The 66,606-nt window shown below is 44.1% G+C and overlaps 2 protein-coding genes across 3 annotated transcripts; both read left to right on the top strand.

Annotated features, from left to right (window-relative positions):
* Positions 1-6,087: 6,087 nt before the first annotated feature.
* Positions 6,088-23,532, top strand: LOC118396927 (galaxin-like). Of its 2 annotated transcripts, XM_052467304.1 has the most exons (11): positions 6,088-6,279; positions 9,209-9,468; positions 15,623-15,655; positions 16,792-16,849; positions 18,010-18,152; positions 18,298-18,432; positions 19,082-19,278; positions 19,550-19,779; positions 21,716-22,044; positions 22,407-22,463; positions 22,655-23,532. In XM_052467304.1, the coding sequence occupies exons 7-11, from the start codon at positions 19,150-19,152 to the stop codon at positions 22,921-22,923; spliced, it is 1,014 nt and encodes a 337-aa protein (XP_052323264.1). In that variant the 5' UTR covers positions 6,088-6,279; positions 9,209-9,468; positions 15,623-15,655; positions 16,792-16,849; positions 18,010-18,152; positions 18,298-18,432; positions 19,082-19,149; the 3' UTR covers positions 22,924-23,532. The 2 variants fall into 2 exon arrangements, with proteins under 2 accessions (XP_052323264.1, XP_052323265.1); XM_052467305.1 differs by lacking the exon at positions 6,088-6,279 and having other exon boundaries at positions 8,558-9,468.
* A 24,444-nt stretch (positions 23,533-47,976) lies between these two features.
* Positions 47,977-49,467, top strand: LOC118397126 (gem-associated protein 7-like). Its single transcript, XM_035791609.2, has 2 exons — positions 47,977-48,145; positions 48,410-49,467. The coding sequence occupies exon 2, from the start codon at positions 48,429-48,431 to the stop codon at positions 48,813-48,815; it is 387 nt and encodes a 128-aa protein (XP_035647502.1). The 5' UTR covers positions 47,977-48,145; positions 48,410-48,428; the 3' UTR covers positions 48,816-49,467.
* The last annotated feature ends 17,139 nt before the right edge of the window (positions 49,468-66,606 follow it).

The raw sequence follows: 66,606 nt of genomic DNA, 5'->3' as shown, positions 1-66,606 counted from the left end.
CATTGCAATTTATTGCCCTGGCCACATCTTCAGTCATCATGCCACCTTGCAGCATGCCTACGGCATGTTCACACAGATGAGCAGGGCCCCTGGGAATCTTTCTTTGGGTGTTTTTCAGAGTCAGTAGAAAGGCCTCTTTAGTGGCTTAAGTTTTCATAACTGTGACCTTAATTTCCTACCGTCTGTAAGCTGTTGGTGTCTTAACCACCGTTCCACAGGTGCATGTTCATTAATTGTTTATGGTTAATTGAACAAGCATGTGAAACAGTGTTTTAAACCCTTTACAATGCAGGATGTGTGAAGTTATTTGGATTTCTACTAATTATCTTTGAAAGACAGGGTCCTGAAAAAGGGACGTTTCTTTTTTTGCTGAGTTTAGATCTTCAAGGTGCCAGTGGTTTGCTTCTAAATCTGGGACAACTGGGACTCAGTCTGTTTAGTCCTTCTCCAGGTGCCAGTATGTGACTCACACTACATGCATGGCAGTTGCGGTCAGTGCCGTTTAAGATGAGGGAGGACAATTATTTTAATTAGGCCTTATTTCTATTACATCACATGGGAGGACTATCATTCATATTCAATTCACCCTGTTCAATGTAACAGCGATAGGTTTAGGCTACTACATGATACTAACATTTTCCCTATACCCATCATGTCATTATTACAACCTAGCCAATAAATGAAGTTTACAACGTAGATGCACACAGGTCAAGAGACAAATTTGAGTTGACCGTCAGTGACACATGGACTGACGATGACATTCAATACCGCCTTGCATACTCTTGCCTGCATCTAGTTGATATAGGGTGTACTTACCAGTCCAACAGTTGCAAATGAGAGTTTCTATTGGACAAATTCAGATATGTTTATCCCCATTTTGTTCTGTTTTCTTCTGTTTAAGAAATCCTCTTAAGGATTAGCCCCTTTTTTTCAATTTCCGCCTAAAATGACATACCCACATCTAACTGCCTGTAGCTCAGGTCCTGAAGCAACGAAATGCATATTCTTGGTACCATTTGAAAGGAACCACTTTGAAGTTTATGGAAATGTGAAAGGAATGTAGTAGAATGTAACACAATAGATCTGTTAAAAGATAATACAAAGAAAAAACAAACCTTTGTTTTGTATTTTTTTTTGTACCATCATCTTTGAAATGCAAGAGAAAGGTCATAATGTATTATTCCAGCCCAGTTGCAATTCAGATATCGGCCACTAGATGGCATCAGTGTATGTGCAAAGTTTTAGGCTGATCCAATGCACCATTACATGTTGTATCAAGACTGCCCAAATGTGCCTAATTTGTTTATTAATAACTTTTCATATTCAAAATTGTGCACTCTCCTCAAACAATAGCATGGTATTCTTTCACTGTAATTGGACAGTGCAGTTAGAATACCAAGATTTTAAGCTTTCTGCCCATATCAGATATGTCGATGTCCTGGGAAATTTTCTTGTGACTTACAACCTCATGCTAATCGCATTAGCCTAAGTTAGCTCAACCGTCTCGTGGAAGGGACACCGATCCTGAAGAAGCTTTTTTAACAGAATCCCTGGAATGAATACACCCCTGATCACGTGTAAACACAGTTCACTTTCATAGCAGCCACGTTGTATTCTTTCTTACATGTGCTCTCCTCCTCTCATCTCTTCCCTTCGGTTGTGTATTCCCGGTGGTAATACATTTGTAAAACCTAAAGCTTACCTTAACTTGGAAGAGTTCCAGTGTTGTGTTGGATAGTCATAGCCAGCTAGCAAACATAGTATCCCTTGAGCAGGGTGTTTCAGTAGGTTGAACTAGCTAGCTCCATTTGCTAGCTATGTAAGTTTTTTTTAAAGACACTCCTCTTTTTCACTCTTACTTCTTCTTAATTATGTAAGAAATGAAGCTCTTCAAAACTGTTCAACTATTGTCTTTGGGTCAACTACTCACCACATTTTATGCACTGTAGTGCTAGCTAGCTGTAGCTAATGCTTCCAGTACTAGGTTAATTATCTGATCTTTTGATTGGGTGGACAACATGTCAGTTCATGCTGCAAGAGCTTTGACAACTTCCGGAGGACGTCCTCCAACCTGTCATAATTACTGTGTAAGTCTATGGAAGGGGGTGAGAACCATGAGCCTCCTATGTTTTGTATTGAAGTCAATGTATCCTGACGAGGACAGAAGCTAGAATTCAAGTCCGGGCTCGGGCTGGGCCACTCAAGGACATTCAGAGACCTGTCCAGAACCCACTCCTGCATTATCTTGGCGGTGTGCTTAGGTGCGTTGGCCTGTTGGATGGAGAACCTTTGCCCCAGTCTGAGGTCCTGAGCACTCTGGAGCAAGGGAAGCAAAGGGATTACTTCTTTAAAGGCCCAGTGTAGTCAAAAACGTGATTTCCCTGTGTTTTATGTTCACACGAGGAGGTTGGAATAATACTCTTCATTTAACCCAAAAACATTTTGCTTGACTTTTTTCATTCAACGTTTTCACCCCGGGCGCTTTATCTGGACATGGTTCTACAGGACCTCCACCATCCGAATCTAAGTAGTAACATTAACACTATGCCATCTAATTGTAGTAGCTGTACTCATAATTTACAGGAAAACTATCGCCTTATGGTGAGGACAGCCATTGTGGAGGAAATTAATATTCATTGCAGACCACTATTGTATTCACTTTTACCTCTTGGTGAGGTAATTCAGAAACCCAATGTTAACTCCCACTGCTATGTGAACGACACACAGCTGTACATTTCGAGGAATCATGGTAAAGCCTATTGGGATTCTCTGCCTCTGGCCTTATTACGGAGGCTGAGTTACTGGCTTCCATTATGTCTGTAGCAGGGCCGACTGTGTGATCACGCTCTCCGTAGCCTTACGTGAGTAAGACTTTTAAACAGGTCTACATTCAAAAGGCTGCGGGGCCAGACGGATTACCAGGACGTGTGCTGACCAACTGGCAGGTGTCATTACTGACATTTTCAACTGATTGACATGTTTCAAGCAGACCACCAAAGTCCCTGTGCCCAAGAACACGAAGGCAACCTGCCTAAATACCTACAGACCCGTAGCACTCACGTCCGTAGCCATGAAGTGCTTTGAAAGGCTGGTAATGGCTCACATCAACAGCATTATCCCGGAAACCCTAGACCCACTCCAATTTGCATACCGCCCAAACAGATCCACAGATGATGCAATCTCTATTGCACTCCACACTGCACTTTACCACCTGGACAAAAGGAACACCTTATGTGAGAATGCTGTTCATTGACTACAGCTCAGCGTTCAACACCATAGTGCCCTCAAAGCTCATCACTAAGCTTAGGATCCTGGGACTAAACACCTCCTTCTGTAACTGGATCCTGGACTTCCTGACAGGCCCCCCCCCAGGTGGTGAGGGTAGGTAGCAACACATCTGCCATGCTGATCCTCAACCCTGGAGCCCCTCAGGGGTGCGTGCTAAGTCCCCTCCTGTACTCTCTGTTCACCCACAACTGCATAGCCAGACACGACCATCATTAAGTTTGCAGAAGACACAACAGTGCCTGATCACCGACAACGACGAGACAGCCTATAGGGAGGAGGTTAGAGACCTGGCCGAGTGGTGCCAGAATAACAACCTATCCCTCAACCTAACCAAGACTAAGGAGATGATTGTGGACTACAGGAAAAGGAGGACAGAGCACGCCCCCATTCTCATTGACCGGGCTGTAGTGGAGCAGGTTGAGAGCTTCAAGTTCCTTGGTGTCCACATCACCAACAAACTAGAATGGTCCAGACACACCAAGACAGTCGTGAAGAGGGCACAACAAAACCTATTCCCTCTCAGGAAACAAAAACTATTTGGCATGGGTCCTCAGATCCTCAAAAGGTTCTATAGCTGCAACATCAAGAACACTGGTTGCATCACTGCCTGGTACGGCAATTTTTATGCCCGAAAGGCACTTACAGAGGGTTGTCACGGTCGTCCTCCTCTTCATCTGAAGAGGAGAGGCGAGAAGGATCGGAGGACCAAAATGCGGCGTGGTATGTGTTCATGATGAATATTTCATTAAAGAAAGTACTGAACACTGAATACAAAAACAATAAACAAATAACGACTGTGAAGCTATAACTGAGACCTGTGCTGACACAAGCAACTAACATAGACAATCACCCACAAACAAACAGTGCACCCAGGCTACTTAAGTATGATTCTCAATCAGAGACAACTAATGACACCTGCCTCTGATTGAGAACCATACTAGGCTGAAACATACAAATCCCCAAATCATAGAAAAACAAACATAGACTGCCCACCCCAACTCACGCCCTGACCATACTAAATAAATACAAAACAAAGGAAATAAAGGTCAGAACGTGACAAGGGTAGTGCGTACGCCCAGTACATCACTGAGGCTAAGCTGCCTGCCATCCAGGACCTCTACACCAGGCGGTGTCAGAGGAAGGCCCTAAAAATTGTCAAAGACCCCAGCCACCCCAGTCATAGACTGTTCTCTCTACTACCGCATGGCAAGCGGTACCGGAGTGCCAAGTCTAGGACAAAAAGGCTTCTCAACAATTTTTACCCCCAAGCCATAAGACTCCTGAACAGGTAATCAAATGGCTACCCGGACTATTTGCATTGTGTGCCCCCCCAACCCCTCTTTTACGCTGCTGCTACTCTCTGTTTATCATATATGCATAGTCACTTTAACCATATCTACATGTACATACTACCTCAATCAGCCCGACTAACCGGTGCTTGTATGTAGCCTCGCTACTGTTATAGCCTCGATACTGTATATAGCCTCGCTACTGTATTTTTACTGTTGTTTTTATTTCTTTACTTAACTATTGTTCACCTAATACCTTTTTTCACTGTTGGTTAGAGCCTGTAAGTAAGCATTTCACTGTTGTTTTTGACGAACGTGACAAATAAACTTAATAATAAACTGATTTGATTTGAGCAGTCGGGGGAGAAGGGCCTTGGTCAGGGAGGTGACCAAGAACCTGATGGTCAGTCTCACAGAGCTCCAGAGTTTCTCTGTGGAGATGGGAGAACCTTCCAGAAGGACAACCATTTCTGCAGCACTCCACTAATCAGTCCTTCAAGGTATTGTGGCCAGACGGAAGCCACTCCTTTGTAAAAAGGCACATGGTATCCCATTTGGAGTTTGCCAAAAGTCACCTTAAGTACTCTCAGACCATGAGAAGCAAGATTCTCTGGTCTGATGAACTCAAGATTGAACTCTTTGGCCTGAATGACAAGCATCACATCTGGAGGGAACCTAGCACCATCCCTAAGGTGAAGCACAGTGGTGGCAGCATCATGCTGTGGGGATGATTTTCAGCGGTATGGACTGGGAGACTTATCAGGATCGAAGTAAAGATGAACAGAGCAAAATACAGAGAGATCCTTGATGGAAACCTGCTCCAGAGCACTCAAGACCTAATACTGGGGCAAAGGTTCCCCTTCCAACAGGACAACAACCCTAAGCACACAGCCAAGACATTGCAGGAGTGGCTTCAGGACAAGTCTCTGAATGTCCTTGAGCGGCCAGCCAGAGCCAGGACTTGAACCCAATCGAACATCTCTGGAGAGACCTGAAAATAGCTGTGCAGCGACGCTCCCCATACAATCTGACAGAGCTTGAGATGATCTGCAGATAAAAATGTGAGAAACTCCCCAACTACAGGTGTGCCAAGCTTGTAGCGCCATACCCAAGAAGACTCGAGGCTGTAATCGCTGCCAAAGGTCCTTCAACAAAGTACTTAGTAAAGCATCCGAATAATGTAATAATATATAAATTAATAATGCAATATTTTCATTATTTTATTTTTAATACATTTGCAAAAAATGTTGCTTTGTCATTAAAAAACACAATACATTTTAGAATAAGACTAGCGTAACAACATGTGGAAGAAATCAAGGGGTCCGAATGCTTTCTGAATGCAATGTATATGGATCTGTGCCATTCACTTTGAACTGAACTGTTTTTACAGCATGTGCGGTGCTGAGTAGATGCGCTTGTTTTGAGAGATACAGTACATGTAGCGAGTGCACATTTGTACATTTTTCCAAATTCTTTGCTAGTTAGCCCATGTGTATAGATCATTTCTAGTCAGCAATGGGGGGAGTATCACGTTCTGTCCATCGTTCGTATGCGTTTTCCTTGTTTTAGTGTTGGTCAGGACGTGAGCTGGGTGGGCATTCTATGTTGTGTGTCTGGTTTGTCTATTTCTATGTTTGGCCTGATATGGTTCTCAATCAGAGGCAGGTGTTAGTCATTGTCTCTGATTGGGAACCATATTTAGGTAGCCTGTTTTGTGGGTGATTGTTCCTGTGTCTGTGTTTTGCACCAGATAGGGCTGTTTTTGGTTTTCCACGGTCATTGTTTTGTAGTGTTCATGTTTATCCGTTTTTGATTAAACATGAGTCAATATAACCACGCTGCGTTTTGGTCCTCCTCTACTTCACCACAGGAAAACCCTGACAGAATCACCCACCAACCAAGGACCAAGCGGCGTGGCAACGGCAAAAGCAGCAGCAGGAGAAGGAACAGAGGCAGCAGCAACAGGAGCAGGACCAGCAGCAGCAGCAGCAGTGGGAGATGCTGCACTATTTGGATAAATGGACTTGGGAGGAGATCCTTGATGGAGAAGGACCCTGGGCAGAGCCATGGATGGAATTGGAACTGTCGGTGAAGCTGAGTCTGAGAGTGTGGAGGATGTATTGGACAGAGTAGAAAGAAAGCTGTTGGTTTGGCATAGTATGCACGGCATACCAGTGCCAGCACCACGCATCAGGCCTACAGTGCGTCCCGCCTGTCCAGCGCTGCCGGAGCCTTCCTCCTCTCCAGCGCAGCTAGAGTCTCCCGCCTGTCCGGCGCTGTCAGAGCTACCGCCCCTCATGCCAGAGGCGCCAGAGCCCCTCATTCCAGAGGCACCAGTGCTCCTCAGTCCAGCGCTACCAGAGCCTTTTTCTCCTGTCTGCCCAGCGCCGCCAGTGCCGCCAGTCTGCCCAGCGCCGGCTGAGCTACCAGTCTGTCTAGTGTGCCAGGATCCGCCAGTGTGCCAGGATCCGCCAGTGTGCCAGGATCCGCCAGTGTGTGCCAGGATCCGCCAGTGTGTGCCAGGATCCGCCAGTGTGTGCCAGGATCCGCCAGTGTGTGCCAGGATCCGCCAGTGTGTGCCAGGATCCGCCAGTGTGTGCCAGGATGCAAGGCTCCGCCAGTCTGCCAGGATCCGCTAGATCTGCCAGTCGGCCAGGATCTGCCAGTCGGCCAGGATCTGCCAGATCCGCCATTCAGCCAGGATCTGGCCAGTGTGTCAGGATCCGCCAGTCAGCCAGGATCTGCCAGAACTACCAGTCAGCCAGGATCCGCCAGGATCTGCCAGTCGGCCAGGATCTGCCAGTCGGCCAGGATCTGCCAGGATCCGCCAGTCGGCCAGGATCCGCCAGTCGGCCAGGATTTGCCAGTCAGCCAGGATCAGTTAGATCTGCCAGGATCCGCCAGTCAGCCAAGATCTACCAGAACTACCAGTCAGCCAGGATCCGCCAGAACTGCCAGTCTGCCAGGATTCGCCAGGATCTGCCAGTCGGCCAGGATTTGCCAGTCAGCCAGGATCAGTTAGATCCGCCAGTCTGCCAGGATCCGCCAGTCAGCCAGGATCCGCCAGGATCCGCCAGAACTGCCAGTCTGCCAGGATCCGCCAGGATCTGCCAGTCGGCCAGGATCTGCCAGTCGGCCAGGATCTGCCAGTCGGCCAGGATCTGCCAGTCGGCCAGGATCTGCCAGTCGGCCAGGATCTGCCAGTCGGCCAGGATCTGCCAGTCGGCCAGGATCTGCCAGTCGGCCAGGATCCGCCAGTCGGCCAGGATCCGCCAGTCGGCCAGGATCCGCCAGTCAGCCAGGATCCGCCAGAACTGCCAGGATCTGCCAGTCTGCCAGGATCCGCCAGTCTGCCAGGATCCGCCAGTCTGCCAGGATCCGCCAGTCTGCCAGGATCCGCCAGTCTGCCAGGATCTGCCAGTCTGCCAGGATCAGTTAGATCCGCCATTCAGCCAGGATCTGCCAGTGTGCCAGGATCCGCCAGTCAGCCAGGATCCGCCAGTCAGCCAGGATCCGCCAGTCAGCCAGGATCTGCCAGTCAGCCAGGATCTGCCAGTCAGCCAGGATCTGCCAGTCAGCCAGGATCCGCCAGTCAGCCAGGATCCGCCAGTCAGCCAGGATCCGCCAGTCAGCCAGGATCCGCCAGTCAGCCAGGATCCGCCAGTCAGCCAGAGTCTGCCAGGATCCGCCAGTCTGCCAGGATCCGCCAGAACTGCCAGTCGGCCAGGATCCGGCAGTCGGCCAGGATCCACCAGGATCCGCCAGTCGGCCAGGATCCGCCAGTCGGCCAGGATCCGCCAGTCGGCCAGGATCCGCCAGTCGGCCAGGATCCGCCAGTCGGCGCCAGTCTGCCAGGATCCGCCAGTCTGCCAGGATCCGCCAGTCTGCCAGGATCCGCCAGAACTGCCAGTCAGCCAGGATCCGCCAGTCGGCCAGGATCAGTTATATCCGCCAGTCTGCCAGGATCCACCAGTCAGCCAGGATCCGCCAGAAGTGCCAGTCAGCCAGGATCTGCCAGATCCGCGAGTCAGCCAGGATCTGCCAGTCAGCCAGGATCTGCCGGAACCACCAGCCAGCCAGGATCTGGTAGATCCATCAACCTGCCCGAGCTTCCTCTCACTCCCGAGCTTCCTCTCACTCCCGAGCTTCCCCTCGGTCCCGAGCTTCCCCTCGGTCCCGAGCTTCCCCTCGGTCCCGAGCTTCCCCTCGGCCCCGAGCTTCCCCTGGGTCCCGAGCTACCTCAGTCCAGTGGGGCCCATTGTTAGGTTTCCTAGGCCAAGGTTAGCGGCGAGGGTCGCCACTCAAGGGACACTAAGGAGGTGGACTAAGACAATTATGGAGTGGGGTCCACGTCCAGCGCCAGAGCCGCCACCGCGGAGAGATGCCCACCCAGACCCTCCCCTATAGGTTTAGGTTGTGCGTTCGGAGTCCGCACCTTGGGGGGGGGGGGGTTCTGTCACGTTCTGTCCATCGTTCGTATGTGTTTTCCTTGTTTTAGTGTTGGTCAGGACGTGAGCTGGGTGGGCATTCTATGTTGTGTGTCTGGTTTGTCTATTTCTATGTTTGGCCTGATATGTTTCTCAATCAGAGGCAGGTGTTAGTCATTGTCTCTGATTGGGAACCATATTTAGGTAGCCTGTTTTGTGTTTGGTTTTGTGGGTGATTGTTCCTGTGTCTGTGTTTTGCACCAGATAGGGCTGTTTTTGGTTTTCCACGTTCATTGTTTTGTAGTGTTCATGTTTATCCGTTTTTTATAAACATGAGTCAATATAACCACGCTGCGTTTTGGTCCTCCTCTACTTCACCACAGGAAAACCCTGACAGGGAGTGATTGCTTCCTACAAGAGCACAATACGTGGGCATTTCCAGACATATTTGAAAAGCGAGTCAGGTAAAGAGCTTTTTCTCTGTAAGGGGCAGTGTTGTATTTTGGGGTAGTGTTGTATCTGAATAAGCTAAATAGCCAATAGGCAGAGGATAGCATAATTTGTCTGATTCTCTGTAATAATGGTATGAGAATAATGATGCATTTTATTCTGCAAAGTGGTTTCTTGCATCAAACAACACAACAACAGTTTCAGCCACATCATTGTCTGAAGGAAAAGTGGATAAACAGCTTAATGTCAAGCCCTGCATCTTTTTTCAAAAGTCTTATGGAATGTAGGCCTAGATTGAACACCACACATTGGTTGCTACTGTTTATTTTATGGGTAGGCCAGTCTGGTAGGTCTACATTATGATCAAATAGCTACAGTAGCCTACTTGACCTGTGTTTAAACTAACTTCAAGTGTGTACAGCCCCAGTGTTCACAGTAAATGCGGGCCAGAAGTTGCACAGTATTTTCACAATGTTCAAGTTTTTGCTCAGCAGACCTGAAATTTGCTCAGTGCTGATTTTTTTTTTTCAAGGAACATTGATCGTGATTATAAAAAATGTAAAGAATAAGAGGTGGTCCCCTTCCTGAATATAAGGAAAATAGCTGTTTTGATGGGAAATAAAGTGTTGAGGAATTTAAATGGAATGATTGTCTGGCCCCTTACAGTCTAAGCCCTGTGTAAGCTACTAGCCCATAGCAATGCATTGAACAACAGATAGTCCCCCAAAAAAAAAAAAAAAAAAATCTAAAGGAAGTTGGTCCTATATCTGAGAGATATAAGAAAGATCGGGAAATTGTTGTATTTAACCCCTATTATCTGGTACTTAACAGTCTCTATATATGCTTCCATTCATGTTTTCAACTAGTACCGGGGGACCTTCAGACAAGTGTTGTGAGGCCTGTGGACATTCTAGAGAAAAACAACCAACATGTACGTGTTTGTGAAAGTCTCACCTTATTAATGTGTACTGTTCAGAAGCTATAGACAGAAGTTGGCAGATTGGCTGTACCGACTTCCGACGAGTCCCAAAACGCTTGTGGGGGTGGTAGAGCTAAGCGGAGAACACCACCGTGTTCGTGAGAGTCTCATCTTTAAATAGAGTGGTCAAACCGGTCAGATGCTACAGACGATTTTGTGAGGAGAAGACTGCTTTAGCTCTCAACTTTCACCACAGATGCGGAATTGCGACATCCAATGCAAAACCACAGTTTTTAATTTGGATTTAAAAAAATATATTATGCCAATTAGATTTCTGCGGGGGTGCCGACATCGACTCTAGGGGGCTAACCACCAGTTGTGTAAAGTAACTTAAGTTAAAAAATAAAGTACTACTTAAGTCGTTTTTATTGGGGTATGTGTACTTAACGTTACTATTTATATTTCTGACAGCTTTTACTTTTACTTCACTACATTCCTAAAGAAAAAATTTACTTTTAACATTTTCCCTGACACCCAAAAGTATTTTACATTAGCAGGACAGGAAAATGGTCAGATTCACATACTTATCAAGAGAACATCCCTGGGCATCCCTACTGCCTCTGATCTGGAATCACTAAACACAAATTCTTTGTTTTTAAATTATGTCTGAGTGTTGGAGTGTGACCCTGGCTATCCGTAAATAAAAATATTTTAATTTTTTTTTTTAATTGTGCTGTTTAGTTTGCTTAATATAAGGAATTTTAAATTATTTGTACTTTTACTTTTGATACTTTCACTTGAATCATTTTCTATTAAGGTATCTTTACTTTTACTCAAGTATGACAATTTTGTACTTTTTCCACCACTGCAAATATGTAAGTGAAAGAGCAGTCCATTTTTTAACAGATGACCAGTTTTGTTCAGCAGCCCACAGAGCTCACAGGCCTACAGCTGACGCTTAGTTCACTGAACCTCCTTCACTACATAAAAATCAGTTTTCCTCATCTCAGTCAAATTGAAATAAAACAGCTAAATCTTCCATACGCTTGTTGAGTTGTTGTTTGTCAAGGCATAAAGACAATGCTGTACAGCACAGGGATGTATCTGTGTATTTGTACATTTTTAAATGGTCAAAATAACACAAATTGGCATTTTAAGGCAAGGCTGACACTATACTCTGTCCACAGACCCATTTCAGTCCACTCAGAATGTTTACACAGAGCCCCCGTGGGAAGAGGGTGTCCCTATACTCAAGGACAATTTTCTAGAGGGCTGCTTGATCTGAAAGTCTGTCAGGGAGAAACTGCCCCATGATTTGCATGCCTGTAACAATGACTCTTTCATCAAATGGCTACCAAGACTATTTGTATTGATCCCCCCACCCCCACGCTGCTGCTGCTTTCTGTTATTATCTATGCATAGCCATTTTAATAGCTCTACCTACATGTACATACTTACCTCAATTACCTCGACACCAGTGCCCCCGTACATTGACACATTTGACTCTGTACTGGTACCCCCTGTATAGCCCCACTAATGTTATTTACTGCTGCTCTTCAATTATTTGTTATTCTTATCTCTTACTTTAAAAAAAAAAAGAAGGTATTTTCTTAACTGCGTTGTTGGTTAATTAAGGACTTGTAAGAAAGCAATTCACTGTAAGGTCACTGTCGTATTCGGGGAATGTGACAAATAAAATGTGATTTGATTTGAAATCAAATCAAATGTATTTATAAAGCCTTCTTTACATCAGCAGATGTCTCAAAGTACAGAAACCCAGCCTAAAATCTCAAACAGCAAGCAATGCAGATGTTGAAGCACGGTGGCTTGGAAAAACTCCCTAGAAAGGTAGGAACCTATGAAGAAACCTAGAGAGGAACCAGGCTGAGAGGTGTCCAATCCACTTCTGGCTGTGCCAGGTGGAGATTATAAAAGTACATGGCCATTAAGGCCAGATTGTTATTCAAGATGTTCAAATGTTTGTAGATGACCAGCAGGGTCAAATAATAATCATTGTGCAACAGGTTTGTGCCACAGGAGGAAATGTCAGTTGGCTTTTCATAGCCGAGCATTCAGAGGTCGAGACAGCAGGTGTGGTAGAGAGAGTGTGAGAGTCGAAAACAGCAGGTCCGTGACAAGGTAGCACATCCAGGGAACAGGTCAGGGTTCCACAACCACAGGCAGAACAGTTGAAACTGGAACAGCAGCACGGGCTCAGGACCTGGTGGAGGGAGAGAGGAAGAGAGAATTTGAGGAAGCATGCTTAAATTCACACAGGATACCAGATAAGACGAGAACTACACTGAGTAGAAGCCCACGAAGATCTCCTACACCGCACAAGCCCGAGGGGCCGCAAAACCGGACAGGAAGATCATGCCAGTCACTCAACCCCTCCTAGGGACGGCATGGAAGAGCACTAGTAAGCCAGCTACTCAGCCCCCATAACAGGGCCAGGAGGCAGAGAATCCCAGTGGAGAGAGGGGACCCGGGCCAGGCAGAGACAGCAAGGGCAGTTCGTTGCTCCAGTGCCTTGCCGTTCACCTTTGCACACTTGGGCCAGACTGCACTCAATTAAAGGACCTACTGAAGAGATAAGTCTTCAGTAAAGACTTACAGGTCGAGACAGAGTCTGTGTCTCTCACATGGATAGGCTGACCATTCCATAAAAATGGAGCTCTATAGGTGTCACGCCCTGACCATAGAGAGCTGTTTATTCTCTATGTTGGTTGGGGCGTGATAGTGACTAGGGTGGGTCATCTAGGTGATTAGTGATTCATGTTGGCCTAGTATGGTTCCCAATCAGAGACAGCTGTTTATCATTGTCTCTGATTGGGGATCATATTTAGGCAGCCATTTCCCCATTGTGCTTTGTGAGATCTTGACTATGGATAGTTGCCTGTTAGCACGATTATTTAGGGTCACGTTTTGTTTGGTATTTTGTTCATTTAATAAAGGAAAATGTATGCATACCACGCTGCACCTTGGTCCACTCATTCTAATGATCGTGACAATAGGACTATGTCCTGCCTCCAGCTGTTTGCTTAAAAATTCTAGGGACAATAAGGACGCCTGCGTCTTGTGACCATAGCGTATGTGTAGATACAGTTGAAGTCGGAAGTTTACATACACCTTAGCCGAATACATTAAACTCAGTTTTTCACAATTCCTGACTTTGAATCTTTGTAAAAATGTCCTGTCTTCGGTCAGTTAGGATCACCACTTTATTTTAAGAATGTGAAATGTCAGAATAATAGAGAAGGATTTATTTCAGCTTTTATTTCTTTCAGTGGGTCAGAAGTTTACATACACTCAATTAGTATTTGGTAGCATTACCTTTAAATTGTTTAACTTCGGTCAAACTTTTCAAATAGCCTTCCACAAGCTTCCCACAATAAGTCGGGTGAATTTTGGCCCATTCCTCCTGACAGAGCTGGTGTAACTGAGTCAGGTTTGTAGGCCTCCTTCTCGCACACACTTTTTCAGTTCTGCCAACAAATGTTCTATAGGCTGAGGTCAGGGCTTTGTGATGGCCACTCCAATACCTTGACTTTGTTGTCCTTAAGCCATTTTGCCACAACTTTGGAAGTATGCTTGGGGTTATTGTCCATTTGGAAAACCCATTTATGACAAAGCTTTGACTGAACACTTTTTTGGTTACTACATGATTCCATATGTGTTATTTCATAGTTTTGATGTCTTCACTATTATTCTACAATGTAGAAAATAGTAAAAATAAAGAAAAATCCTTGAATGAGTAGGTGTGTCCAAACTTTTGACTGGTACTGTACATTTAGCGAATTCCCAACATATAGTACGTTTTGCAAATTGTTCATATTTTGTGGGTTTTGCAAATTTGTAACATATAATACGAATTGTAATTCATTACATGTCATACGAAATGTGTCATAGACATCCACAAATGAATACATGCCATACGAGTGTCTTGGATTTATGTACTGAATAATACGATCATCTCTGCGACCAGGTTGATTTGTCAGTGTCAAAGTAGCCTGTCATTTTCGATGTGTGCTGTATTAAAAAAATATTCTGCTTAAGTCTCTAGTCATGTTAAATGACTTAGAATTGTATGAATTACATTTATTAAAGGCCACATATTTTTCCAGAAACTAGGCATACAAAAATGTTTGCGTGCAAATTAGATGATATGCTCGCAATGCTCTATTGTAAAGTTGACATTTTTTCCTCCAGGTCACCCCCCTTTCATGCTCACATTATGTTCCGGCAGCTGCAGATTTACAAATGAATTACTGCTGACCGGACGGCAGCATTTGGAAGGATACGTGTTGTGTGTGGGTGTTGTCATTGAAGACCGGGAGTGCTTTCCTTGTGATGTTATGTGTGTATAGTTCTTGGAGTTGAGGCTATTTACTGCAGATTGTTTTGCTGGCCTGTTCGTGACTGAGTGGTTCCCATTGCTAGGAGGTGATGTTGAAAGTGAGAACACTTTCGATCAGGGATCTGGACACCGTTGTCAGTGTCAGCCCAATGGACCGGCAGATGGCTTTACTGAGTCGTTTCATCAGACCGTCCAAGGGGAATGTATGCAACCTGCTATACACTCGTACTCACAGTAGACTGGATCGTGCATAAAACATTCTCTATTCAGCCTGCAAAGGCCTCAGTTTCCCCTTTTACTCAATTTAATGACGAGGAGGTGGGGGAGAAAAAGGGGAAATATGCACATACCTTTTTTATAAAACATAATCTTCCACCACCATGCTATTTCCCCTGTTTGTGTTTTACCTACCTTCTCGCTATTAAATTGAGTTAAGGAAGAAATCCTAAACAGCGAGGAAATACCGGTACCGGCTGTTAGAAAGTGTTACCATTCGTTTTTTTCTTAAAAATAGCTGATGTTTCAGAAGTGTAGCAATGATAGCTTTTGCGATTCACCAACTGCAACTGGAAAAGGAGGTCCAAGCAAAACAATGACTCAAAAAACATATTAACGACTTGGGTTCATACTGTAGACTATTTTGAGATGGCTTGGCAATTGGACATTGTTGTCAGGGGTGGTGCTTGTAGGTGTGGCTGAAATAGACTACTTATCGCTGTGCATCTTAGTATTTCATCTATGAATGAGACTGCTTCATTGAAAGAGTCACCATGACCACTCTGCTACTGATGTTTGGTATGTGAGCATCCCTATCAAACTCTGCACATTCGCTAGAATTTGTCTGTACAATCCTCTGGACTTTTCTTAACATTTGTTTGTTTCATTTGTGCAGTTCTTCTGGCTCTACCCTGCTACAGCGCACCTGGTAAGTGGAAAGATCATGTCTTGCATCTGTTTGTATGAATGAAATTGGGTCAGCTGTTGAGAGGTGTAGGCTACTACTCTGCCTCTCAGATTAAGCCACAGCAGAATTTATTGTAAATTATTGCTTTGTGGTTTGGAATTGAGAGTTCATACATTATGTACCTTATTTCCCTGAAATGCCTTCTGAAAAACAAATGTCAATCGGGAATGCAGTGGATCATGTTGGTTTAGAAACCCAAACATAGTTCTACTTGTATAGGGATATCTGCAATCTAGATGATTGGTCAGGGAAATTAGTTGTCATCATTTAAAATATATATATATTTCACTAGGCAAGCCAGTTAAGAACAAATTCTGATTTACCATGGCGGCCTTCATCCTAACCAGGATGACACTGGGCCAATTGTGAGCCGCCCTATGGGACTCCCGGTCACGGCTGGTTGTGATACAGCCTGGGAACGAACCAGGGTCTGTAGTGACACCTCTAGCAATGTAATGCAGTGCCTTAGACCGCTGAGCCACTCGGGAGCCCCATCATTACTCTAAGCCAAAGGTTCTTATGCTTTTTCAGCTCAAGACCCAAATGAGAAAAGTATTGTCCTTGAACGACTCAAATTAAGAAGAAATAGTGTGTGATTATAAATGTTTACTAATAGCTCGCGACCCACCGCTCACATGCTTAGGGTCCACTTTGGTTCCCAAACCATAATTTAAGAAATCCTGCTCTACATCAGTTGTTCCCAACCTTTTTCGGGTTACTGTACCACCAACTGAATGTTGCTCTGCCAGGAGTACCCCGTAGTCCTATGGTCTCCTGAGTCTTCTCAAGTACCCCCTGTGGATAGACCAAGTACCCCCAGGTGACAATATATTGAGTAAGGTATACCTTGCTCAGTTTTTCAGGCATTTTATCATAGGATAAAACGCATAGAGATAATCCTATCAACTTCAGTCACTGATTGGAAACAAATATGAATCGCTTTAATTTGTTTTAACTGTAAAGCAATTGACAGTAGGAATATTTTCTTAGTGAGCGTTTTGCAAATATCACGCCTTCCTCATGACCTGAGATCGAGCTTTTCACAGAATACGTAGCCAGCGCTTTGTCTTGATGTGAGGATGTTCCACGTTTCACAGGGCAAGTCAATCCTTTTGGAGTTCCAGTCTCTGCCCATGCTGGGAAGTTCTACGACACGTGAGTATAGCAAGTACCCTTATTATCTGTGCTCTGGGTAGAAGCTGCCCTAGGGCTCAAATCTTAAGCGGGGATATGAAAAACTGACCTGATAGTGTTTAGTGGCAAATTCATCCTACTACCTTTGTTGTTCTACTGTATTATTGACTGTATGTTTTGTTTATTCCATGTGTAACTCTGTTGTTGTGTGGAATTGCTATGCTTTATCTTGGCCATGTCGCAGTTGCAAATGAGAACTTGTTCTCAAACTAGCCTACCTGGTTAAATAAAGGTGAAATATATATATATTTTTTAAATACCTTTCTTTAATTAAGATGTGTCATCATGATGTGACTCTGTATTTGTGAGCATTGTGACTCCACTCTGTCTATGGCTGTGTTTCAAACTCATAAAAGTCACACGCTCGTCAATTTACCCTTGCCTTATGTCCTTGGCGTAATCTCTGCGGCTATATTTGTCGTCGGTCCAAATGATTAGCCAAGCCAGGGAAGTTTGCAACGTAAACCCCTCAGCCCTCATTTTAGTGGACTTTGCGAGTATACAATTACATTCACATTCGGGCCTGAAACGCACCATAATTCAATTTGCAATGATTGTACAGTACATCCACTAAGAAAAGTCTGCCAAAACTCAAAAGCTCAACGTCAATATGGAGTCAACATACAAGTAAAAACAAATGTAAATAAGTTTGAAATGCACAAACACGTCTCGTAAAACGGATGTTTTTGTTTGTTTAGCTTTTGGAAATTGTAGAAATAAAACATTTCCCTTCTTCAGAAGTTCCAGCTAGGCAGGCTGACGTTGGTTAGCTAATTAATTCGCTAGCTATCATACAGTAGGCGTATATTAATAATTATATAGTTAATATAGGTAAACATGCAATCATAATTGACTGTGACACATATAATGCACCAATAAGCTACCTGTGGCTGAAAACACAGCTGACGAGTGATGAATTTCCAGGCAAGGAAGGTCCATTTAAAAATCATTCCTTCCTCCCTCGCCCTGCAAGTGTATACTCGTCAGACGTCATGATACATCATCAGAAGTCCACTACATTTGAGGGCTGAGGGGAGGAATGCAGCCCATGTCTAGTATATGTGCTGCACATAGATATAGAAAATGACCTCTAGACATGAAGATGAGCCTCTGCCTTTCAGGTCTCCCAGAGATCACGTCTGCGGTGGGCTGAATTATGACGTTCTAGATTACACTTGCTGTGAAAGAGTACTGCATAAAGAGGCGCTGCTGTCTTGCTGTGGAAACAGGGTCTTTAACCTCACCCAGGCTTCCTGTTGTGAAGGTGAGATAGACAGAGTCCTGTCTCCAAGCAGTATCCCATGGCATCTACAGTATTCAATCAAACCTGGTAACTGTGAAAAGTTATTTTCTCAGCACCTCCCAAGTTTTGTTTCAATATGTGTTTATCTGTTATTCAATCGATGCAGGTCAGCTGACTCTTAATGTGAGCCAGCTGGTGTCAGATTGCTGTGGGTGTCAGGCCTATGACCCACTCAACCAGCTGTGCTGTGACTCTCAGATCCTAACCAGGACCCAACCCCATTCCAAGTGTTGCGGAAAAGGTCAGCGAGATCAGATCTATTCACATCTATTGATGTCATCATTGATTATGTAGTTGTGTTTGTTTTATTCTTCACAAAGGCATAAACAGAGATGTTGTCGTGGTGTGCATTTTAGACTTTGCTCTCAAACTGTCTTTCCAATAGAGGTCGGGTCCTCTCCTTGTGCGGGCGGCGCTCGGCGTCGCCTGTCTTCTAGCCATCATCGAAACACTTTTCATTTTCCATGTGTTTTGTGTTGTTTTTCCTCACACCTGGTTTCAATTCCCTCAATCATTTGTTGTGTATATAACCCTCTGTTCCCCTCATGTCTTTGTGTGGGATTGTTTATTGTAAGTGCACGTGTTGTTTGGTGCGTGACAGGTTTTTGGACCCAATTATCTTGTTATTTTTATGCCATGGGTTTTACTGTTAAACTGCTCCGGCTATTACCAAGTTCAGCTCTCCTGCGTCTGACGTCCCTGCCATCGATTACGCACCCCTTACATCTCCCAAAACTGTTTGGGAGATGTTTCCCAATTTCCCACCTGCACCTCACGGCTTCTATGCTCACTCCCCGTCACAATGTCAAGACCGTTAGACTTGAGCACTTGAAAGCCCTTCAGTCGTTTTAAACAGTACATCTGATCAGTCCTTGTTACCTGTTCTGCAGAGCTTTACAATGAAGACGACCAGCTTTGCTGTGGAAATGTCGTTAAAGGAAGGAAGGTCCTGACCAAAATGTCCGTTCACCACCTGTGCTGTGGAGACCACCAGTTTGACCAGCGAAGCCACTGCTGCTGCTTCGATTCTGAACCACTCTCTCCAGAGCCTCTCAATGCAAGCTGCTGTGCATCATCAGGGTCTGATGTTAGTAAAAAAAAAGGAAACCTACTGGTTTTGTATGGTTGAGAGTAGAGCAGCTCCTCTTTTGTGTGAGAGTGTGTCAGACGACGGATAACTAGAGGTCTCTTTTCTAACGCTTAGCACTGTTGGTAGAGGATGAATGCACAGGTCCCCTGGTAAGAAAGTTAGACTCTCTTTTTTTGGGCATGTGCATGCCACGGTGTGTCTGCATGTCTGTTATTCATGTTGTGTGTGTGTTGTTGATACCCTGCTGACTGGTGTGTCTCTCTCCCAGTACTGTGGTACAACTCTGTATGGTGTAGAGGACCGAGGGGTGCTGTGCTGTAACCAGACCTTGCACTGTGAGATGGAGGATGGGTACCAGTGCTCCCCAGGTGGTCACTTGTATCTGCCATCCCGTGACATGGTGTGTGGCTCACGAGTTCATCTGAAAGATCCAGGCAAACACTGCTGTGGGGAGGAGACATACTACCCTCGGAATGAAATCTGCTGCAACGGACACAAGTGAGCTGCACTGTAGTGTGGAAACTGTAGATAGTTGAACCTAGCCAGGATTCTTCTTTGCTCATACAAGAGTAATAAAGGCCTAGTGCACCATTTATTTAATTTTAAATAAAATAACAAATATATATTTAATTGTGATTTTTCAAGCGGTGCTACAGCACCCTCAGCATCCCTACTTCCTGCGGCTATGGGAGGAAGCTGGTTGATGGTTGTTTGGGATTTTAGGAACATTACTAATGTATTTTTCATTTAAACTGTGTTTATTATTGACTGAAGTCTGTTAATTGGAAATACCTAAAAATGTATCATGACCTGACAGACTGGAAATATATATATATTTATTTTGTATGTATTTTACCCCTCATTCCACTTCCCCCCACAATTTCGATCTTGTCTCATTGGGTTTCACATGCTGATCTAAATTCTCTAGAGAACAAGTGGAAACGTGGGCGAACACATTAACAAACAATGCTCTAATGTGAAAAGCCTCAGACCCTGTCATTCCAACTGTGGGTCGCAACCTGTAGTGCTTTCCCCAAGAACTTGCATGGCAGTCTGAATTTACACTGATACCATTACTCAATACTTTGGTCAAGAAATAAGCGGGGGGTCTGTGCAGTGCAGTTGTGAGTGACGCACTTGAATCTACTTTCGTTTGAATCAAAATAAATTCAACTACACTTTTGTTTCATCACAACTGGAGAGCAAGCTCTGTCTGGTGATGTCCACAAAGCATATTACATGGTCAAGCAAGAATGTTTCCGACTACTAAACAACTAATGATTTAGAACCATAGAGAGTTACCGCAAGTTGCAAAGAAAACAGGAGCTGCCTTCACTATTTCAGCACCATTTCGACTTCAGCATCAGCAAATCCCCTCTGCTTAGTCTAATACAGTGACAACTAAAATATCTATGGTCTATGACACTGTCAATTTTTTGTTTTCCCAGGCTACCTGGCTAAAATGCTTGCTTGCTAGCCTAACTTCCTTTCGTGGGCAACGTTAGCTAGTTAACATTAGCCTTCTACATCTAGCTACATATTGAACTTCCATCCTCTCAGGCCAAGGCCACAACAATGAATGAATTAATGGGTGGATCAGAATCACCGTTATAATCATTGGCCAGTACGGAGAATGAAGTAAAACCACAAGTCCAAATCCCTATCTTCATCCATGACTAATTTAGCAAAGGGACAATGTCAGTTAGCTAGCCACCAGAGGACAACAACACAGAGATGCAACAATTGAAATAGTTTCTGTCAACAACATATTTATTTTTATTTGATGTGATAAGAGTGAAGCCAAATCCTAACTTGTTTCCCTTGACACTCTGTTTTGGTGCACCAGGAACATTCACAGTTGAGCTCACTCAGTGTAGCTCAATGTGGGCTATTATTTTATACTGTTTTTTTTATCAAGGGAGGCCAAGTGCTCAACGGTTTCCCTTGCATCTAATGCAATACGTGGCAACAATGTCATACTCTTTATGACCTGACAGCATCAGATAGATGGCCGACATACAGAGGGGCTCTGTTTCGCTCTTTCGGATGCTCTCTCCGGTGAGATACATTCAGCCTCTTGCTAATTGAAGGAATATTATAAAAACAAAAAGAGATATATTTTTTTCTTGGTACATTTTTTGGGGGAAGCCTGGCTTCCCATGGCATCCATGAATACATGCTACTGGTCATCTCTCTTCATTGCTCAATCTGTCAATCTGTCGATTTCAAGTAATCATTTGGCTAAAACTCATTTTTATAGCTAGAACTCTCCAGATCCCATTTCCTTGAGAGCTATTCGTCGAAATAGAATGGGTCAAATCTAATCAATGATAAATAATCATATGGCTCTGATCTCACCCAACATGACCGCAAATTCTGAGAGATGATATGGACTCTTTTGATATAGAGAGATCAAATATTTTTCTCTGCCCAGACACAGCAGGTGGGGGAATAAGTCCTGCTGCGGAGGGAAGGCTTATGACCCCAGCTGTGACCAGATGAAGTGCTGTGCAGGGACTCTGTACGACCTGCAGTTTCAGGACAGACTCTCAGAGGACGCCCAGTGCTGTGGGAGTGTCCTGATGGAGGCCGGCTCCACCCAGACCTGCTGCTCTGCCCCAGGGCTAGACCTGCTCTATCCTACCCAGCCAGGGTTCACCTGCTGTGGGCACCGCTACCCCAACTCATCCCTGTGGTCATGCTGCGCTGGGGTCCTGCACCCAAGGCCTGAACCACACACCACCAGCAAGAACATGATTCCAGGTCAGTGGGAACCGGATACAATCCAAACTTGATACCCATTTTTCATCCATACATGATTTATCTCTGAAAGGTCTCCGAAAGACCTACCTACAGGGCAGACGAGTGATATGAAGATTCTATATGAAGATTCTATATGTTATTCATGTGGTCCTTTGTAGCTCAGTTGGTAGAGCGTGGCGCTTGTAATGCTGGGGTAGTGGGTTTGATTCATATGTAAAAATGCACTCGTGACTAAGTTTCTTTTGGATAAAAGCGTCCCCTAAATGGCATACATGCATAAGTTAAAGGAGGAGTCTTCTGATGTGTCTCTGCCTGGAGTCTGTCTCTGTCCATTTGATTAGACTGTTGTTCATTATCCTCAGGACCCAGACTTCTACCACTGGGGGATCTGAAGACTGAAGTCCTGTGTCACAGCAGAGGTAAGTCCTCCAGTTTGAAGCACAAGATGACAGGAAACATTACTCAATACTTTGACCTTTAGCAAGAGCATTGGGAAGCTCTTGAATCTACTTTTGTGGGAAGTACTTGAATCCCTTTGGGAAGCACTTAGACTAATTGATTTACAGTAGCTTCACAACACGGATCTAAAGTGTGTGTGTGTGTGTCTCAGTTCTGGTAGGGACAGTGGAGAGTGTGTCTGTGAAGATGAATGAGCGGTCCATCGTGATGGTGAATGCCATGTACATGCTGGCATCGCGTGGCCATGTCAGCGCCGTGCCTTCCCCTCACTACGTCACATTACCCGACCACTGCAGCTCCCCTGAACTGGTGCCGGGCAACACTTACATCTGGGTGAAAAATCCTTTCTCCGACACCATAAGATTCATCTCTGATCATTCCTCCCCTCTCCATTCCATTCTCTCCAGGTGCTCAAAATGATACTGTTAACCATGTTTTGAGACAATACAGTGTTTTGTTCACAATTACATTGTTTACAAAAGATGTCTTTAAAACATAACCCGTCTATTTTGGGTTCTGATGGGGTAGGACAGATGAACTAAGCTCATGAGGCGTACGTTATATTCTTCGAGAGTCAATTTGTATATAATTCATTTAAAACTCATACAAAAATGTATGTGGATGATGACCCATTTAAGATGTCAGTATATCTTTAAGCAATTTTTATTTGCTTACAAAAAAAAACAACCATGTTTATGAGATCTGATGAGTCATATCTCAGGATAAGTCATATTTTATTATGTTTGTCTGGGTAGTGGTTTTCTGTTATATTATCGCAAACGTTCCTTTAATGTTAATGCAATATTTTCTTAATAATGTCTATTTCATACTGAAGCTATTTACTCACTGAAACTCTTAGTTCAATGTGACACTAACATCATTGGCGTGAATCGGTCTGTGAAGTGATTGCACCACATTGTGAAACGGAAGGAAATAAGCCTCTTTTCTAACCAAGCAATTGTGTGTAGGTGTGTGACTTCACCATGACCTCGTGACCTTTTCCACATTGTGTTACGTTACAGCCTTATTCTAAAATTCATTCAATTGCCCCCCTTAAATATGACATTTACATAAGTATTCGGACCCTTTACTAAGTACTTTGTCGAAGTACCTTTGGCAGAGCGATTACAGCCTCGAGACTTGTTGGCAACACTTGTCAGAGAAGACAGAGGAGCATCTATCAACATGGCAACAGTCACAAGAATAATAAAGGACTATTCTAATACATGAAGATACTCCAAACTCAGATATTGACTGAGATATAGCACATAAAACATTGTCCTGCCACATACAAATAAGATCCTTGCTGATCCTCTCTTTTAGTTGTGACTATTGTACAAGGCTGGGTGGGAGGCCACAGCCATGCTGGCACCTGCATGACAACAGAACTACTGTATGAAAGACAAAGTAGAGTTGGTTCAGTTCCATTCCACATAAAAAAAAACATCAAACAAAGCTGTCCAGTTACAGGGCAAACAACTGTATAAACTGCAAACACATGGTGTTATAATTTTAGTGTTCCTGAACATTGTGCTAAAAATAATGGAAGGATTGAAGAAAGCGATAGGATATTTTAGTGGAGCCTCAGAAACCACAATGAAATGACTGTATATCAAAACAATAGGTTGACACCGGCGCCAAACAATTGCTTGAAACTGTGAGCGAGAAATTGCATCTTTCATATGCTTCCTTCCAGGCTCTTGTCGTGGGAGATGGTCCAAGTCCTTGGACACATTCCCAGTTAACCACACCGTTCTAAAGTGGACCACACAGTCTCCTCCTGTATGAATCTCTGACCGAAAGTGTCTCAAAGTAAGCCAAACGTGGCACTATTGTAAAACAGTTCTAACACAGCAGATCTATGCTCTCTAATGGCCTACACAAAGAAAATATCATGTTATGAGCACCACATATCTTTTGTTTCACACAAATTGTTTAAAACAGAACATAGACAGAAACGCATAAGCTTACATGTCAAATGTCATTTCATCCTATTTTAGAGACTAATGAAAACACTGTATCCTATCACTACTGTGTGTAGGGGGAAAGCATAGGGCCACTATCCCTTGAATAAATTCAGGGACAAGAGGCTAATTTGAGCTGGCGAGGGTTATAAACGGACAATAGAGTGATTATTGTTAACACAGAGAAGCTATGTTAATAAATAAGTAAGTTCGCTGACAGCAGGCTGGAGAGTGAGGTCGTAAACATACACACCTCAGATGCTGTCGAAGAAAGACTCAGTCTAATTACTCTACTTGCAAGGTGTGTGTCAAAGCATCTATTAGGAAAACAGTATAACAGAGACTCAATTTGGATGAATGATCTCCAAATGATCTGATAAAAGGAGGAACTTCAGCATAGCTTGAGAATGACTAGCCAGAAGAATGAGATGGGGTTGACTTTCTGACAGAAAGAAACTTAACACAGCATTTGCACTTCTTCTCGACATCCCCTTTGGGATGCACTTTTTCAACAATTGCCTTTTCAGGGATGATTGGAATAGTGTGGTTTCTGAGATTACATTTCAAAATTGTATAAAAGTGATCTGACATGTTTAAGCAATATGGTTCGAGGAAGTGTGATATATGGCCAATATACCACAGCTAATGGCTGTTCTTACACACAACTCAAAGCAGAGTGCCTGGACACAGCCCTTAGCCGTGGTATATTGGCCAGATATCACAAACCACCAAGGTGCCTTATTGCTATTATAAACTGGTTACCAATGTAATTAGAGCAGTAATAATACATGTTTTGTTATACCTGTGGTACACGGTCTGATATACCACGCCTGTCAGGTTTTAGGATTAATATAGGGAAGGTCAAATCATTTATAAATTTACTAGTGATACTTTATCACAACTCTATTAAAGAACATTCTACACAAGGTGTCACTTCATTTTTTGATATTTGATGGGAACAATCCCCTACCCCTCTACACACCTCAAGTTAGCTCTTTCATGCCCACAAAAGGCAACATCAAAAATGGCTTTCTAAGAAATTCACTTTTTGGATTTGAACTCTCCAAACTCTGTTTTGCGGAGCAAACGCCATAACCACAACTCTATCAGACAGACAGAGACAGAATGTTAAGTGGTACATCAAAGTGCACACATCAAAGACAACATTTCAGAGGTTAGAGAATGGTGTGGGGGCTTGTTCTTCTTGTGTCCACCAACCATTCCTCAATCTTCTTTTGATGACTACAAACAGATTATGAATCTTCAAAACCTACACTATAGGATGGATGTGTTTAGGAACGGGGGCTGAAATTCGAAAGAGGCGTGTTTCCAATTACCAACAAATAGACCCTAGAAATGTTATTCCAAAATCTTAATATTAGAACTTTGTCCCTTCATTTGCCTACTACTGTCTATAAGCTATCATAACATGTGGGTTTTATCTTGGGGACAAGGTATCGGAACGCTTTTGAATGGTCTACAAAGCATGCCTCTAGGTCAAAGTTGGCTTTTGCAGACAAGGGTTATATTGTTACTCCACGACATAGTACGTTACCACAACTCTATTAAAGAACATTCTACACAAGGTGTCACTTCATTTATTGATATTTGATGGGAACAATCCCCTACCCCTCTACACACCAAGTTAGCTCTTTCATCAACATCAAAAATGGCTCAAAAACATCAAAAATGGCTTTCTAAAAAACTCACTTTTTGGATTTGAACTCTCAAACTCTGGTTTGGGATGCTGTCACCATAACCACTACTCTATCAGACAGACAGAGACAGAATGTAAAGGGGTACATCAAAATGCACACATCAAAGACAACATTTCATAGGTTAGAGAATGGTGTGGGGGCTTGTACTTCTTGGGTCCACCAACCACTCCTCAATCTTCTTTTGATGAGGTATCGGAACGCTTTTGAATGGTCTACAAAGCATGCCTCTAGGTCAAAGTTGCCTTTTGCAGACAAGGGTTATATTGTTACTCCACGACATAGTACGTTATCACAACTCTATTAAATAACATTCTACACAAGGTTTATACACCTTGCAGGTGAGGACAATGGTTAAAGAAAATGGGAGAAGAGTAGAGAAGACTTCCTCATTGTACTGTATATCAGAATATATCACAACTTATTCCAAAAAGACTGAAAATATTTTTATTGAAGGGAACAATAACAAACTACTTTCTGCACATTTCTGCTACTGTCTTAGGCTATACAAGTGCTATCTCTTGAAAAACAACATGTTGATACCTTTGCAATACCTTTAACAGTAATAATAATAAACCTCTACTTTAGTAAAGAAAACAATAATGACAGGTGTGTTGTAATAAAAACGAGTGGTGTCCACTGACTAAATGCAGTATTTCTGGAAAACCCAGATATTCACAAAGTTTGTGATGAATGACAGGTTGTTTAATCATTCAAAATAGATTTGGCCTTTAAAATGCAATTAAGCTGCATATTTTCATGGTTCAGTGAAAGCGGGTTATTTTTTACCCTTGGGACAAGGGGGGTAAACAGAATGTTAAGACTACACAAGGGTTAAGTATTTACAAGGTTTCTAGTCATTTCTTGTCATTAATGTCTAATTGACCACACATTAGTGCAAGTAGAAGTGCAGTCAATGCTACACAGGTGTCTGTCGTCTAGGTGCTCATTGTAAGTGTCAGGACCCGGTTACGAACCCAGGTCTCCGGAGTGAGAAACAGTCACTTAACCAACTGAGCCATGAATAGTCGGCAGAACCCAGAAGATGAGGCAGACACAGCAGTACTTGAAACGGTGTATTTAATGAAGTAAAAAGTGAAGTTCTTCAGGAAAACATGTAACTCCACAACCTCAAAAGGAATCCTACAAGAACAAAGGTAATCCTCCAAGACGAAAAAGGTAAATCCACAAGGTGGAAGGTAAAGCACAAAAAGCCTCAAAAGATTCTCAAAAAACAAACAAACATGAACAAAAAACAGAATTCCACCGGGATCAACAAGAGTTCTCAGAGTACTAGGGCTGGGTGCTAACATACAAACACAGAGCAAAGAATAGAGGAAAACAAAGGGTTTAAATACAATCAGGGGAAACGAGGCACAGGTGCAAATAATAATGGGGATCAAGGGAAAACAAAAGGTCAAAAGGCACAATGGGGGCATCTAGTGACCAAAAACCGAAACAACCCTGGCCAAATCCTGACAATAAGTGCTTGAAATCATAGACTTACTCCTTTGCTGTGTTCTAGAGCATCAAGACTGTGATCGATCAAGGGGGAATTGTAACTGAATTACTGAGCTTCAAATAATATTAAGTTCGTTTTTTATAAATTCATCTAATCAGTCTCCATTCACCTTAAAAGTCATCTGCAAGCTGGAACGTGACTCCAACAATTCATTGACACAGTTGTGACTGGTAAGGTTTATTTGTTATAGCACCACATTTGACACATGACATGGCAAAATTCATATAAATATATTATTAACATACAGATGCCATGTAATTGAAGTGAAAGGATGCGACCCTCCAATCTAAAATGTAAGACTTCACATTTCAAAAGTAGTGTGTTGAAAACATTTCACCAAATTATTTTTCAGTTTGTCATTTCCCTTAGATTTTGCAGTCAGTCATCCATGCTATATGAAATGATAGGGTGATGAACACTGTATGGGTGGAGGTCATCCGGAATTTAGAAGGATCAATGGGTCAACGGTCCAATATCTTCTCTTTAGGGCCAAAATGGCACTAGTAACACATGCAGGTGAAATACCCTTTAATTTACCAAAATGACTGAATGCATTCAGACAAACATGCATGCATTGCCCTAATAATCTTTAGCCTTTACAGTTATGGAAATATACTGAAATGTTTAAATTGGGTTTTCTGTTACCTTGGTGGTCTACATCACCACTAAGGACCATTCTCCTATGCTGTAGGATACCCTATCAGAAAACGTTTAGTAACTTTTTGCTTTTATACAAAAAAACTAGCCTTTAGTGGCCCATTAGCTAACCACAAGTTTCCCGTACAAAGACTTTAATGAACTACTAAAACTATCTGACAATTTGCTAAATGGCATATTAATATAATGCGTGAAAAATGAACCGGGTCTTTTCTGTGCCGGTCTTTAAGCATAACTGTATACAAATATACTAATTATGCATCCAGTCTCTGATTATTGATATTTCCCATTCTGCCCAATTGTGACCTTTGACCCCTTGCATACGTCCTTTAATTTCCACATTCTGGATGACATCCTGCCAAACTTTGGTATGTCACTGTTTGATCTAGCATGTGACTTTTTTCACCAGCACTTGTCCAATGTTGGCTGGCCTACTATGCAGTTAAATGGAAAGGTTCTACACGATGTAGACATTACATGTGAATTGGGATGAGGGGAAATGCCAATCAATGGCAACTGAAATGACAAATATTATCTGTATATCAGTACTTGTTCTTGTAGACATACTTTGAATCTGTTTAATATGTGGGTGAAGCATTTCATTTGTAGTCTTTATTAATTTGTCGTTTTGAGTGGCCTGTAAATATTTTTACATAATCTGGTCTGATGCCTGTGTAACAAATAACTAATGAGGATCATGATTTCAGTTTAGTTTAGTTTAGTACTACTTCCGGGTTGGAGCGGCGGTCGCATCGCACTTCGCTCCGCAGGTAGTATAACTTTTTCATTACATTTCATTATAGTACAACGGTTGATTTGTCTAATCTTAGCAATTTCTTCTTAGCTAGCTACATAGCCGTCCTTGTATCAGAGATAATTGCATAATTATCGTATTTCGTCGCCCTAACGTAGCCTTCACTGCTATTCGCCCAGCAGCTAGCCAGCTAGCAAACGCTAGCAAACGCCCACAGATTAGCAGCACTGTAGTGCTATTACACTATTACACTCAACTGAACGACTTGATTAGTTTAGTGTTAGCTAGCTACATAGCTGTCTTTGTATCCAAGATAATTGTGTAGTTTAGAGTGTGTAGTCTTGGAGTGATTATCTTAATTTACCGAGGTTAGCTAGCCAGCTATTTGTGTCCTTAACGTAGGAGACTCTGCTAGCTAGCCAACAGCTAACAGCTAGCCAACGTCTACTGAATAGAACTCAACAACCCGGTCGTATTCACAGGTAGTATCACATTTTCATTTCATTTCATTACAGTACAACGGTTTGATTTGTTTGATCGTAGCTAGCTACATAGCTAGCTACATAGCCATCTTTGTATCAAAGATAATTGTGTAGTCTAGAGCGATTTTCTAGGTTAGCTAGCCAGCTATTGTCGTTCTTTTAACGCAACGTAACGTAAACAACCCTGCTAGCTAGCCAGCTAGCCCCGAATAGCAGCACTGCAGAAACTATTACACTCAACGGAACGACTTGATTAGTGTCGTGTCAACAACGCAGCTACTGCCAGCTAGCCTACTTCAGCAGTACTGTATCATTTTAATCATTTTAGTCAATAAGATTCTTGCTACGTAAGCTTAACTTTCTGAACATTCGAGGCGTGTAGTCCACTTGTCATTCCAATCTCCTTTGCATTAGCGTAGCCTCTTCTGTAGCCTGTCAACTATGTGTCTGTCTATCCCTGTTCTCTCCTCTCTGCACAGACCATACAAACGCTCCACACCGCGTGCCACCTAATCTGGTGGTCCCAGCGCGCACGACCCACGTGGAGTTCCAGGTCTCCGGTAGCCTCTGGAACTGCCGATCTGCGGCCAACAAGGCAGAGTTAATCTCAGCCTATGCCTCCTCCAGTCCCTCGACTTCTTGGCACTGACGGAAACATGGATCACCACAGACAACACTGCTACTCCTACTGCTCTCTCTTCGTCCGCCCACGTGTTCTCGCACACCCGAGAGCTTCTGGTCAGCGGGGTGGTCACCGGGATCCTCATCTCTCCCAAGTGGTCATTCTCTCTTTCTCCCCTCACCCATCTGTCTATCGCCTCCTTTGAATTCCATGCTGTCACAGTTACCAGCCCTTTCAAGCTTAACATCCTTATCACTTATCGCCCTCCAGGTTCCTTCGGAGAGTTCATCAATGAGCTTGATATCTTGATAAGCTCCTTTCCTGAGGACGGCTCACCTCTCACAGTGCTGGGCGACTTTAACCTCCCCACGTCTACCTTTGACTCATTCCTCTCTGCCTCCTTCTTTCCACTCCTCTCCTCTTTTGACCTCACCCTCTCACCTTCCCCCTACTCACAAGGCAGGCAATACGCTCGACCTCATCTTTACTAGATGCTGTTCTTCCACTAACCTCATTGCAACTCCCCTCCAAGTCTCCGACCACTACCTTGTATCCTTTTCCCTCTCGCTCTCATCTAACACCTCCCACACTGCCCCTACTCGGATGGTATCGCGCCGTCCCAACCTTCGCTCTCTCTCCCCCGCTACTCTCTCCTCTTCCATCCTATCATCTCTTCCCTCTGCTCATACCTTCTCCAACCTATCTCCTGATTCTGCCTCCTCAACCCTCCTCTCCTCCCTTTCTGCATCCTTTGACTCTCTATGTCCCCTATCCTCCAGGCCGGCGCGGTCCTCCCCTCCCGCCCCGTGGCTCGACGACTCATTGCGAGCTCACAGAACAGGGCTCCGGGCAGCTGAGCGGAAATGGAGGAAAACTCGCCTCCCTGCGGACCTGGCATCCTTTCACTCCCTCCTCTCTACATTTTCCTCCTCTGTCTCTGCTGCTAAAGCCATTTTCTACCACTCTAAATTCCAAGCATCTGCCTCTAACCCTAGGAAGCTCTTTGCCACCTTCTCCTCACTCCTGAATCCTCCTCCTCCTCCCCCCTCCTCCCTCTCTGCAGATGACAACCATTTTGAAAAGAAGGTCGACGACATCCGATCCTCGTTTGCTAAGTCAAACGGCACCGCTGGGTTCTGCTCACACTGCCCTACCCTGTGCTCTGACCTCTTTCTCCCCTCTCTCTCCAGATGAAATCTCGCGTCTTGTAACGGCCGGCCGCCCAACAACCTGCCCGCTTGACCCTATCCCCTCCTCTCTTCTCCAGACCATTTCCGGAGACCTTCTCCCTTACCTCACCTCGCTCATCAACTCATCCCTGACTCAAACCTACACTCAATCCCTCCGATGTCAACAACTACAGACCAGTATCCCTTCTTTCTTTTCTCTCCAAAACTCTTGAACGTGCCGTCCTTGGCCAGCTCTCCCGCTATCTCTTCTGAATGACCTTCTTGATCCAAATCAGTCAGGTTTCAAGACTAGTCATTCAACTGAGACTGCTCTTCTCTGTATCACGGAGGCGCTCCGCACCGCTAAAGCTAACTCTCTCTCCTCTGCTCTCATCCTTCTAGACCTATCGGCTGCCTTCGATACTGTGAACCATCAGATCCTCCTCTCCACCCTCTCCGAGTTGGGCATCTTTTCACGCTTGATTGCGTCCTACCTGACAGGTCGCTCCTACCAGGTGGCGTGGCGAGAATCTGTCTCCTCACCACGCGCTCTCACCACTGGTGTCCCCCAGGGCTCTGTTCTAGGCCCTCTCCTATTCTCGCTATACACCAAGTCACTTGGCTCTGTCATAACCTCACATGGTCTCTCCTATCATTGCTATGCAGGACACACAATTAATCTTCTCCTTTCCCCTTCTGATGACCAGGTGGCGAATCGCATTCTGCATGTCTGGCAGACATATCAGTGTGGATGACGGATCACCACCTCAAGCTGAACCTCGGCAAGACGGAGCTGCTCTTCCTCCCGAGGAAGGACTGCCCGTTCCATGATCTCGCCATCACGGTTGACAACTCCATTGTGTCCTCCTCCCAGAGCGCTAAGAACCTTGGCGTGATCCTGGACAACACCCTGTCGTTCTCAACTAACATCAAGGCGGTGGCCCGTTCCTGTAGGTTCATGCTCTACAACATCCGCAGAGTACGACCCTGCCTCACACAGGAAGCGGCGCAGGTCCTAATCCAGGCACTTGTCATCTCCCGTCTGGACTACTGCAACTCGCTGTTGGCTGGGCTCCCTGCCTGTGCCATTTCCAGAACGCCGCAGCCCGTCTGGTGTTCAACCTTCCCAAGTTCTCTCACGTCACCCCGCTCCTCCGCTCTCTCCACTGGCTTCCAGTTGAAGCTCGCATCTGCTACAAGACCATGGTGCTTGCCTACGGAGCTGTGGGGGAACGGCACCTCAGTACCTCCAGGCTCTGATCAGGCCCTACACCCAAACAAGGGCACTGCGTTCATCCACCTCTGGCCTGCTCGCCTCCCTACCACTGAGGAAGTACAGTTTCAGCCCAGTCAAAACTGTTCGCTGCTCTGGCCCCCAATGGTGGAACAAACTCCCTCAGGACAGCGGAGTCAATCACCACCTTCCGGAGACACCTGAAACCCCACCTCTTTAAGGAATACCTAGGATAGGATAAGTAATCCTTCTCACCCCCCTATAAGATTTAGATGCACTATTGTAAAGTGACTATTCTACTGGATGTCATAAGGTGAATGCACCAATTTGTAAGTCGCTCTGGATAAGAGCGTCTGCTAACTGACTTAAATGTAAAATGTAAATGTAATGATATCAAACACTCACTTCTCCTGAAGGGCGCACATAATATTATTCGCCATATGTGTAAAAGCATTTAGATTTGCACATGCATGGCCTAAAATTATTTTGCACCATATTTCCTCTACATACTGAGAATTGAATGGGTGCACTTTGGGAGAACTGATATGTTTGGTACTAATTACTTGCTAACTCCTTCCTCCCTCAATGAAGCTATCACTGCTTAGACAGGATTGGGCAGGTCAGACCAAGTGCTCCACTACATGGGTTTAATCCTTATAGTTATTTATAATCAGTGATTACTTTTAGGGAGGAAGAAAGGAGGGATATATGTAAAGATTGAGCAAGCCACTATTGTCAGCTCGACATCCCAATCGTGTTATTTGCATATAATAGACTTTTTACCTCTGACCTGTATACTGTCTGTACCATTCCACAGATATCTCGTACAGTGGAAACACTTGAGCGTCTGCGTCATCCGCATCAGCAATAACTCATCACTCCTACTCCAGGTAAATTCATTAGCATTAAGTTTGATACCCAAATAACCCCACTCAACCCCAGGGAGTGTCAACATTCAATCTAACCTGGGGTCTTGCGTATCAAGTGTCTCAGAGTAGAAGTGTTCCCCTCGGATCAGTTTTGCAGTTTACAACAAGAATAAGATTAGACACATCCTAGATCAGCACTGACTCTGAGATTATTTGTGGATGAAGTCCCAGGTCCCCCTCTTTCCATGTTCTGATGTTCATTTGGATCTCAACATTCCTTTTTGGGGCCCAAACTGAGATTTTGTTGGGGTGCCCCCCACTCCCCAACAAGATCCGTATTGGGCCTTTATTACTAGAAGTGTAACTGGTGCGACTAACTTACCAATCTAAATGTTTGCACACTGGCGAGGGTGTGTCTTCACTGGAGCCCTGATTTCAAGGCGTATTTCCATCAGTCGCTCTCTGACGCCATGGACAAGAGTGCACAATACGTGCTCAACAGCTTGGGCATCCAGTCAGATGGAATAACCAACAACTGCTCAGAGAGCTTCAATGCTGTCCTCAATGCATTAGTTGGATGGAAGAAGGTCAGAGTAGATAAATTGGTTTATCTACTCTACCAACTCCAAACCAATGCCTTGAGGGAGGTGCTGCGGGGCTACTGTAATCTAGGGAATTTCCACTAGCAATTTTCCAGGCGAATGCCCACCACCAGTTTCCCCTACCACATGTCAGCGGAAGACATGGTGTCTTTTGCTGAAGGCATTCAGTCCTGTGTGGCACAAGAAGAGGTTGTCATGGCAGAAACTGGAGCGGGGGCCTTGGCCAAGATGATTGTGGCAAAAGGACGGATCCTCCTGGTGCCAAGCACCAAATCGTTCCTCTCTGTTGCCAATGGAGACGTGCTCCTGCTCTGCATCTGACAGTGCCCAGAGGTGTGTCCACCGACTGGCAGCTGTACTGGCCATTGGCGGAAGTGTGGACAGTTCTATGCCAATAAAGCTGAGGACAAGGCATCTGGCCGCAAAACGCTCTGGCCATAAGTGTGCCACCAAAGAGCATGTCCAGACGGGCACCAAACAACAGGAAGAGCATGTTAAAATGGTAAGCATTTTTACGAAGCCATGTGATCCTCATGGGTTTAATGTATATACGTGAAGACAAAATGCAGATCTGTCCCAAACTGAACTGTAACCATTATTCAATAGGGTGACCAATTCCAACAGTCTTTGTCTGAGAAACACCCCAGCAGGGATGACGAATTGGAGAATAGTGGAATGTGTCTGTTTTTGTTATATTCTGCATGTTTTCCTACTGCATGTTGATCGCATCTGTACACTCAGGCAGTTTGGACCCCATTTTTGATGGCTAAAATCTGTTTGCCCACAGTTGCTTCACCTATACAATGTCGTCGGATGGAGTGGACAGGGCAACCGCACGATTTGTTGGAGGGATCCGTTGCCATCCTGCACCTCCATTACTTCCTTACATTGAAGCCCAATGAGTGGCTTAGTGGAGAGGTATGTTAAGCTCTCCCACATGTTATGGTTGAATTGTATGATTTCCATGCTTGCAGTTGGTATAAAGTACAATTAGAGTTGTTGACTGAGGTGACTATTGCCTGAGCATCATGTGAACTTTGACCAACCATATGCCATTCTGCTTTAGGTAATTGACTTCTACCTCCAACTGAAGAGGGTTGACCTTCAAGTGGAGAGGGATGTTTTTATTGTGGATCACTTTGTGGCAGGGATTATCCTGCATTGGGATAAGGTGGCGATGCGCAAGAACACCTTGTCGAAGGTAAAGGCATGTCCGCAGAGTTGCTTTTGTGTCATGTTTCTAAATAAGAGGCTAGACGGGTCAATGTAGGGAGAGCTGCCACCTTCCTGACAAAAGATTGCCTGGCACACCGTATAGATGTATCTTCACTCCTATTCCTGTATACCAATCTGGAGCAGCACAGTTGCTTGATTGGCGTTTGCAACGTGGGAAACTACCACTGGATACTCTTGGTAAGCTCTACAAGATTTACCATTTTAGTGAGAGATTAGACAGTACTATTCTTGAATATGTTATGTTTGAGGCCATTTTGATATACTGACTTGGAATTACCGCTTGTGTTTGTTTAGTATGTCAATCGCAGGACCCACTCTGCCATTGTTCTGGACCCTACTGGTTCCCCCAACACAGAGACCCATATGAGCGAGAACCTGGTGAAGCACATCAGGTATGGTCAATCCAGGGGTGTAAAAATAGTTTTTAGGGGTATCTGTACCTTACATTGGTATTTAATTTTTTTTACCACTATTACTTTACTACATTCCTAAAGATATGTCGTTTTTACTCCATATACATTTTCCCTGACACCAAAACCGTTACATTTTGAATGCTGAGCAGGACAGAACAATTGTCCCATTCAAACTACTGCCTCTGATCTGGCGGACTCACTACACACGTTTTGTTGGTAAATTATGTCTGAGTGTTGGCGTGTGCTTCTTGCTCTGTAAATTCTAAAAAACTAGAATCTTGCCTTCTGGTTTGCTGACATAAGTTAGCATAAGTTATACATAAGTTATACTTAAACTATACTAAAACTATACTACAGTTCCAAAGTTTGGGGTCATTATAAAATGTCATTGTTTTTGAAAGAAAATATTTTTACATTTAAAATAACATCAAATGTATCAAACACATTGTTAATGTTGTAAATAACTTTTGTTGCTGGAGACAGCAGATTTTGTATGGAATATCTACACAGGCGTACAGAGGCTCTTTATCAGCAACCATCACTACTGTGTTCCAATGTCACGTTGTGTTAGCTCATCGAAGTTTATCATTTTAAAAGGCTAATTGATAATTAGAAAACCCTTTTGGAATTATGTTAGCACAGCTGAAAACTGTTCTGATTAAAGAAGCAATAAAACTGTCCTCCTTTAGACAAGTTGAGTATCTGGAGCATCAGCCTTTGTGGGTTTGATTACAGGTACAAAAAGCCCAGAAAAAAAGCACTTTCTACAGAAACTCATCAGTCTATTCTTGTTCTGAGAAATGAAGGCTATTCCATCGAACAAATTGACAAACTTAAGATCTCGTCCAACGCTGTGTACTACTCCCTTCACAAAACAGCGCAAACTGTCTCTAACCAGAATAGAAAGAGGAGTGGGAGGCCCCGGTGCACAACTGAGCAAGAGGACAAGTACATTGTTTGTCAAACTAGACACTAGACGCCTCAAGTCCTCGACTGGCAACTACATTAAATAATAGCCGCAAAACACCAGTCTCAACGTCAACAGTGAAGAGGTGACTCCGGGATGCTGGCCTTCTAGGCAGAGTTGCAAAGAAAAATCCATATCTCAGACTGGCCAATAAAAATAAAATATTAAGATGGGCAAAAAAACACAGACACTGGACAGAGATGGCTTTTTTTTTTTTGAACTCTGCCGAGAAGGTCAGCATCCTGGAGACAAGTGATTGGTTTCCCATGACTTAGGCCATCCCTTTACATGGTTAGCAAAATTTTTTAAATGTTTTTTTTTATTTCACCTTTTTTTATATGCTAGCTGAGAAGTTCTCATTTGCAACTGCGACCTGACCAAGAAATCAAAGCAGTTCCACACATACAACAACAGAGTTACACATGGAATAAACAAACATACAGTACAACAAGTCTATATACAGTGTGTGCCGCTGTATGGGAACAGCAGCCAGCCATATGCGTGAGCCTGGAGGGGTTTGTGGGAGAGGTGAGGAAGGTTTTTGATGCCCCGTTCTCCAGGAGAGAAGCTGCCTGTAAGCTAATTCAGCTCCGGTAGAATGCCCGCAGGGTGGCCGAATATGCAGTGGATTTCCGCATGTTGGCAGCGGAGAGTGCATGGAACCCGGAAGCACTGTTTGACATGTTCCTGCATGGCGTCTCGGAGGAGGTAAAGGACGAGCTTGCTGCTGGGGAGTTACCCACTGATCTTGACTCTCTCATCACTTTGACAATGCGCATTGATGGGGGATTGCGGAACGTCAGATGGAGAGTGGGTATTTGTAGAGGTCTTGATGATGGAACAAGTTGTAGCTGGTAGGGATCTGAGTCAGCACACCTCTCTCCAACCAAACAATCATACACAGAGAGAGAGAATGGGAGAGTAACTGCAGTTCAAGAAGACACCAGATGAACACCAGAGGGCATAGCAGGAGCAGATGTGACAGGGTCCTCATTGTCTCTGGGGTCGATGAGAGCTTTTTGGAGCCCACACTAGCTTCCAAGTTGAACATCCCTACTCAGCCACTATTTATTCCCATTGATGTTCGACCGTTGAACAGGTGCTCTGTAGGTCGGGTCATGATAACACCACTCATCAACCTACGGGTGTCAGGGAATCACAGCGATACCATTCAGTTCCTGCTTTGGGATTCTCCTGGGCCAAACGGCACAATCCACTCATCAACTGGTCTACCGGTGCTATCATGGCCTGGAGTCCGTTCTGCCATGACCATTGTCTGAATTCTGCACTTCCCCCGGGAAGGCTTCCTGGGTCCTCGTATGTGGTTAAGGACTTCTCCGCCATTCATGCGGAGTACCAGGATCTCTGGGCGCTTTTGAACAAGTCCCGGCCCACTTCCCTTCCGCAGCACTACTCCTATGACTACGGGATTGACCTTCTTCCTAGCACCACACCGCACCGGGGACGTCTGTACTCATTGTCGGGACCATAGACGAAGGCTATGGAGAACTCCATTAGGGACTCTCTAGCTACAGGATTTATCCATCCCTCTCCCACTGGCGCAGGCTTGTTCTTTGTGGAGAAGAAGGACAAGGCCCTTCCCCACTACAGGGGACTCAATGACATTACTGTTAAGAACCGATATCTGCCACCACTCATTTCCTCGGACTTCGAGCCTTTCCAGGTGGCAACTGTATTCTCCAAGCTGGATCTACGAAACGCCTACCACCTGGTGGGGATACGAGAGGGGGACGAGAGGGGGACAAGTGGAAGACCGCTTTCAACACGGCCAGCGCCCACTAACAATATCTGTTCATGCACTTTAGCATCACCAACTCCCCTGCTGTGGTCCACATTCTGGTGAATGATGTTATCCGTGACATGCTGAATCGGTTCGTCTTCGTCTACCTTAAATCAACACATGCATCGCCCAACGGACATCCCGGTCGAGGCCAGTTAGGAGGACATAGACATGAAGGGAAATTGGATTATAAAATGTTAGGGTACAGCAACTGGTGTTGAGAAGGAGCGCTGATCTACAAACAAACCCACCGCTGTCCATATAAAGTTATTCCAGAGACAACTGATTCAGAATGATCTAGGCAAAGCTGATCGTAGAAAAGTGCTCCTCTGTACGCATTTATGAAATGTCTCAGGCTAAGAATGCTGAACTGGAATCAGTACCCCCCCCCCGTCCGTCCGTCCGTCCGTCCGTCCGTCACAGTAATGTTATTAATTCTACTCACAAATGCTAAACAGATCCTAGTTCAGCACTCCTACTTCAAGCCACCAAGTGAATGTTGGTTATTGGGTGCTAAACGTCTTGAACAGTGGTTGAAAAAGTACCCATTGTCATTCTTGAGTAAAAGTAAAGATATGTAAATAGAAAGTGTCTCAAGTGAAAGTGAACCAGTAAAATACTAAGTAAACCTCATTGCTAAAAGATACTTAAGTGTCAGTGGTAAAAGTATACATTATTTGACCTTCCATATATTAAGCAAACCAGACAGCACAATTCTCTTGTATTTTTAATTATGAAATAGCCATGGGAACACTCAGACATAATTTACAAACGAAGCATGTGTTTAGTGAGTCCGCTAGATCAGAGGCAGTAGGGATGTTCTCTTGATAAGTGTGTGAATTGGACCATTTTCCTGTCCGGCTAAGCATTCAAATGCATAAAGTACTTTTGGGTGCCAGGGAAACTGTATGGAGTAAAAAATATATTAATTTCTATAAAAATGTGGCGAAGTAAAATTGAATGTTGTAAAGAAACATAAAGAGTAAAAGTACAGATACAAAAAAAACAGATATAAACAGAATGTAGTGGAGTAGTTTAAATACATTTTTGTTAAGTAATTTACACCACTGGACTTGAAAGGAACACCAGTACCCCATGTATATAGCCTTGCTATTTTTATTTTACTGCTGATCTTTAATTATTTGTTAGTTTTATTTCTTATTTTATAATTTACACATTTTTCTTACAACTAAATTGTTGGTTAAGGGCTTCATATAATAACTAAACCAACGAATGAGAAATGGTGGAGGCTACTAGAACTAAGAGACATATTTTCCGAATAAACGTGGTGAGTGAAAAACGTAATTACATAGCTCACTCCCTACCCGGTATCTCATTCTACTGTTATACGACTCTGTATGCGTTGCTTGTTGGCAACCTTGTTATTTACGAAGTTTTTGGAACGGATTCCTGTTGGAACGTTCCACAAATTATACCCACCCCGCGCAGACAATGAAAGCTCTTACAATTTTCAATGTTTACATTTCTCTAAAACAGGCTATAAGCTACATGTGCACCATCAACTCAGAACAGTAGGGGAGGTTATGAGGTAGGAAAGGGGCCAAATTATTAGGGTGAGGCACATGGGCTACTAACAGCTACAGTACACTTAGTGTTACTTTCTTGGCTAAAGTATGCATATATCTCTGGCATATTACATAATTTATAAAACAGCATACATTATATTTTTGGACTCACCTAGTTGTGCTGTGCTCACTTGAACAGGAAGGTGGCGCCGCGGTCCTTCTTGTGGGCTCTAGAACAAGACCCGAATCCCGACTTGGAATTCTGAGTTGGATGACCGTTCAAAATAATTTTCCGTATTTTCCCCGTCAGAGCTAGTTTTATCAAAGTTCCCAGTTGTCTTGAACTCATTGACGTCTGAGATTTTCCAGATCCGAGTTTCCAGTTGTTTTGAACGCGGTATAAATCATGCTGGATTGACAGCATGGCCAATGTACTCAAACTTTTCTGTCCCATGGTGTTACCCCCTTTTTCGTAATATCCAATTTGTAGTTACGATCTTGTCCCATCACTGCCACCCCGCTACGGACTTGGCGAAGGTCAAGAGCCAAGCCGCACTGCTTCTTGACACACTGCTTGTTCAATTTGTGATGTATAACTTGTTGTTTAATGTTTATGTCCAATGGCTGATGAGCACCGATACGTTTTATTTAGTAACGATAAGTATTGAAAGGGATTTTCCATTTAGATTGTCAACTTAATGCATGATGATGATGACTGCTTGTCAAGCTTTTTTTAACATTTTATTTTTATTTTATTAACAACAAATCAATACATAAAGCACATGAGGGAACACAAGCATGCATAGATTACAAACAATGGACAATCGAGCTAGGGGGTACAATATCACATTACAATTACACAAGGACCTTAAGGGACATGCATGTACTTACAATTCTAACAGCGTTTTTGTTAGTAGAGCATTTAACCGTCTTAAAATACAGTTCAATTTATTTTTGTAGGATACGAAAATGTGGTTTTCTGTTTGTACATTTACATTTGTGTATATGAAATTTGGCCAAAAGAATAATGAAATTAATTACATAAAAATGATTCCGCTTATTTCTATTGTATGTAAAGAATCCAAACAGTACATCTCTCCACAATAGTGTAAAATCTTCATAAATGTGTTCAATTATAAACCTACTGATGTCTTGCCACAGTTTTCTTACATGCATACAATGCCAAAAAAGATGCACAACTGTTTCTGGGTGGTCATTACAAAAGGAGCAATTTGAGTTGATGTTTTCCTTAAACTTCTTCATATAGTGGTTGGCAGGATAATATTTATGAATAATTTTAAAGGAAACTTCCTTAATTTTGTTAACAAGTAGGTATGTTTGTGGCAACATCCAAACTTTTTTCCAACAGATATTATCAATAAATCCATTCCAATAAGGCATGACATAAGGTATAGATAGATACAACATCCTGCTGAAACAAGGATAGTATCGCTCTGTTGTTGAATGGACCAAAAGAGAAACAAATCTTTCCTACTGATGAGTCAACAGGGTCAACAGAAGGTAGGCTCTGAGGGACAGGTCTTGACATGTTCCTGAATAACATAGCAACACCTGAGGGAATGGCATCTAAAACAATTGCAAAATCTTACAGGGACCTTGTAAAGTGATAAGAATGATTTATAACTGAGTAAAAGACCCTCTGCATTTACCAGTTGGCTCACCAATAGGATATTATTTCTGAACCAATATTCTAAAAACAGAGAGGTATTTTTATACAATATATCCCGATTATTCCATATATAATATCTGTGTGGAGAAAAATTGTGTTTATAAATTAAGGACCATGACAAGAAAACCTGCCGATGAAAAGCAGAAAGTTTCACTGGAACTTTGTCAATATTATAATTGCAAAACAACATGAAGTTAAGGCCACCAAAAGTAGAGAAGACATGATGAGGAATAAAATTCCAGATAGAAGTGGGTCTTCTTAGGAATTGTTTTATCCAATTGATCTTGAAAGTATTATTTAAAGTAGTAAAATCCAGAAAATTCAGTCCACCATTCTCATAAGTGTTCATTACAACAGTTTTCCTAATGTAATGGGTACGGTTTCTCCAAAGAAAGTTGAAAAGCATCTGGTCTATCTCCTTGCTTATTTTACGGTCAAGATATAAAGATAGAGCACCATATGTTAGTCTAGAGATACCTTCACTGCTGCTTGTCAAGCTTGCTAGCGAAGATTTTGAAAGGATGACGTTGACATGATCAGTCCAATAAAAGCTACGGTAGATATAATGTGATTTGACGTCGTTTTATTTGTGGCCAATGACCTTGAGCCTTCTTGGATGAGCACTTCTAATGTACCTCTATGGCAGCACCCAAGGGGCTTGAACTTTCTAGCTCTCGGCGTAGATGTTGCGGTGATGTAGTGGCCCGATTGAGTGACAGAACACTGAGCCAATCACGGCGCAACTAAAGAACATTACCAACTCCTACGCTCTGTATTTTCTGCTGGCTGCCCCAAAACCACAGAAAGAGCTGAGCTAAGCTGAAACACCTGCATTTTGGAGCTGCCTTACTCAAGACAGCAAAAAAGAGACCATGTTAGTTTTACATTGTTTGCAAACTGATATGTGACACGTATTAATGCCAAAATAACACACAAAACAGGCAAAAAAAGTATTAATACTTAAACATGTGGGGCTCAAAACAGGTAGGGTTCTGCCCTGAATGACGTGTTGCCACTGCATGTCTATATAATTTCCCCTATATTCATTGTAGTGACTAATATTTCTGTATTAGGCCTATCCTATAGCCTGTGTTTTGGTCTGAGTGACTCAAAGAACCTGTCCTGAAAAATTGAGGAGTTAAAAAAAAAAAGTATACTTTTTTGGCTTTTGCTCAATCTGGCAGGGTGAGCCTGGCAGGGCTCCCCAGGGTTTGGGAGGACACTATCTGATGTGAATGTCTGCAATTTTCAGTTCAACCTATAGTAGTATAGGCTTGCCTATATCAACACCATTTTTGGATATGAAAGCCTAACATTGGTTTAAATAGCTATTTTAAACCAATGTTAGGCTATCATGTCCAAAAATGGTGTTGATATACGCTAGCCCAGCTAATAACACCTCCTTGACAATAAAGATGGCTCAATTGTTGATCTTAATGTCCATATAGGCTAGGCCAGTCAGACAATAGCATGCATTATGTAGTGTCTTCTACTGTATAGACTTCAGTGGATTCCTGGGGTAGCTGTGCCCTCTACTGGACACTTGGTGAACCTAACCAGACTAGTCAATTTACATGTTGTTACGCCTGTGACAAGGTAGGCTAAACAATGATTCTAAAAACGCCGCAAGACGTTGTAGGCGTAAGATACATGTAGGAAAGTCGAAACGTCCATGCAGCCTCATATGCTGAGATATTTATTAGGAATACATGTTTCTCCATATACACTGCTCAAAAAAATAAAGGGAACACTAAAATAACACATCCTAGATCTGAATGAATGAAATATTCTTATTAAATACTTTTTTATTTACATAGTTGAATGTGCTGACAACACAATCACACAAAAATTATCAATGGAAATCAAATGTATCAACCCATGGAGGTCTGGATTTGGAGTCACACTCAAAATTAAAGTGGAAAACCACACTACAGGCTGATCCAACTTTGATGTAATGTCCTTAAAACAAGTCAAAATGAGGCTCAGTAGTGTGTGTGGCCTCCACGTGCCTGTATGACCTCCCTACAACGCCTGGGCATGCTCCTGATGAGGTGGCGGATGGTCTCTTGAGGGATCTCCTCCCAGGCCTGGACTAAAGCATCCGCCAATTCATGGACAGTCTGTGGTGCAACGTGGCGTTGGTGGATGGAGCGAGACATGATGTCCCAGATGTGCTCAATTGGAATCAGGTCTGGGGAACAGGCGGGCCAGTCCATAGCATCAATGCCTTCCTCTTGCAGGAACTGCTGACACACTCCAGCCACATGAGGTCTAGCATTGTCTTGCATTAGGAGCAACCCAGGGCCAACCGCACCAGCATATGGTCATATGGTCTCACAGGGGGTCTGAGGATCTCATCTCGGTACCTAATGGCAGTCAGGCTACCTCTGGCGAGCACATGGAGGGCTGTGCGGCCCCCCAAAGAAATGCCACCCCACACCATGACTGACCCACCGCCAAACCGGTCATGCTGGAGGATGTTGCAGGCAGCAGAACGTTCTCCATGGCATCTCCAGACTGTCACGTCTGTCACATGTGCTCAGTGTGAACCTGCTTTCATCTGTGAAGAGCACAGGGCGCCAGTGGCGAATTTGCCAATCTTGGTGTTCTCTGGCAAATGCCAAACGTCCTGCACGGTGTTGGGCTGTAAGCACAACCCCCACCTGTGGACGTCGGGCACTCATACCACCCTCATGGAGTCTGTTTCTGACCGTTTGAGCAGACACATGCACATTTGTGGCCTGCTGGAGGTCATTTTGCAGGGCTCTGGCAGTGCTCCTCCTGCTCCTTCTTGCACAAAGGCGGAGGTAGCGGTCCTGCTGCTGGGTTGTTGCCCTCCTACGGCCTCCTCCACGTCTCCTGATGTACTGGTAGCGCATCCATGCTCTGGACACTACGCTGACAGACACAGCAAACCTTCTTGCCACAGCTCGCATTGATGTGCCATCCTAGATGAGCTGCACTACCTGAGCCACTTGTGTGGGTTGTAGACTCCGTCTCATGCTACCACTAGAGTGAAAGCACTGCCAGCATTCAAAAGTGACCAAAACATCAGCCAGGAAGCATAAGAACTGAGAAGTGGTCTGTGGTCACCACCTGCAGAACCACTCCTTTATTGGGGGTGTCTTGCTAATTGCCTATAATTTCCACCTGTTGTCTATTCCATTTGCACAACAGCATGTGAAATTTATTGTCAATCAGTGTTACTTCCTAAGTGGACAGTTTGATTTCACAGAAGTGTGATTGACTTGGAGTTACATTGTGTTGTTTAAGTGTTCCCTTTTTTTTGAGCAGTGTATATCGATGCAGAGAGGAGTCAGTGAGATGGAGAAAGAGACGACTGAATATGAAGAGATTGAGAAAGGCAACAAGGTGAAGGAGGAACAAAAGAATGACAAAAGCTAAACGCGTAGTGTCAGACAGAAAGAAGATGGATCTCAAGATGGCAAAGCTGAAGGTGCAGAACATACTGAACTTGGCCGAGATAGGAGAGGTGACAGTGGAGAGTACTAAGCTGTTAGCTGAGAATGAAAGGAAGTGAGAGATGTTGGGAAAAAAGAGAGAAAGCTTAGAGGCAGAGAAAGAAAATCTAGAAGTCAAGATGAGAAAGGCGACAGTGGAGAACAAGAGATTGTGAGCTGGGAATGAAAGGGTGGAGAAGGAGAGGCTGTGAGAGAGGAATGGATGGAATCTCATAAGAGATGGTTTGAAGACAGATTTGGCCAAAGCAGACCTGGAGAGGAATCAGACCTTAGTAAGCTGGAAGGAGGACAGGGGGAGATGGGCCAAGGCTGGCCTACAAAGAATCTGGGATCAACAGGGGGAAAGATGGATGAAGGAGAAGGAGGAGATTAAGAGAAGGAGCACACAGGAAGCATAGGAGTGGATGATTGAACTGAGAGAAAAGGAGAGAGTGATAGAGGCCCTGGAAAGAGAAAAGATGAGGATTATTTGCCTGCATGGACAAGATAAGAAGGGATGGGAGATGGACAAGGGAGAGATGGAAAAGGAAGAGTAGCGGGAGAGAAAGAGTAGAGAAACTGAGAAAATGCAAATGGAAGAAAGACAGATGGGCAATAGAGAAGAGAGATATGATAGAGAGGGTGAACAAAGCATTCAGGTACAGCACTCCATTTAACCAGTCACAGTTCAGGGAGTTCATAAATCACCTCCTAAGGGTTATACTAGCCCGATTCATCAGATTAAGTAGACTGCATGCTAGAGAATGACTAATAATAATATCCCAGATCACTGTCTAACATATGAAACAAACAGTTCCCAGAGAGTCGGGGCAAAGAAGGAGAAAAGGGAGAGTCAAGAAAGAGAAAAGTTGGAGAAGAACAAAGTGAAAGAGCTGCTCAGAGCTAGAAAAGCAGAGAGTAAGGAAGAAGTGAAGAAGAAAAAGGAGAGGGTGAAGGCCCACCTGGACGAGGTGGCAAGAAACTATAACGAAAAGAAACAGGGGGTTAAAGAAAGAGAAAATCTGTTGAAAAAGGCACATGGCAAAGAAAATCACACGGCGTACATCCCAGACCTCCAACTGAAGAAGTCAGAGCAAATACTGTCAGCTGTCAATGGTCAAAAGTTAATTTCTATCGTCTTTCATTTAGTGGAATGCTAGTGGAAAACTAAGATGTGTATTAAATGTGTATGTGGTTACTGGATAATGCAATGTAAGTTAACATTGCTGACATAGTGAATATATTTGAAATAATAAAATCAAATGTATTTATATCAGCTGATATCTCAAAGTGCTGTACAGAAACCCAGCCTAAAACCCCAAACAGCAAGCAATGCAGGTGTAGAAGCACGGTGGCTAGGAAAAACTCCCTAGAAAGGCCAAAACCTAGGAAGAAACCTAGAGAGGAACCAGGCTATGTGGGGTGGCCAGTCCTCTTCTGACTGTGCCGGGTGGAGATTATAACAGAACATGGCCAAGATGTTCAAATGTTCATAAATGACCAGCATGGTCGAATAATAATAAGGCAGAACAGTTGAAACTGGAGCAGCAGCACGGCCAGGTGGACTGGGGACAGCAAGGAGTCATCATGTCAGGTAGTCCTGGGGCATGGTCCTAGGGCTCAGGTCCTCCGAGAGAGAGAAAGAAAGAGAGAAGGAGAGAATTAGAGAACGCACACTTAGATTCACACAGGACACCGAATAGGACAGGAGAAGTACTCCAGATATAACAAACTGACCCTAGCCCCCCGACACATAAACTACTGCAGCATAAATACTGGAGGCTGAGACAGGAGGGGTCAGGAGACACTGTGGCCCCATCTGAGGACACCCCCAGACAGGGCCAAACAGGAAGGATATAACCCCACCCACTTTGCCAAAGCACAGCCCCCACACCACTAGAGGGATATCTTCAACCACCAACTTACCATCCTGAGACAAGGCTGAGTATAGCCCACAAAGATCTCCGCCATGGCACAACCCAAGGGGGGGCGCCAACCCAGACAGGATGACCACATCAGTGAATCAACCCACTCAGGTGACGCACCCCTTCCAGGGACGGCATGAGAGAGCCCCAGTAAGCCAGTGACTCAGCCCCTGTAATAGGGTTAGAGGCAGAGAATCCCAGTGGAAAGAGGGGAACCGGCCAGGCAGAGACAGCAAGGGCGGTTCGTTGCTCCAGAGCCTTTCCGTTCACCTTCCCACTCCTGGGCCAGACTACACTCAATCATATGACCCACTGAAGAGATGAGTCTTCAGTAAAGACTTAAAGGTTGAGACCGAGTTTGCGTCTCTGACATGGGTAGGCAGACCGTTCCATAAAAATGGAGCTCTATAGGAGAAAGCCCTGCCTCCAGCTGTTTGCTTAGAAATTCTAGGGACAATTAGGAGGCCTGCGTCTTGTGACCGTAGCGTACGTGTAGGTATGTACGGCAGGACCAAATCAGAGAGATAGGTAAGGAGCAAGCCCATGTCATGCTTTGTAGGTTAGCAGTAAAACCTTGAAATCAGCCCTTGCTTTGGCATGAAGCCAGTGTAGAGAGGCTAGCACTGGAGTAATATGATCAAATTTTTTGGTTCTAGTCAGGATTCTAGTGGAGCAAGCTCGTTGATCAATCAATCAAGTAGGAGGAGGAATACATATTTTATACAAACACTATAGTAAACAGGATGGCTAAATGCTTTACATGGCCCCCGCAGCCTAACTACAGTCACAGCCTGCCTAACGCCTTGGTGTACGGTGCACATCAACCTTTTGAGTGCTCCCTTATTTATTCGCTAGGCGGCATCAGTGTCAAAGATTGCGTTGAGAGGTCCTCCTGCGGAACCAAAAAAATACACTACATTTTCCGGTCACATTTGTCAGAGGGACAACAAAAATGTACGCGTACTAACTCAAACGGCACTCATAAAACGTACTCCTTTGCCAACTTCAAATATAATCTTCGTACTTTGAGTCGGTAAGTATTTAAGTACGAGTGACTTCCCTTTGCAAGCTATGAACATAAACTAGCTAATGTTAGCTTGTTTTGCTCTACAGCATTGTACTCATACTCTTATAAGACAGCATGCTGGCTAGTTAGCGAATGGGACAACACAGCCAAACTATGGCAGAGCACAGCTAGCTACAGTAGCTAGCTTGTGTCGTTATGAATCTAGTTGCAATTTCTTCAAACATTTTGTGCACATCATGCCAACATCCCTGTCCTACTTTGTGATTGCAGAGAGTGACAAAAAGTCGAAATGAGACCACACGTATCTGTGCTTCGCCTCCCGAGAGGACCTGATCCGAATGGCCGCGGATTCGACCCGAACTCACCCCGTTTCATCGCGCTGTGTCCAACTACTATTTCAGCTTCAACTGAAACAGGGACCGACTCAGTCCAAATTAAAGAAGAGCAGCGTGCACGGTCGGTTTTGAGAGAAAGCTTCCTGAGAACGCTCATAGCCATGACCAACAAGCAGGTGCAATTCAACATGTACGAGAGAGTCAAGGTTGAGGCCAAGTTTGGAGCTTCGGACATTGACGTGCTCAACTTCCAAGTTTCGGAACTGCATACCCCCATTGGGGTGCAGAAAGAAGCTCTGCTCAGATGTCAGGATGTAATTTCATATTCCTTTGATCTCTGAACAGTGCTGTTCACCGATTTGTGATGTTCAGGTGCTGTTCACTTAATTATGATGTTTTTGAACAGATTCGATTTTGAACTGTTATTTTTAATATGATTTCGTTTCACATACAGGGTGTTTTGGGGGAGTCTGATAACTGTTCCATTGCTACACAGGGTGTTCTGTCTTGCTGAATATGTAGCAAGCTGTTTCCATGTATTATTCTGTTACTTTGAGTATGAGGGAGACTTGCCATTGCCATATGTTGTTTTTTTATGTGGCCAGCCAGGTATTGAGAACACTGATATACAAACTTATGATTTTTCATCGTTTCCAATTCATTGTACCTCCACTGGAGGGAGCTGTCAGCACTGTCTTTGCAACAGACATGTCAGGGGGCTCTTTACTGACACTCAGCAGCTCTCGGCTGTCCAGTCCATTTCATTAGGAAGAGACGAGGACGCATGTCTGCAGGTGGAATGTGGATTGAATTGTCTGGCAACCTGAAAATCTTGGCATTGTTCCTTGAGTATAGGACAATGTGGTTCTTGTCTTGTTCCTTCTGATAAGATCTGTTGCTGAGATATGTTTTGTTTACCACTGAAGCCTATTACATTGTCAACGGGCATATGCACTTTTATTTTTCTACTTTGAATAAACATTTTGTCACGTGCGTTGAATTTGACAATGTGTTGATTAAGTAGGCCATATGTTGTAGATTAAGGTGTTGGTAATATCGACGTTATCGTATTCCTTCCACTGAATGAAATATTAACTTTCAGTGGTCACTGGTTGTCCTATAGTTTCAAATGAATCTTATTATTTTGATAGGACCCTGACACGTTGGCCTACGTTCCAGTATTGTGCCAGTCAGCCCAGATGCTATTGCAACCTCTGGTTTTCTAAGGTAATATGGATGAGAAGAAAGTAGACTTGGCCTAATTGAGCTCGACTGCCCACACTTGTTTAATGCACTATAAATGACTTTGTGTTTAACGTCAAAGCTCTTTGCATATGTTGTGTGTGGATCAATGTGACATCTTAGTTTACACATTTGTCAGTTGAAACTCCTTATGAGTGATCAATAGTGTAGAGTTCGTCATCCTCACAAATTGCCCTTATGAAGAGGCATCAGTAATATTTAATCTTCCTAAAAGGTGTGTTTATGTGCGTCTCCAATAAATATTTTTATTGGAATGGCAATAGGCGGTCGGTGTGCAGTGGAGTGTCCCTCTGCTGTTGTGCCTGAATGATACTGACCGCTTTGTGGAGGCAATCATCAATGAGAGGGTGAGTCACAGCCATCCAGCCCCCCCGGGAAGTATGAGTAAAACCCTGTGACGTCATAGGGCCCTTGTCATTGAATCAGGAAGCCCTCAAGGATGACCAATGTTAATTTCATATTCCCAGGCAGTGGCAGCAGTGCTCAACTCCCTCCCAGCCCGCACTCAATGTGCGTGCAAACACGAGTGGTCTGAACGTTAATCTCGTTGCAGTAGTGTATCGGCAACTAAGTGATGATACAGCTAGTTGCTGTGTGTACAGTTTGTTTGTCTCCTTTGAGTGAGAAGAGTGTGATTGGTCACTTTATGATAATCCTATTTTTGTGCTGTGGACTGAGTCTGGTGGTCTGCCTCATTTGTTGCATAGTGGGCACACTGTTTTTCAATGTTATCTACCATTGAGTTTCTCTTTCCTGGATTCTGCTTCTCCCAATGGAAAAACATCCCTGTGCGCCAGTTTTACAAGAGGAGAAGGGCTGTCACGATGGTACAAGGAATCTGCCCTGTCTAACACCATCCAACAGGAAGCACATTCCACTCCTTCCTGTTTGTGGCCCTCTCTTACTTCCTGTCAAGTGTCTCTGATAACTTACAAAAATACATGGCCACATCCAGTTAGTCACACCCTGCCCCTGCCTATAAAATCCTCCATTAAAACTGTTGGACAGTTACTTCTAGGGAATGTAGGTGTTTTCCTTCTATGACTGCCTCATAAGGGGTTCACGGATTCAGTTTTTGGTTTAGCAGAGCTGGGGTTGAGAAATTACAATTATTACTCATTACTGGTTAACATAAGGCATGAGGTCGAGGACTCTGTGCATAGAGATACAGTACCAGTCAAAAGTTTGGACACACCTACTCATTCAAAGATTTCTTTATTTTTGACTTTTTTCTACATTGTAGAATAATAGTGAAGACAAAACTATGAAATAATACATATGGAATCATGTAGTAACCTAAAAAGTGTTCAACAAATGAAAATATATTTTATATTCTTCAAATCGCCACCTTTTGCCTTGATGACAGCTTTGCATACTCTTGGCATTCTCTCAAACAGCTTCATGAGGTAGTCACCTGGAATACATTTCAATTAACAGGTGTGCCTTAAAAGTTAATTTCCTTCTAAATGTGTTTGAGCTAGTCAGTTGTGTTGTGACAAGGTAGGGGGTGGAATCATGTAGGAACCAAAAGTGTATTTTATATTATTCAAATAGCCACCCTTTTCCTTGATGAAAGGTTTGCACACTATTGGCATTCTCTCAACCAGCTTCACCTGGAATGCTTTTCCAAAAGTCTTCAATGAGATCCCATATATGCTGAGCACTTGTTGGCTGCTTTTCCTTCACTCTGCAGTCCAACTCATCCCAAACCATCTCAATTGTGTTGAGGTCGGGTGATTGTGGAGGCCAGGTCATATGATGCAGCACTAAATCACTCTCATTCTTGGTCAAATAACCCTTACACAGCCTGTTGAAAAACAAATGATAGTCCCACTAAACACAAATCAGATGGGATGGCGTATTGCTGCAGATTGCTGTGGTAGCAATGCTGGTTAAGTGTGCCTTGAATTCTAAATAAATAATTGACAGTGTCACCAGAAAAGCACCATCACACCACCTCCACCATGTTTCCCAGTGGGAACTACATATGTGGAGATCATCCGTTCACCTACTCTGCGTCTCACAAAGACACTGCAGTTGGAACCAAAAATCTCATATTTGGACTAATCACACCAAAGGACAGATGTTCATTGCTCGTGTTTCTTGGCCCAAGCAAGTCTCTTCTTATGGGTGTCCTTTAGTAGTGGTTTCTTTGCAACAATTTGACCATGAAGGCCTGATTCATGCAGTCTCTAAACAGTTGATGTTGAGATGTGTCTGTTACTTGAATTGAAGCATTTATTTGGGCTGCAATTTCTGAGGCTGGTAACTAATGAACTTAGCCTCTGCAGCAGAGGTAACTCTGGGTCTTCCTTTCCTGTGGCGGTCCTCATGAGAGCCAGTTTCGTCATAGCGCTTGATGGTTTTTGCGACTGCACTTGAAGAAATGTTCAAAGTAGTTCAAATGTTCCAGATTGGCTGACCATGTCTTAAAGTAATGGTGGACTGTCGTTTCTTCTTGCTTATTTGAGCTGTTCTTGCCATAATATGGACTTGGTCTTTTACCAATGAGCCAGCAGTCAGATGAGGAATTCACACACCTAATTGAAGAGTCAATGGAACCTGAAACAGATCGGTTTCACCTTGCTGAGTTCTTGTGAAACCCTTTCAGCAGCTTCAGGAACACATCAGTGCCACAGCCTCACCATCCCCATCACAGCTCTTTGTCCACGCATTCCTATAGCCATTACTGACAATGGGCTGTGTAACTGTTTTAAAGCTGTTAGGACATCCACGATGTTGTGGCTCCTTCACCTACATAACATCAGTGTCGTAGTGGAAAGAAACACGTTGGTATAACAGTCCTACATGATACAACCATGAGAGGGGGAAAGGATCCGTTTCCTCTTTCCCCACTTCAAAATACAGAGGCAGATACATGGGTATACAGTACATTTGGAAAGTATTCAGACCCCTTGACTTTATCCACAGCCTTATTCTAAAATGTATTAAATTAGTATTTTTTTCCTCATCAATCTAAACACAATACCCCATAATAACAAAGCAAAAAAAGGTTTTTAGAATTGTTTGCAAATGTATAAATAAAATAAAAACTGAAATATGACATTTACATAAGTATTCAGACCCTTAATCAGTACATAGTTGAAGCACATTTGGCAGAGATTACAGCCTCAAGTATTCTTGGGTATGACGCTACTTGGCACACTTGTTTTTGGGGAGTTTCTCCCATTCTTCTCTGCAGATCCTCTCAAGTCCTGTCAGGTTGGATGGGGAGCGTCGCTGCACAGCTATTTTCAGGTCTCTCCAGAGATGTTTGATTGTGGTCAAGTCCAGGCTCTGGCTGGGCCACTCAAGGACATTCAGAGACTTGTCCCAACGCAACTCCTGTGTTGTTTTGGCTGTGTGCTTAGGGCCATTGTCCTGTTGGAGGGTGAAACTTCGGCCCCAGTTTGGTCCTGAATGCTCTGGAGCAGGTTTTCATCAAGAATCTCTCTGTACTTTTCTCTCTTTATCTGTCCCTCGATCCTGACTAGTCTCCCAGTCACTGCTGCTGAAAAACATCCCCCCAGCATGATGCTGCCACCACCATGCTACACCGTAGGGATGGTGCCAGGTTTCTTCCAGACGTATTGCTTGGCATTCAGGCCAAAGACTTCAATCTTGGATTTATCAGACCAGAGAATCTTGTCAGCTCCCTGACCAAGGGCGATCTCCCCCCGAATGCTGAGTTTGGCTGGGCGGCGCAGCTCTAGGAAGTGTCTTGGTGGTTCTAAACTTCTTCCATTTAAGAATGATGGAGGCCATTTTCGAATAAGGCTGTATCACAATAAAATGTTGAAAAGTAAAGGGATCTGAATACTTTCCGAATGCGCTGTTAATCTTGGCTCTGAAAGGACCAACGCCTGTCCTATTGTGGGGCCTGGATCATGCTCTCTCCAGTCTCCGGCCTCTTGTTTCGTCTTTCGAGAGGCAAGCGGTTTGTGATCAAACAACTGGAGAAGAGGTGCTACCTAAAACATGTGCTTTATGTGGATGGAAAGCATGACAGTTTCTCCATGGAAAAAGCCCTGCACTTACATGAAATAATATGAAAACACAGTGGTGATTGGGTCACAGCGCCCTCCATCAGACATGTTGTTGTTTGGTTTCTCCATACAGGAGATTAAGACGGTGGCTCCTTGGGCCACTGGGGATGTTGACTGGAATGTGCCCATTGTGGCGCTATGCAGTAGTCAGAGCAGAGCAGAACGAGGGGGGACTGACTGAGTCACGGGCAGGCGGCATGCCCCAGGTTTGTTTGACTAGCCTGTGAGGGAATGTTGGAGGAGCTCCAGTGATTGTGAGGGCCAGGCGCTCCATGTGGCAGGCTCACTTCCCCGGCTCAAGTGGCCAGGGAGATAAAGACCAAGGCAGGGGACCATGCCAGCAGAGAGACCCAGGCAAGTAGACGTCTGGGCCCCAAACCCAAACAAACCCACTTATTTCATACCAGGAGGCCTCAAGCCTGCTCATTTATATTATACTATATAATACTATATCTGTGTAAAATATGTGTTCCTGAACCAAACATATCCCGGGAAATATTTAATCTATTAGTGTTGTCTGAGTATGTTTGCTATGTATATGAAACATGTTCATAAATTAAAATTCCAACTTTTCTTTCTTCCCGAGGTTTGAGCGTGTTGACAGACAGTCTATGGTTTGAGCATATCAGCTGCTGGTTGACTGCTTTCCAACACATCATAGTAAAGTGGGGGAACGTAGTTTTGCTTCCTGAGTGACCTAATAGGGAAGGACGGAAGGGGGGTCGCATGTACTCTGTCTAGACAGAAAAACACGAAGAAGGGGGTTCGCTAATTAGTCAGAGATTAAAGTTATCTTACTTTATCTACATCAAAGCCTAGAGAGCCCTAACTGTCCCACTCCCATTCCCACAGGCCTAAACACAGGAAGATGCTGCTAATGACTATGATGCTGATGACCCACCAACAGAGCTCCCAACTGATGATTGGATCGCTTTACAAGCTATGAAGTTCATTCCTCAGCCAATCAGGGGAAGGCAGGAAAGCAAAGCTGCCATTTTGGTATGTTTGTGGATAAGCATAATGTCAATGGGTCCATCCAACCCTCCAAACGGGTTAAATGGAGTCATCCATATTGATATCAGCGACACAGGCTTTTAGGATGTTCATAGGCCAAGGGAAGATAAAAATGTTTCATATTTCCAGTCAAGTTGGGACCTTCCTTGGGCTCCCAACCACTCCTGAACCTCATTGCAGACATCCAGGCCAAGGAACTACAGGTCCAACAGTATTAACAGACCATTCCAGGCTGCTAGGATCTCACTGCAATAATCCTTTAATTAGACAATAACAGGAAGTAGACAGGCAATATCTGAGAAGCAGTTTCCTGTTGGAGCTCGGTGTGGGCAAGGGCCCAGGCCTGACCCTGCTATGCCAAGGCCTCTTATTTCAACATCTTGTTATGTTGAATAACATTCCTGTTCGATGAGCAAGAACGCATTAGACATTCTTGCATTCCCTTAAATGACCGAATCTGGTTATTTTAACAGAGGTGCAAAGGAGATGTGTGTTAATTTATCTCCAAGGGAAAGCGCCCTGGCACTGAGAAGTGGCAGTCTCATAAAGCTATCAGGGACAGAATCACATACATTTAAAGGTTGTGGTCATTAACGCTGCGCTGCACTGATCTTCAGACGATCCCACAAGAACGGAAGGGAGGACGGTTCCCGACACTCAGTCCCCTCCTCCTCCCTCCAACGCCCCCTCATCCTCCAGTACTTGCTACACTACAGGAGAGTTATTCTCCCCTCTACTCTCCTTCCTGTACTCATCTTTTTCTTTTATCATCAAAAGCGCATTTTCAGGAGGTAGACCTAATTGCTTATAATTTATCTCACACACATACTCAAGCCCACCAGCCCCCTCCCTGGACCAGACTGCCATCTCAATCTACAATATATATATATATCTATATACACACAAAAGTATGTGGACACCCCTAAAGATTTGTGGATTTGGCTATTTCAGCCACACCCGTTGCTGACAGCTGTATAAACTCGAGCACACAGCCATGCAATCTCCATAGATGGTATGGGGGCAGTAGGTAGCCTAGTGGTTGGAGCGTCTGGAAGCAACGTCAGCACAAGAACTGTTCATTGGGAGATTCATGAAATGGGTTTCCATGGCCGAGCAGCAGCATACAATCCTAAAATGACCATGAGCAATGCCAAGCGCCGGCTGGAACGGTGTAAAGCTCGCCGCCATTGGACTCTGGAGCAGTGGAAACACGTTCTATGGAGTGATGAAGAATCATGCTTCACCATCTGGCAGTCAGACGGACAAATCTTGGTTTGAGGGATGCAAGGAGAACGCTACCTGCCCTAATACACAGTGCCAACTGTAATGTTTGGAGGAGGAGGAATAATAGTCCAGGGCTGTTTTTCATGGTTTGGGTTTGGCCCCTTAGTTTCAGTGAAGGGAAATCTTAACGCTACAGCATACAATGACATTCTAAATTATTCTGTGCTTCCAACTTTGTGGCAACAATTTGGGGAAGGCCCTTTCCTGTTTCAGCATGACAATGCCCCTGTGCACAAGCGAGGTCCAAACAGAAATAGTTTGTTGAGATCAGTGTGGAAGAGCCTTGACCTGAACCCCATTGAACACCTTTGGGATGAATTGGAATGCCGACTGTGAGCCAGCCGTAATCGCCCAACATCAGTGCCAGACCTCACTAATGCTCTTGTGGCTGAATGGAGGCAAGTCCCCGCAGAAATGTTCCAACATCTGGTGGAAAGCCTTCCCAGAAGAGTGGAGGCTGCTGTAGCAGCAAAGGGGGGACCAACTCCATATTAATGCCCATGATTTTGGAATGAGATGTTCGACAAGCCGGTGTCCTCAATCTTTTGGTCATGTAGTGTGTGTCTTTCTCGTTCACTTCCTCTGGCCTCTCTCTCTCTCTCTCTCTCTCTCTCTCTCTCTCTCTCTCTCTCTCTTTCCCTCTTTTCATGAGGCTTAATTTACTATCTGCCCATTAGCGAGCGACTGATTTAGGTATCGCCGTCCCCTCCTCCACCTCTTCCCACTCTTCTTATCATCCTTCTCCTCCCTCTGTCAAATTGGGGTTGCCAACCTTCGTCACGCAGGCCGGTGAATCATCAGTGGGCTCATTCGGGGCCCAGGGTGGGACGCCGCGGTTACTTCCGTCCCCTCCGAAATTACCAGGGGAACTCAACCTTGTCTGCTCTCTACTGTCTCATCACTCTGTCGCAGGGAGAGTTGGAGAGAGGGAGGCTGAGAGGGGGAGATTAATAGAGGGAGGCTGAGATGGGGAGAGGGCAGACTCAAAACCACTTGGTCAATATGAAGTGAATCAAACCACGTTACACTGTCATTTTGAAAGAGCCATTATGTTGATAATGTGGTCTGTCACTAGAGAATGGAGAAAGAGAGAGGGACGAGTGGGAAGGAGAATGAGGAAGAGACTTTATAATTGAGTCTTTATAATTGATATGATCATGATCTATCATTGTTATACTGTTTTAATGTGGTACGCCTTTATATGTCTAAGTGAGTGCTGATGCTATTACTCTGTTCATCCCACTCAGAGCAGCTGTTTCTCATTCCAGGCCTATCCAGGCTTTCTGCACTGCTTGGCCTGGTCTGTTTAGTGCTAGAAGAAATGCCCCCCATAACCCCCACCCCATGGTCTTCTACCCCTGTCACTCAGAGCTCATAGTTTGGCATCGGATAGTGTGTGTGTGTGTGTGTTTACAGGGGAGGGCAGGGGGGGCGGGTCATTTTTGGCGGGGTCCCAGAGCACGTCTCCCTGGCCGCTTATTTACTGATGATATCTTAGAGCTGGAATCTGGGTAAACACTGAACCTAGATAACGAGGAGATGACATCTTCCTCCATCCTAGCCCCCACTGCCTTCTACCCTCCAGCCAACCTCCTCTGCACCTCCACGCCCCCTCATAATCACCCCCCATTCACCTCCTAACTGAGAATGTCGCCGGAGGGGATGGCTGCCGTTTTACAGGCTCCTATCCAACTGCTATTTTGTTCGTTGGGCTGCCTTCTGAAAATTAAACCTCCACTACCATCTGTTCTATTGGCCAACGTGCAATCATTGGAAAACAAAATGGATGATATACGGTCAAGACTATCCAACCAACGTGACATTAAAAACTGTAATATCTTATGTTTCACTGAGTCGTGGCTGAACGACGACACGGATAATATAGAGCTGGCAGGATTTTCCATGCATCTGCAGGGCAGAGAAGCTACGTCTGGTAAGACGTATTTTTGTCAATAACAGCTGGTGCACAATGTCTAATATTAAAGAAGTCTCGAGGTATTGCTCGCCTGAGGTAGAGTACCTTATGATAAGCTGTAGACCACGCTATCTACCAAGAGAGTTCTCATTTATATTATTCGTAGCCGTCTATTTACCACCACAGACCGATGCCGGCAGCAAGACCGCACTCAATGAACTGTATAAGGCCACAAGCAAACAAGAAAATATTCATCCAGAAGTGGTGCACTTAGTGGCCAGGGACTTTAATGCAGGCAAAGTTAAAACCATTTTACCTCATTTCTACCAGCATGTCACATGTGCAACCAGATGGGGAAAAAAACTCTAGACAACCTTTACTCCACACACAGAGACACATACCATTTAGTAAATCTGACCATAATTCTATCCTCCTGATTCCTGCTTACAAGCAAAAACTAAAGCAGGAAGTAGTAGTGACTTGCTCAATACGGAAGTGGTCAGATGACATGGATAATACGCTACAGGACTGTTTTGCTAGCACAAACGCATTGAGGAGTATACCACCTCAGTCATCGGCTTTATCATTAAGTGTATTGACGACGTCCCCACAGTGACCGTATGTACATATCCCAACCAGAAGCTATGGATTACAGACAACATCCGCATCGAGCTAAAGACTAGAGCTGCCGCTTTCAAGGAGTGGGACACTAATCCGGACGCTTATAAGAAATCCCGCTACGCTCTCAGACGAAACATCAAACAAGCAAAGCATCAATACAGGATTAAGATTGAATCCTACTACACTGGCACTGACGCTCGTCGGATGTGGCAGGGCTTGAAAACTATTACGGACTACAAAGGGAAACCCAGCCTCAAGCTGCCCAGTGACGCAAGCCTACCAGATGAGCTAAATGCATTTTATGCTCTCTTCAAGGCAAGCAAAACTGAAGCATGCATGAGAGCACCAGCTGTTCCGGACAACTGTGTGATAACACTCTGTAGCCTATGTGAGCAAGACCTTTAAACAGGTCAACATTCACAAAGCCGCGGGGCCAGACGGATTACCAGGACGTGTACTCAAAGCATGTGCTGTCCAACTGGCAAGTGTCTTCACTGACATTTTCAACCTGTCCCTGACCGAGTCTGTAGTATCTACATGTTTCAAGCAGGCCACCATAGTCCCTGTGCCCAAGGAAGCAAAGGTAACCTGCCTAAATGATTACCGCCCCGTAGCACTCACGACAGTAACCATGAAGTGCTTTGAAATGCTGGTCATGGCTCACATCAACATCATCATCCCGGATACCCTAGACCCACTCCAATTCGCATACCGCCCCAACAGATCCACAGATGACGCAATTTCAATCACACTCCACACTGCCCTTTCCCACCTGTACAAAAAGAACACATGTGAGAATGCTGTTCATTGACTACAGCTCAGCATTCAACACCATAGTGCCCACAAAGCTCATCACTAAGCTAAGGACCCTTGGACTAAACACCTCCCTCTGCAACTGGATCCTGGACTTCTTAACAGGCCGCCCCTAGGTGGTAAGAGTAGGCATCAACATGTCTGCCACACTGATCCTCAACGTTGGGGCCCCTCAGGGATGTGTGCTTAGTCCCCTCCTACACTCACTGTTCACTCACAACTGCGTGGTCAAACACGACTTCAACACTATCATTAAGTTTGCTGACGACACAACAGTGGTAGGCCTGATTACCGACAACGATGAGACAGCCTATAGGGAGGAGGTCAGAGACCTGGCAGTGTGGTGCCAGGACAACAACCTCTCTCTCAATGTGAACAAGACAAAGGAGCTTAGGGGGCACGTGAACACCTTTTCCCCCTCAGGACACTAATAAAGATTTGGCATTGGTCCCCAGATCCTCAAAGTTCTACAGCTGCATCATCAAGAGTGTCCTGACCGGTTGCATCACCACCTGGTATGGCAACTGCTCAGCATCTGACTGTAAGGCGGTACAGAGTGTAGTGCGTACGGCCTAGTACATCACTGGGACCAAGCATCCAAGAGCTACTGTATATACTAGGCGGTATCAGAGGAAAGCCCAAAAAGACTGTCAAAGACTCCAGTCACCCAAGTCATAGACTATTCTCTCTACTACTGCACGGCAGGCAGTACCGGGGCACCAATTCTAGGACAAAAAGTATTCTTTCCTCCCCAATTTCGTGGTATCCAATTGGTAGTTAGTCTTGTCCCATCGCTGCAACTCCCGTACGGACTCGGGAGAAGCGAAGGTTGAGAGTCGTGCGTCCTCCGAAACACAACCCTGCCAAGCCACACTGCTTCTTGACACAATGGCCGCTTAACCCAGAAGCCAGCCGCACCAATGTGTCGGAGGAAACACCGTACACCTGGCGACCGTGTCAACGTGCATTGCGACCAGCCCGCTACAGGAGTCGCTATTGCGCCATGGGACAAGAACATCCTTGCCGGCCAAACCCTCCCCTGACCCGGACGATGCTGGGACAAATGTGCGCCGCCCCATGGGCCTTCCGGTCGTGGCCGGCCGGCCGGCCTGGACTCGAACCAGGATCTCTAGTGGCACAGCTAGCACTGCGATGCAGTAGACCACTGTACCACTCGGGATGCCGACACAAACTATTTACATTGACACCTCCCCCCAATTAGTTTTTACGCTGCTACTACTTGCTGTTTTATTATGTATGCACAGTCACTTTACCACTACTTACATGTACAAATGACCTCGACTAACCTATACCCCCACACATTGACTCGGTTCCGGTACCCCCTGTATAAGCCTCGTTATTTTATTGTGTTACTTTTTATAATTTTTTATTTTAGTTTAATTGGTCAATATTTTATTAACTCTTTCTGGAATCTGCATTGTTGGTTAAGGACTTGTATGTAAGTAAGCATTTCACGGTAAGGTCTACACCTGTTGTATTTGGCGCATGTGACAGTTTGATTTGATTTGACTGGTCCCAAACCTCTACTAATACTCCCCTTCCTCGTAACCTGCCCAGCTCTCCCTCCCTCCCTCCTCAGCCCGAGTGTGTGGTGTAGAACTTCAGTGTCCCTTTCCTGCCACAGCGAAGCTGGACCTCAGCCTGGCCCTGTCCTACCCTGGTGCTCCTCTCCTCCAATTCTGGAGTGCTGATTGGACAGACAGGCAGACAGACATGACCCTGTGACCGCTAGATGAAGCCCTGTGTGGAGGGAAGCTATGGGTCTGGTGGCGTGATGCCACAGGCAACACCTGGCCACATCTGGGAGAGCTAAACTCCTCCTGTGACCCCCGCACATCTGGAGCTAGGGCTCTGACTGAGTGAAATAACACATACACACACACACACATTCTGGAACACATATTCTGAGACGCACACACATACTGTATACAGACACACAGACAGGCATGTACACTCATACTCACACACACGGACACTCTGTATCCAGTGTGTCCTTCAGCCTCATGAGTTGTGAGCTTGGCTGTTGTATTTTATGGATCAGATGAGGCTTGTGTTTTATTTATCCCACAATCTGGGGGAGAAATACGATCACCTGCTCTGTCTTTCTGAGTGGCACTTTTACTACCCACTGGACCCCACTGATACTGCAGGAGCATACATCCCCTGGTCCTCTCTGACCCAGCAGCTTCCCTACAGGCAGCAGAGGCATGTCACTGTCAGTAGAGACATCCTGACATTCTCGACTCTCAAATTTGCAGAATTGGGGTGAAAAGTATATTTTCATCCTGGTTGCTTTTTATGTTTCATCTGTCAGGATGAACCACAACAAGGACTGTATGCTGTGTCCAGTGATGGCAGAGGAGGCTCGGGGACTGTTCTTAACCACTGCCAAGATGTGGTGGAGTTATCTAAGGAGGAGCGACGTTTGGAGGAACTGACCGTCAGAAAAGCAGGTCTGGTGTGGTGCACTGATGAAGAGCTCCAGGAATGTTTGTCTCCCGGACTTTCCATCATCCGAACCCAACTAGAGACATTCCATCTCCATCTTCATCATCTCAATTTAAATGTGTTGTTTGTTTGCTTTTAATGCGCTTTGAGATTATTTTTTGTAATGAAAAGAACTATACAATTTCAATAAATTATTTTTAATAGAGGAATCTGAGACCATGCCCCATATCCACGAAACCTCTGAGTAGAAGTGCTGATCTAAGATGAATACCATTATATGGACAGGTGGAGGAGACCTGATCCGAGATCAGTACTCCTACTCTGGAAAGCTTTGGGGTCGTTCCATTTGATTTCAATCATTTTTGACTGCAATCCTTTTAATTTGAACAAAACTTCCCATACATGTTAGAAGTGGTCAGACAGTGACTTTTTGGACCTAGAAGTGCCCAAAGTTGACCCTTTTTGCATACCCTGCCATACCATGAGACATCCATGTCTTCATCAATGGAAAATGGAAATGGTTGCGTTTAAAATAATTTAAAAGCTTTAAAAAAGGGTTGTCATACTATTTTATAGTTTATTTAAATAAAAAAAATGGAATAAAAATTGTTATTTTTTATTAATGGCAATTATTTAAAAACAATTTTTGCATATGTTGTAGATTAGTCCCTATTTACATAATCTGAGGTGTTTGTGTTGTGCTACAAAGATGGTTGGAGGTCCACCCATCAGAGAATGTTGACTTGCATGGGAATATCAGTTTTAAATTACACTGCCAATTTTCCATAGAAACCTATTGAAATCATAGAAATATAGATAATAGAATAGATATTCGCATTTAAATTGACATTCAACGTTGGGTGGGCCGAAGGCCATCTTTGTGGTAGTAATTGGAAGTTAAATTTTACATTAAAGTACAATTTACATGGTGTATAATTCTGTGAATTATATTTCTATAATTGAAATGACAACCACCCTGTATTAAAGAGCGTGCTCTGTCTCAACTGATGGCAGGCAAACACATTAATCTCAGATTATAAATTAGGGTTTAAACTACAACATATGCGAAAATGAAACAAATCTGAGTTTATACGTTTTTAGATAATTGATGTTAAAGGTTAAAAAAATTATATTTTTTATTAAAAAACATATTTTTTAAAGAAATGATTTAATTGTTTAACAACCCTGTTTGTAAACTTTTAAATTATATCAAACTCGCCCGTTAATCTTTTCCAGTGATGAAAACATGGATGTCTCATGGTATCGTGGGGTATGCAAAATGGGTGGACTTTGATCTCCTGAATGTTTTGGCATTCAGGTCCACAAAGTTACTTTCTGACCACTTCTACCATGGGCAAATATGTATGGAAGGTTTCGTTCAAATCAAAAGTGAAATGGTCAAAAAGTGATTAAAATCAAATGAAACAACCATTTGTGAAAACGGGCTCTAGTGTAGGGAGCCCATATGTGACAAGGACAAGAGGAATATCATGTCTTGCTCCAGACTGGCAACCAGGCTACGACACAACCATAGAACTAAACATAGAGTTAAAGGGATAGTTCACCCAAATGAAAAAACAGATATCTGGCTGTACTGTACATCTATGGGTCTGTAACTAATTATACTGGCACTGTATGTGGAAGGTCATACTTTATGACACCGCTGAACTTTCATCGAACCCTGAGTTGGATGGATGACGCTACTCAGGTGAGCTCTTGCCCCTCCCTTGCCCTCTGTACCATTTAAAGGTCAAATGAGGGGGCGAACCATCTTCCAAAGAACTGCTAATTTTGCCTTTTTGGGAACCTTGTTGTTCTTATTTGTGCATTCTTCTCATCTATATACAGAATCAGTCAAACTTTTGGACACACCTACTCATTCAATGTTTTTTTGTTGTCGTTGTAGAATAGTAGTGAAGACATCAAAACTATGAAATAACACATATGGAATCATGTAGTAACCAAAATAGTTTTAAACAAATCAAAATATATTTCATATTTGAGATAGCAACCCTTTGACTTGATGACAGCTTTGCACACTGTTGGCATTCTCTCAACCAGATTCATGAGGAAGTCACCTGGAATGCATTTCACTTAACAGGTGTTATATGTTAAATGTTCCTTCTTAAAGCGTTTGAGCCAATCAGTTGTGTTGTGACAAGTTAGGGTTGGTATACAGAAGATAGACCAATTTGGTAAAAGATCACGTCCATATTATGGCAAGAACAGCTCAAATAAGCAAAGAGAAACGACAGTCCATCATTACTTTAAGACATTAAAAACTTTGAAAGTTTCTTCAAGTGCAGTCGCAAAAACCATCAAGCGCTATGATGACACTGGCGCTCATGAAGACTGCCACAGGAAAGGAAGACCCAGAGTTTCCTCTGCTGCAGAGGATACGTTCATTAGAGTTAGCTAGCCTCAGAAATTGCAGCCCAAATAAATGCTTCACAGAGTTCAAGTAACCGACACATTTCAACATCAACTGTTCAGAGGAGACTGCGTGAACCAGGCGTTCATGGACATTAGACCGGTGGAAATTTGTCCTTTGGTCTGATGAGTCCAAATTTGAGGGTTTTGGTTCCAACCACTGTGTCTTTGTGAAACACGGAGTAGGTGAACGGATGATCTCTGCATGTGTGGTTCCCACAGTGAAGCATGTAGGAGGAGGTGTGATGGTGTGGGGGTGCTTTGCTGGTGAGACTGTAAGTGATTTATTTAGAATTCTAGGCACACTTAAACAGCATGGCTACCACCGCATTCTGCAGTGATATGCCATCCCATCTGGTTTATGCTTATTGGGACCATCATTTGTTTTTCAACAGGACAATGACCCAAAACACACCTACAGGCTGTGTAAGGGCTGTTTGAGCAAGCAGGAGAGTGATGGTGCTGCATCAGATGACCTGGCTTCCAAAATCACCCAACCTCAACCAAATTGAGATGTTTGGGATAAGTTGGACCGCAGAGTGAAGGAAAAGCCAACAAGTGCTCAGCATATGTGGGAACTCCTTCAAGACTGTTGGAAAAACATTCCTCATGAAGCTGGTTGAGAGAATGCCAAGAGTGTGCAAAGCTGTCATCAAGGAAAAAGGTGGCTACTTTGAAGAATCTAAAATGATATTTTCATTTGTTGAACACTTATTAGGTTACTACATGATTCCATATGTATTAATTCATAGTTTTGATGTCTTCACTATTTCAAAATGTAGGAAATAGTCAAAATAAAGAAAAACCCTTGAATGAGTGGGTGTGTCAAAACCTTTGACTGGTACTGTATAGCGTTTCCCTTGTCCCGCTACAAGGCCACCTGATTCAGTCCCAACCACCACTCCTACTCAAAGAACTCTTCAACCTGTGCTTCTCTCTCTCTCTCTCTCTCTCACACACACACACACACACACTGTTTTCTCTCATCCCAATCCCCCCACTTCTGTACATTCTTCTCCCTGCTCCCAGCCCTGTTCTACTGTAAACTGTTTACACACAATGCGAGTGGTTGTCGTGACAACGGACCAGGCTCGGGGCGAGTTGCAGGTGTTCCTGTTTGGGTTTGAGGGAGCCCTCAAGTTTCTTTTTTTAAAGAACATTCCGCTAGTTTGGGTTCTGGGCTCTTATTTATTTATTTCAGATGGCCCGTCAAACAGACAGGTTTATATCAACACAGAGGACCAGCTTCCTGTTATTACAGACCCCCCTTCCTCCAGCCCCTCCACACACACACACTACTCAAATATATACTATAAGGAAATGCACACACAACTCCATGAATTGAGGCATGGGCATCACATTGTGCACATAGGCTGTGCAAACACAAGCACTCACACACAAACACGCATTCTACATGTGCTCACACACACACAGAGAGAGAAACATGCATTATGTTACACACAGCTACACAGACAGACATACACATACCAGTTAACACAAACACACAGAGATGCGAACATCCCTCTCCTCATCCCTGGTTGTCTGTTAAGGACAGTTATGTTTACGGCTAATGTACTTGTCGTTCCCACTACAGATAAACAGATGGGGAGATTGCATTGATGGCCGGAATGACTGACTGACTGCTGAATGTTGTCTGTGAGAACAAACATCATGGGCACCATGGAAATGGAGGGTGACGAAGCTTACATAGTCCCGAGCCCGTCTCCACAAAGCGTCTCAGAGTAGGAATGCTGATCTAGCATGAGTTTTGACTTTTAGATCATAATTAATAGGATTTTATGGACAGATCCTACTCTTTGACGCTTTGTGTATACGGAGCCTGGTCTGCCAAAGACCACACTGTGTATCTGGAGATGCTTCAGAAAAATAAAAGCTAGCACACCCAAATGTACAAAATATAAAAGTAGCACATACTAATCTTGTGTAATTGCAATGTATATTATCTTTTTATCTCACAATTGTTGTGTCACTATTATTATCATAGATATATAATATATCCCATTTACCCTTAAAAATGAGAATGGAACAGAGGACCGAGGGGAAAAAAACGTCTACGGATGAGGTGAGTCAAACTGACTCTGAAAATACTCTTAGACACACCACTGCTGATAATGCTACTCACTGTGTGCTCAGCTTGCCAAGGAAGGGAGACATAGTCTGGCCTCAACGGTGGTGTTGGCACCTGCGTTAAAAAGTATACAGCTATTTTATCAATGGTTCATCATCCACTCTTCTCTGGCACTGCTTCACACATGC

This window comes from Oncorhynchus keta, chromosome 18 (genome assembly GCF_023373465.1).
Source record: "Oncorhynchus keta strain PuntledgeMale-10-30-2019 chromosome 18, Oket_V2, whole genome shotgun sequence".
In the NCBI taxonomy this organism is placed as follows: domain Eukaryota; kingdom Metazoa; phylum Chordata; class Actinopteri; order Salmoniformes; family Salmonidae; genus Oncorhynchus; species Oncorhynchus keta.
The sequence above is the reverse complement of the archived record's forward strand: the minus strand, read 5'-3'. Positions and strand labels throughout refer to the sequence as shown.

Bases quoted from the DNA above. Each gene is read 5' to 3' on its own strand.
- LOC118397126 (XM_035791609.2), top strand. From the start codon at position 48,429: ATGAGACCACACGTATCTGTGCTTCGCCTCCCGAGAGGACCTGATCCG.
- LOC118396927 (XM_052467304.1), top strand. From the start codon at position 19,150: ATGTCCGTTCACCACCTGTGCTGTGGAGACCACCAGTTTGACCAGCGA. The intron at 19,279-19,549 runs GTTAGTAAAAAA...TCTCTCTCCCAG, and splicing joins GTGCATCATCAGGGTCTGAT to TACTGTGGTACAACTCTGTA. The intron at 19,780-21,715 runs GTGAGCTGCACT...TTCTCTGCCCAG, and splicing joins ATCTGCTGCAACGGACACAA to ACACAGCAGGTGGGGGAATA.